Consider the following 72,089-nt stretch of genomic DNA (forward strand, 5'->3'; position numbering starts at 1 on the left):
TAAAGCATCAGAGTGTTCACACTCCCTGTTTTTGCTTGTATCATATCAAAAATGACAATATGTCTGACTTTCCCCACTTGTTTGTTTTTAGCTGTCTTTTCACCTGGTACTGTACACTTAGCTGCAGCAGAGATCTATGATATGTGTGTGCAGCTGAACATGTTACACCAGTGAACACACTGTACTGTAAGTAATATTGCTCAAATGTTCTTCATAATAGTTACACAGTGACATTCTTTGCAGTAAATCATTGCACGCTGCTTTCGTCTGAGAAAGAAGGAGTTGAATGTCTACCTCTTCTATCTGCGCTTAGATGTGTGCTGCTTAGTCTTTGTCCTGAGTTTTTTTTGTCTTTTTCCCCGATACTGTGCCATTACAGTAACATGCATGTCGCCATGTTACCAGAAGATGGCAGGAAGAGCCTCATTTCTTTAAACGTTGCAGCCAAGTGGACCTTACTACTGTGCTGCAGTGCACTGTAAAGAGACTGAACAAAACTGTTTATGTCCTGAGAGGTGGTTGTGATAGTAGTCTAATGTAAAGTGTTTATATTTGTAGGTAAACACTTATAACTGATCATCTTAAACTTGTTGTACCCAGCTCTACTGAATGGGTGTTTTCAATCAACTGGACTGAATATCAGGTGTACAAATCACTTCTCAAATTGAATGTTGAACCCAAACTTGAGGCATAAATCCCCAGTCTCTCTGCTGGAGTTTATTTTACATGTAAATCATCCACCTCCAGTCAGTTCAAAGCCAAACAGCTCCCAGACGGACCCGGGGCTGATTTTCTGGGGCTTGTTTGTCTGTGCTGAGGATGCAGAGGGAGGGAGGAGTGGAAACACTGCAGCCAGTGCGTTGAATCAATTCTGTGTTAAGGGCCGCAGTTGAGGAGGCAATTTTGATTGCTCTGCTGCATTCTGCCAGCTTGGTGGCATATTGCTCCCATTCACTAACCACGGCACACACACACACACACACTCACACACACACACACACACACACACACACACACACACACACACACACACACACACACACACACACACACACGGGCGCGCGTGCACACACACACACACACACACACACACACACTTGCACTCTTTTTCTTTCTCTCTTTTTCTCTCTCTTGCTCACACATACGCAGACAAACACACCCCCACACATACACATAGTCACAATAAAACAGCAAGAGTCAGCAGCAATCACCCTTTGTCAGAGTCCATCCTTTAAAAAGTCAGTATTAAAATCTTGTTGTGAATGTTAATGGCATCCTTTGTGCGCCCCGAGCTAACTGCGCCACAGGATGTCCGCTTGAGAGGAAAAACAGTGAACAGAACACAGAGCCAAAGCACAGGAATGATTTATTTTTTTCTGTCGACATTTTGGTTGGAGAGGCAGTCAGCGGCATGGCACTGCCTGGATATGTAGACTGCCCCGAGGCCAAGTGTGTACTTGGTATGCATCATTCGGCACAGTGAGAATCTAAAATGGCTTATTACATGGCAGGGTAAGCCACCTGTTTCCAGGTGCACAAATGCATTCAAATTGCCTCGACGTGCACATTTCCCCAGTGTGTTCAACACGAGGGCAAGTACCAGATTGAAACTTGGGTCTCACACCTGCCTCATGTCTAGCACTGAGCGTGTGCTTGTATTAATGGTGGGGAAGGGTTTGAACAAATGTCCGCATTTATATTTAGACTTGACCTGAGTTGTGAGTATTTTGGAAAAAAAACCAAAGAAAGTATAGGTTTAGTTAGAGTCATGGCAAGGTGGGTTGAACAGTGCGGAAACCTGGATTAATTTCACTGACTGTCCACCTTCCTTTGAGAAGCTTGCCTCAAATGATAGACTAAGTGTCTGTAGATGATGGCTCAGGGGTAATTTGTCTGAAAATGAGAAGTGCAAACTGCACAACTCCGAAGAGGATATGAGAGCAGAAGAGCAGTCATTTTCTCTCTTTCTCTCTATCTCATCTCTCTCTCTCTATCTCTCTCTCTCTCTTTCTATCTTGCTATCTTTCTATCTCTCCCTCCTCTCTGTATGTCTGTCTGTCTGTCTGTCTCAGCTCTTTCAAAAATGACTGTCTCAAACCTGCTGTGCTATCTGAGCTGCGGAGGCCCCTCCGGGTAGCTGCAGTTGGAACACACACACGCAAGCCAATTTTGGTTTAGGTGTGACTGAAAAGCCTAAAAAGTGAACATTGTGAAACTAGCGATAGCACACATAGTCACATTTTTTTGTAATTATTTATATCCATTTCCTTCTATGCCTTTAACAATACTTTAGCCATACACTTTTCATCCATTCCCTCATTCTGAAATTAGACAGACATATTACACTTATTACAGTAAGACATAGAGGGAATGTTGCCTATCATTCTGACACAGAAAAGAAGAACTCTTGACCTCTTGAAAAGAAGAACTCTTGATAAAAACACACCAACTCTCAACACCTGGCTGAATTCCAGTTCATATGATGGTAATGCCCGGCCTGTGATGACAGGGGCCAACACAAAGTCAGTTCCCAGTTCAGCTCTATTTGAATGCTATTGGTGCTCTTTTACACCTGACTCCTCTCTTCAACTACCTCCTCACCCTCACTAACCTGGCCCCTCGTTCTCTCATGATGTTTATTTCTCCTTCCTCTCTACGCGGGATAGCCTGAAGCCACCACCTGATTCCACCCAGGCTCTGCTCAACATTCCCTCCTTGTCGTATAGCGGTAGCTTAAGACTGTTGCCATTGGCTTAATCCTTAAGGGATTTGTGTAGAGTGTCAATAAAGCTCCTTTTTAGCGATTCCTCATCTTGAAACTGAAAATGAAGTACAAGCAGAAGGCCATGTGGAAAGTGTCCAGTAATGAAGAAGGCTGTGATTGCTTGTGGCTTATTGGTTACAGTGTGAAACCTGCTGTGAAACATTTGGGAATATCCCTGGGAGGGCTTTTAGCAGAATAAACTCTCAACATGAAATGGTTGTCTGGAAATGAGCATTATCAAGAGGCTCTCCATTTAATTTGTGACCTTTTGATGAGAGTTTTATTTTCCCCATGTGACCAGCTCTATGGCTCACTTGACCATCTGTATGTTATGGTGATACAGAATTGACATCTTCTTCAGTGCCGCTAAGCTTTGGCAGGAGAGCTCTTTGCGGCGAGAGTGACGATTAGGCCATAATTGCAGGCTCTGTGAATTACCTGACACGAATGCAGGCCTGACAATGGACAAACTGAAATGGCAGAAAGTTGGCTTTAGAGACCAGGACATGAAATGTTAATATATTCGTACTACCCACAGACACGCATGCTGTGCATTTTAGTCAGGTCCTCATAACTCAAGGTAGACTATTAGAGGATCTAATAAGTGCAGAATAAATGTGTCACAGCCAGGACTTATTTTTGCAAAGCGTAGTTCTTTATTTTATTCTTCCACTATCAAAGAGCCTGATAAGTCCTATTCAATTAACAAGAAGCATAATTATTTGAACATTGGACAAATACATGCTTTTGAAGTAATTATACAACTGAGCTTCAAAGATATCAACCAGGGCATGATTTTGCCATGGAAGCCTTATTTCCATTGGGATGGAAAAAAAACGCATCCAGATAATAACTCACAACTGTTTAGCCCTGTAAAATTAGCATATGGTAGCATGGCACTTAAGGGGCAGTTACAGAACAGGAGGGCAGATTAATTGGGCAGCCATTTAAAATATGCCTCGTGTGTCTCTCTCCCAGAATGCACCTCAGAGGGGTGGTAAGCTGGCGATAACTCTTGAGGGGTTTATGAGCACGGAGTGAAATGGAGGTTGTAAATGCGTGGCCTGTGTAACTCAATGAGGCGTTTGGGGTGTGGGAAGCATAGAGACTAAAGGGCACACAAAGTCGCCTGACAAAGCCAGGTGGGGAAGTGTCACCTTTACTATGGACAGTTTGTCAAGATTCCTGTGGAGCACCACGCCACTGTGGGAGGATGCCTTGTGGGTAATCATGACAGTGGGAGCAGGACATTATTCTGCCTCTACGGTGCCTTCTGAGGGCCAAAAAACTTGCCACAGTACATCTTTGACAGTAATGCAGGCTAATGCTCTCCCCATGGCCAGGATGTCCCCAGGCCACAGTCCTCCCCTGAAAGCTGCTGAATGTTGCTCTGCTGGCGTCAGCGCTGCTGCAAGTCACCACTTTAAAAGTTTGTGCCCAACTTGGGCTGACACTGTCTCTTGGTCACCCATCCGCGCTCTTCCTGGCTGTACAACCTCCACCTACTGTAATGTGCTGAGAAGAGGTCTACGTGGAGAAGAATTCTGGATGAGCTGACTACTGCAAACACTTCATGAGCACAACCACATAGGGGAAAAATTTTTTATTATTAACAAACATGTTTTCACCTAAAACACATTTCGCACACATACCATCAGTGAGAGAAAGAGAGATCAGTTGTATGTATCTTATTTGTTTTCCAGTGTTAAGATGAGAGAATGTTGTTTGTTGAAATGTAGACCTATGTCATCATAAATGTAACATGACATGTTGTGACAGAAGATTCCACTAGACATGTATAAGACCTAGTGAACATTTTTCCTTGAGTTATCGGCTGCAGAGAAATACTTTCACCTTCATTCTTCACTGAAAGTCAACTGCATTTAAAGTATACATTTTCAAATCTACAATGGATATTAATGTCATGCTCTTATTGTAAGCATGTAGTATCAAATGTCAGTCACACATAAACACTATCTGCGATCCTTTCTAAACCTACAGTATCACAACACAGACATACATTGTGCTTTTCAATTAATTCAATTATTTAGATAGTGCCTAAGGCTTGTTAATGTAAAGTAGGGTAATTATAATAACTGCACCAATAATGATAGCAGCTGACTGGTGATACACATTGATGAGGTAACTGGTAATATCAGATTCTAATGAATTCTATACAGTCAGTGACTGAAATAATTTTAAATAGTATTTCACATAAGAACCCTTCAAAGCATTGAGTGGCTCTTACACCGAGATCATGCAGCTAATTTGTAGTGCAGAGCAATTAATAGGGTAAGAGCCTGGGCTTCATCTTTGGTTTGGAATGGGTTGTGTGTGACAGGCTGGGTATCTGCCAGCCCACTGCAGATTTGTCTCCATTTGTCCACCAGGGTCCCCGGAGGATCCTAACGGTTGTATTAGAGAGCACGGCTAAATAGAGATGACTGCAAGATGACTGCACTCAGCTGGGGAGAGGACTATCAGGCAGAGATACCGGGGGGAGTACGGGAGATGTGGGTGGGGATGGGGATGGTCGCTAGCTGAGTGGGGTGGGTGGGGGTGGGGGGGCACCTGAATTGAGAATAATGAGTCCAGAATGGAGCTGAGACATCTCTTTCATCTTCAGCTAGGATACAACTGCTCTTTCATCATCATCATCTCCAAACCCAGGGAAAGCTTACACACCATAGACAGGTTCTGCAGCAGAGAAGAAAGGGCACTTTTCTCCCTCCCCCAGCGCTTGAAGGATGCACCACGAAAATATTTCTTTTTGAATTTCATTTCGGGGCTGTAAGTGTGCTTCTCGTACTATTATTTTCCCCTCCTTCTCCTTGAGATATGAACCACCTCGCTGCCGCGACTTACTGTGCACTACCTCTGCTGCGGAAGATATTTATTGTGAAACACAGGCCATTGCTCATGCCTCGGAATTCATAAATGCATTAACAGTGAAAAGCAAGGCGGTCGGCGTGATGGATGTTGTCATTAGGATAACCAAGGGCATTTCACCGTGGGGCTGTTAAGAGGCCGTTTTATCTGAATGCAAACAGCCTGGCGAGATGCAGAGGAGTTGACAGGTGGGAGCGCTACTCTGAGAAACACTGGCCCCGCAGGTTGGGCCGACTGAACCAAACAACTGCTGCTGCAGCCACTGAATCACGCATGCGGCCGCTCCCCCCACTACGTGTGCGAGTGTGAGAGAGTGTCTGGAGCGCAGTTAGAGGCTGGGAGATTAAATGAAATGGTGCGGAAGCAGAATATCAGACACACTGTGTGGGTCTCGTCCGCCACACTATAACGCATATGGAGTACATCCCAGTGGCGGGAACCGACCAAACCCCAGTGAGGGGGTGGGTTTCGAAGAGGGGTGTGACGAGATGAGGGATTTGACATGTTAGACATGCATGCCATCCAATTAGATCTCCCCTTGCTTGTCTCACCTGCCAATTAACAGCTTGTTCCTGCAGAATTCCCTCCTGGAGGACGCTTCAGTCAGATTCAGAGATGGGCTGTGACAGATACGCTCACAGATGGGTGAACACATGGAAGTCCTCCACAGCAATAATGGTTAATAATAATCGCAGATCCTCTCATCCCTCAAAGTAATGCTTACACTTCACAGGCATCTCTGCTATCTGGAGAGGCCCAAATCTCTCCAGTCCACTCTTTAATCAGTGGCGGCTCTTCTGGGCCTCTGTAAGCATAGCCAGACGTCTACCCCAACACCACTTGAGAAATTCTGTCTGTTTTACAATAATGAGATTATTTAACTCACCCCTGAAGATGTTGCTGCAGAGCAGTTCTCCGCAGTTTTTGCATGTGTGCCCCCCTCCCTCTCATTTCTTTTCGCTAGATCACACATCACCTTTGCGTGGCAGGCTTTTTGCTACACTGATACTCCCGGAAGAGAGAAAAATTGCTGATGTGGACATCCCTTCGTGTGGTTCTTGGCACACTTAATTGCAAAGCTGTCCCTAGCCGTGTGTTTATGTGCAGGTTTTGCCGATATTTGATTTATGTTGGCGTGGCGGAGTGTTATTTTTTTTAATGAGTTTCTCATAAAGTGCCGGCTCCCCAAGGCCCCAGCAGAGGAGCAATCACACTCGCTGCAGGCTTCTCCCTGTGGTGACCTATTTACAACTGCAGCCACTTACTGTTAGATCATTGTTGGTTATAATTTGCAATGTTTGTAAGAACACTGCAAATTCCTCCATTATAGACGAGACAACATCATCTTCTCTGTGTGCTACGGGACAGTAGCCTAGGAGAGGTGCGCTGGCCAAGATTTCAAAATGGATTATGCAGCTACTGCCTGAAGTGTTATGGAATCGGCCAGAATTAATATACACGGTGTACGATGCATTACAGTGAACAATCACAGAACAATCGCACCAACCATGATTGGAAGTGAGCCTCAGTAATATGCTAATGCAGAGCACTGAAGTAACATGAAGATCATGCGTCTGATATGCAATACCTTGAACCAGACAGGCATGTTCCACCATTTGTATTTATTACTGGTGTATTGCGTCTGATACAGAAACAAAAGATGTTACACTGCAAGATCCATTTCCAACTCCTTGAGGGACAGTTGTTAGTGGAATGCCTGGGGCTACAAGCTTTGTATCTGAGAACTTGAAGATTCTCTCTTGCCTAGAGAGGTACAGGAGGTACACATTCTCTTCAGAGAATCACTTTAAAGGAACAGTCAGCTATTTTTAGTTGGGCAAAATAATTCAGTACCTATCAATGATGCCATTTGCCCGAAGGGCTTGAGAACTCAACCTGTGTCTCCAGGTTAGAGTCAAGATTTCTTGAGATGGGGGGGATTAAGAATCTTAAGGATCTTAAGAAATACATACTGTAAAAAGTCAAAGACAAGGTCTGTGAAGCACAACATACACGGGGGGAACATTGTTTATTCATCATCATTACTCATCATTCATCATCATGATCATGCTATAGAGGGTTCTGCAAAAACGACTCATTGTATCTTTAATACATTTTACAGAACCTTATCAACCAGAGCCATTTGCAATGAAAACAGACCTCTGGCCGGAGAGGGTTGTTCATTTATAGCTTCATCAGAGCTGAAAAAAGGTGACAGTGTAAATACCGGTGTAATTCCCGAGAAATTTGAGGATGCACTTTTATTTTGAAAACAGACTTTTTGCAAACTAGTGCATCGCACGTGTGATCTCCAGGCGCCACACGGAGAACAGAAACCTTGCGCGCGGTGTGGGTGGCCCCAGGGGTGCGGAGGAAGGGAGAGATTCTCGACAGTTAACGGCCTTGTCAAGTGATGATTGCACTTCAAGGACTCCCACATCCCCTCAGAAGTCTGTCAGAAGTTCCCCCAATCCCCCCCTCCTCTCCTGATTAGGGCGCTTGTGTTTGCTAAGAGAGTGTATCAAGAGATGGTTGGTGGGAAAGAGTGCGGGAGTAGTCACAGTGCCATAGGCTTCATGTCTGTGTGTGTGAGCGCATTTGTGTGTGTGTGTGTGTGTCTGTGTGTGTCTTTGTGTGTGTGTGTGTGTGTGTGTTTCCTGCATCATTTGTGACAGTTGTTTTTCACACATCGCTGCCTCTTTGTGATGCAGCCATAACTTCACTGGGACTCATGCAGTGTATACTTTTCTCCATGAGGGGCTGCAACAAAGTGGAGGACCAAACAGAACTCGGTGAATGCAGCCGGATGCCTCTGCAGCACACGCCCATTGATCTCTAATGCTTTTAGGGCTTTTACATCTCTACTTTTCATTATGGCAGAGCTATAGCCTCAGTCCCCAGGGACACATTCATCCTGCAGCAACACTGAGGAACTCCAAAGAACACATCTACACTTTACATTACTGCCTATTCCACACCAGACAAGCTAAGATGCACTTCAAGGTAGAAAGATGGAAATGGGATAAAAAAAAAAATGTTGTTCAACCACCTTTTCTGGTAACTGTGGTGGTGTTATTAAAGGACACATGATTTTACTCCGACAGATGCCAGTCATTCTTGTGCATTTCTCACTAGAAGTGAACCACTTACCGCTTAACGTCACATCTGACATTCAAAGACATCCTGTCAAATCATTACTTCTTTCCTGTTCCAGACACAAGGGCAGGGTTATAGGACACTCCCATGAGATTTACTGGACGTGTGTGCAGTGTGAGTTTTAAGTGTTCCTGCTGCTGATATAAATCTGACACATTTGTGTCTTATCAGTGTCTTGATTTTCTGTGTCGACACCTTTCTCAGAGATCTGTGGTATCAAGAAGAGAATACAGTTCATCTTATCTAGGCTTACTGTGTATCAAAGAATATAACCTTGAAGAAACAAACATCGTCATGATCAGCTGGATAGGTCTACTATGCAGTTTGGTTGAATTCCCCATTGATATAAACTGTGGCTTTTAATAAATAACAATATAAAAATGTCTGAAATTGCTCTTAGTACCATCACATGTTTTGGCACTTTGAGCTGTGAGTGGTAATGGGATAAATGGGGTAATTGGGAATTTTCTGCTATCTGAATGTAGTGTGCATGTCTTCCATTGTGCCTTATATACTGTACAAATCTATATGGAATATAAAAAAAATACATTCATATTCAGTTTCTATGGATTCCTGTGAATATTTCACGACCCATTTTCATCTTACAAACACTGTACGGTAATGGTAGCCTGGCTATAATATTGTAGTCTGCTATGTTATATTTGAACCCAAGACCAAACAAAATACACCAGTGAGGTAGAAGTGCTCCACGAGAAACTCCATGCAATGTTTTGTTATTGGTTGAGGGGACATGATAGCCTGGAAATTCACACCCACATCTAAAAAGATTTCAGGTCTGGCTATGAATCATGAAAATATGAAAACGACCCAACTTGAGGGGCGGCACCAAGCATGCATTTGAAAATATCAGTGCTCTTAGAAAATAGAGAACCAGGAGGTATACACTCTTAGAAAAAAGGTGCTATTAACCTGTGTTGTGTTGAACCGGGTCAGGCCTGCACACACCTGACACATGCTGCTGACAATCGAGCTAAAAGCCCAGGCTACTACAGTAGCTTTCATGCCAGCTGCACTCTTGGGGCGTTGGAGAGTGAGGGTTAGCAACATTTTAACCATTTTGAAGGGTCCATCAAAGGAACCTCTAAGGGTTCTTTATAGCCTGCATGGTTCTGTATTGCAGCCCAAGAACCCTTTTTTAAGAGTGAAGGATCATAAGGAGATGTTTGCTATTCCAAAAAGTGTCACATGTTAGAAATCTCTTAGCATCGCTACTCTACCTTTAAGTTTATTTGGCCTTGTGTGCCTTAGGCTACACAACAATAAGAGTTGTGTTACTGCTATAATTACACCCAATTACAGGTGTTTGTATCATGTGGTATTTGAGCAAGGGGAAACATGTTTATAATGAAGCGTGTCACCCCCATTTTCACAGTGGTGTTACACAAGTCAGAGCGCTGAGCGCTGTGGAGGTCTCTGCACCTGCTAATTGGAATGCACGGGGAATCAAAATATGTTATTTATCATTCATTAGAGTGCTTTTGCTCCTGGAACCGCAGGCTGTGTAAAGATAATGATGGAGGTAACTCTGTAAGCTCATTACGCTTCCCGTGCGCAGCTTTCAGTCATGGTTTTTGATGTGGTGCTCACAAGGGACTGTGTGTGATTGCTCTCCTTTGCAGTGCGGTGACCTTGTTAAATATTAGCTTCCATCCTTTGGCGTGTGCTCTCCCGTCACAGATTCAGGCCGTGTCAGCTCAGAGGCTGGGCTAATCACTCAGAAAATAGCAATGTAATGCTGAGTGGAGAATTACAGACATCACCTCTTGGCTTCTCAGCTGCTGTCTCTCAGTTCCAACAGGTGATCTGTGAACATGCCACGTAGACGTGATATGGAAACCAAACACAGACTAATGGATATCAAACAAACAATTAACATGAACTCGGCCACTGCCTGTTGCCGATGGAGACTGCTGTTTGCTTTACTCCAGATATATATACTATGTTTTTACTTCTTTGGACTAAATTGGCCCACTTTCAGTCTTTAATAGTAAACTACAGAAGTACTGTAATTGACCGGTGAAGATACTACCTAGCACACCTTTTAGCTCATTATAGTATATGTTATTAAGTATTATTAAGGTGTAAAAGTAACTTTAGATGCACTGGATGAACTTACAGGTTCTATATCTATTCATGTACAGGTGTAGCCTACTGTTTACTAATAAACTGCATTTGCATTGCTTATATATATATATATATATACTGCATGAAAGTAGGCTATATCCTCGTTAGAGTGTAAGTTTACTGGAAGGGTAATATTAGGTGCTAGTTGATTAAAATGAAATTAAATGAGAATCTGTCATACGGCTTCATAAAGATCTGTCTATGTAGCCTAACTCACAAGTAAATAGACTTTCCCATCACTATATTATATGTATAAGTACCAAGTATAGACTAGATATACTAAACAGTTTTACTTATCAATATAAGCAAAGTATAATTCAAGTAAATGTACTATATCTCTGATTAGTTAAAAATGAGATCAACTACAGGTCCATGTAGCCATTACTGATCATGGATGAATGCAGTGAGTGGCTCATGAAAACCACATGCAGTCTTACCTCAGAAGCCATCAGCAGTACAGTTTGAGATATGTCCCACTCCTACCTGCACACCCCTGTCATCATCATAACATGCGTCATGCCTCAATCTTTCAACATGCTATTAGTGTACACTCTTAAAATGAATGTGTTGTTTGTTAATATATGTTGAAAATAACACAACGTGTGTTGTTTATAACACATCTCTGTGTCCAGATAGGGACAACACAGTGTGTTGTTTCCAACACACTCCTTTTTAAGTGTACCTTTTTCAGATCCAAAGAGAGACATGCACTTTTTTCAGTGGGATAGTGCAGTAGGGCCTACCCGTCCATTGTACGGTATATACACATTCATTTTGAATTCTCTCCAAATTCCCTGCATGCCATGTCATATGTTCTGCAGGCTGACATCAGAGTAGCCTATCAGGAGCCTCATCTTAGCCTGAGCCAAGACAACCATAAATCAGCCAGTTCAGAATACCCTATCTCATCTCCTGCGCTCATAGATAAGTTTTAAGCTGAAAACCCAGAAAGAACAAAGCTCTCCCTTCTCTAGTGTGCATCAAAACGAAGGGGAGTGGAATGGAGTGAATAGACTTTGTAATGCAAATGTCAACCACAGCCTAACTGCCACACTCCCACGTTGTATAGCGTCGTTTCTGTTGCTCCTCACAGGATCCGCAAGGCTCCCAATCCCTATCGCTCGCCGGGCGGGCGTTCGCAGTCTTAAACTAACTCCAGCACTATGGGATACGCATCTGAGATAATGAGCTTTGATAGGCTCGCCTGTCTTTGATGCTGTGCTTGTCTCTCTCCCTCACACACTCATCCATCACCCTAAGTGTGAGCGACGGCTACGAGACGGAGGGAGGTCATTCTGGCTTCTCGTCGTCACTCGGAACGAGCGTTGGCGGTTTTCTCCGCGGGCAGAGAGGGGCTTCTCACCTTTGCAATCTTCAAAGAGGGCAACATAAGCACACCACACGTCTCCGAGACCCAAAAAAAGGAGAACTGACACGTGCGCATTTTGATCAGTGGAGTAGTTTCAATTCATGCAATTAGTTGAGGCTGCCGGTGCTGACAACTTGGGAGAGGAAGATTTAAATCAAATGAATGAATAAAAATAAACAGCTTAACTTAATACCTTATGCAAGATGAGAAATGATTGTGACACCATATAGGCCTAGGCCTAAGTTAAAAACCATTCTCACTGCCTTCTTGAGCCTATTCAACAGACAACAACTCTCCTCTAAGTAAAAACTTATATTGAATGGCATACATTATTATAGCATATAAAAGCAATTCTGTAGTTTTGGTCTTGCTTTTCTTGGGATGGGATCCCCATATGCCTCCATTAATTTTCCATGGCCTCTGAATCATAGCACCACTCACCAGGTAGCTGCTCATAAAGCTGAGTACATTAAGGCCAACCCTGAGGAGACATTCCTCCTGGATATGGTATGGATAGATCTCAATGTTTCTCTGAGCTCTTTTTCAGGTCTGTACCACACTTCCAATCACTGGTTGACTTTCATATTTTATGACAAAGAAAAAAATATGGGTCAATCTGAAATGACAAGAATCGACATGTGACTGCCTGCCATAGGACAGAATGTGGACCTTCACCTGGGGAAATCTGAAATTACATTTTATACATTTTCCAGCTCTTCACTGGAGATGAAGCACTTAAATATGATCTACTTTGAAGTTATCTGCCAGAAACAATCTGATACAATTAATTGTGAATAAAGAAATTATGCCGAGGCTGTGTCAAGATATTGTTATGCATATTGCAAGTTGCAGAGTAATATAACATTGCAGATACCCAAAGGCTCATGTGTGTTGAGTCCAAACAAAATTCAGTGAGAATTCCCACCACCATCACTGCCATATCCAATATAGAGACTGTCTTCAGTGTAAATAGAAAATGTGCCTTGGATGCAATAAAGGCCAAATAAGCATTTATGATGGCCATTTACAATTTTTTTTTTTTGATTGGTTGGTGATATCGACTATCCTTTCACCACAGAGCAATACACATTATGTCATTTCAGGAGAGCTATTCATGCATGACGCTACATGTACAGTTGTTTTAATTAAAATATGCTGAACACTAACCCTGACACATAACTCACGACCCTGAAGTCCAGTGGACCTTCATTATTACAGTCTCAGCAGAACGGCACGTCAATGAGGAGAAATTTTATAGCACATAATGATCTTTTTCAAAACACTCCTTTGTACTCTTTATTTGATTCAGCTGTGGCATCATTATGCCATATCATCACAACAAATAACAAATATAAACTGCATTAACAGTACGCAATTAATATCAAACACCAACAACAATGAATTAATCTGTAAAATATGTCTGAAATACAATTCTGATTGAATAGAAAAAAGACAACACTTCCTCTGAATTTCCTCTTCATGATGCATTAATAAGACCTGTTTAATGTATCATATGCTCTTTCTTCATAATGTATTATAATGTCTAGGTGTGATAGTCTAGCAACTGAGGTATTAAAAGTGTACAAACTCTAATACTACCATTATTAAGTATAATGTCTCATGATATAAATACAAAACATGTATGCATAACAATAACATACACATATGTGTCTGTACACCCTCTATATGAAGCATGTAATGCACATACACATTTAGAACATGTGTAGCACATTTAATGTGCATTTAACAAAGGTGCGCAATCATCATACGGACACAATCATACTATCAATTATTACAAACAATATCATTCTTGATAGTTGTTCTTTCATGATAACATACAGTATACAGTACATTATGAGTGTATTGGAGCATTCATCTGAAGAACACATAATAATGCACATAAATTAGCTTTATAATAAGATACTTAGTAAAATTTACTTAATTCAACGATGTCCCGAAATAAGTATAGCCTATCATAATTTGTCGTCATTTTGTATTTAAGATCTTAAGCAGGGAATAGACATCACTGGCTGAACTGTGATTTATAACAATGATTGATGCTAAGTCTATTAAAAGACAATGATGACTCTTATGATCAAACGTCTACATGAGAGAAATTCAAATCAAACTAATATGCTAGATCCACCATGAGCAAACCAGAGTCAGCGATAAGCCAATCCTCTGCCTGCCACTTCGGATCTCCTGGTATTGTAATTCGATAGTGTAAAGGAATGGTTTCGATTCTGCTTTTAGGAGCTACAGTATATGGACGCTCCAGTACACCCACAACAGAACTCTTCTACTGAGCGTCTTTGATACAGCGCCTCCTAAAAGTGATATATGACCACAGTTTATGACCCATAGCTGGTTAGCATAATAACTTCAGAGCAATACAGACCATGGGCACTTCAGATGTATCTTCACACATTGTTATTTAGGTCCCTTTTCTACATTTTAAACTAAGTGTTCTACACATGGCCCCTCCAAAACATTTAATACATTTATCTTGTAACAGCCAAAACAAATTGATTGATCTCTATATGTATTTATGATTTGATTAACCAGGGTAGTCACTAACCAGTAGTCACACTGAGACTTTTCTTTGATGGTGGAGATGATGGGAATCAGAATGATTTATAACAATGATCTCCTTCATATTTTCACTGTCAAAAGCTTTGGAAAAAAATGGCAAACACTGTTTCCAGTAAACCAAACATTTCAAAGAACCACAACCATCATCGCTTTGAAAGTTGACGTCAATTTGCCCCTCCATTTGACCAGAATAGCTGCAATACACCAGAGCCATTTGGGTCCTCATAAATCATTAACCGCCAAATGTGAAGGAGCACATTAAGAGTGTTTTGCTTTTAGCGTAATTCTTGTAAACATATACGTAGTCATGCCTTTCTACAACATATGCAATGGAGTGGAAAAATAATGAATACTCTATAATATCATCCTAGGAGTGATAAATCATATCACTTGACCTAAAAACTGTGGAGGGTATGGAGGAAGTTTAACTCAATTTAAGTGACCAAAGAAAAGGCTTTTCTAAAAACACTAATGCACATCAAATAAATGATGAACCATCTTGTTTTTGCTCATTATGTAGTTTATCGGCCTACAATCTACAGTACAAAACCTCATGAGAAATGATGAAACGCTGTAATACACCTTAAGCAAACATCTTATGCATTCCATGTGCAACGCATATGATGCAATATAGATACGCATACAATGCATTATGAAGAGGGCATTCACAGGAAGTGTTTCCAAAAGAAAAAACTGGAGCACTGGCAAAAAATATATGCTGTATCGGCCAACTAACTACAGAGCTTGGTGGGTTCATACTCCATGGAATATGGTTGTTTGGCACTGAAAGTCTGCAGCGCGGTGAGTATCCGCACCACCTCCGAGCTGGATAGTTTTAAGCGGTGACGGAGCAGGCAGGAGAACAGGTCCAGGGGCTGCGGCCCGGGCGGGGACAGCTTGTTGACCCGGTGCCGGATCTCCACCAGCTGCAGCAGCGCCGTGTCCCGCGAGCCCTGCGTGTACGGGTAGTCCAGCTGCAGGATCAGGTCTTGGATGGCCTCGGGGTCAAAGTGCATGCTGTAGCCGAACAGCTGCATGCTGTTGATTTTCATGTAGCCCAGGTTCTGGGAGGGGTCGGCCACCTCCAGCGGCTCCAGGTACACCGAGCCGTTCCCCTGGGCCGAGTCGGCGCGGATCTTGCTCCTCAGGTAGAAGTGCACCGTCTCAAAGAAGCTCTTCCACCTGTTGCCCAGAGTCAGAGTCCAGTTGTAGCAGTAGAGGGGATTATCGAGCTTGGTCTTCTCCCAGTTGGGGTAGCCGTGCTGGTTGATGGGCATGGTCCAGCTCTCCGAGTGGCTGCCCCCAAACGGGTTGACGTAGACGGAGAGCACGGGCTCCAGGGTGCTGTTCTTGGTGTGGCAGATCTGCAGCGAGAGGCCCAGCAGCATGTGCACGCGGTTGGACTTGAACTTGTTGCTCTTGAGCGTGAGCAGCATCCGCTTCCGCCACGACGGGTCGAACCAGGCGTTGAGGCGCACGTCGTTGCTGACGAAGATGCCGTGCAGCGAGATGCGCCCGTCCCGCCGCTGCAGCAGGTAGCGCAGCTCGCCGTCGCGCAGGTCCGTCTCGAAGCCCAGGTAGTGGTCCGTGGAGTCGGGCACGGCGTGCCGGCACGTGCCGTGGCCCAGGGTGAAGCCCGCGTTGCAGCCGGCGCAGCGGGTGCGGTTCTCCGCCGAGCACGAGACGCAACGGGCCCCCTCGCCCACCGCGCACGGGATCAGGCCCTGGCAGGAGCGGTGCTCGTACGGACAGGTGCAGCTGTGGCCGTCCTCCGAGTACTGCCCGATGAGATTGTTCTCACTGCAGTAGAGGATGGAGAGGATGTAGCTCAGCCAGTACGCGAAGGGCCTTGGGGGTGAGGAAGGGAGAGAAAAAGACACGGCGCTTTTAGACTTTTCCAGATGGGTCTGAGGAACAACAGGCTGTAAATCAGAGCTAACAATAACAAAATGTCATAGCTGTAGTGCTGCTGCGCAATAAAAGGAACAAATTGGAGTAATAAAAACACAAAGTGGGGCATGGATGAATGGCGTGTGTTGGGAAAAACAGCATTAAGGAAAGTTCTTCATTGCATTATATGAAACTAAGTGTGACAATCAAATGTGGACTTTTGCAGTGAGCAGTCCAATGAGACCACCAGAGGCAGTAGCAATGATGGCCAAAGGTGTATTTCCTCATTATAAGCAGAGTAGGCGACAGTTTTGTTTTTCTTCACTTGAAACCATTAACTAAGAATGATCCACAAGTGAGTACCACAGGGTGCAATTTCACGCTTGAAAAAAAGAAAACATTTAGTGCCTCATCCACTCTGTCAGCATTTCTCAAAGCACTCTAAAAAGGCACACACTTTTTTTGGTTTCAAAGCATGCTCTCTAGCATGGTTGTATCTCACACAAAAACAACAACAACAACAATAACAACCACAACAATAATAAAACAAAAACACACACACTTGCATAATTATAACAGAAAGCAAAGCCTGGGATTCTAATGAGTCTCCATAAAATTCACTCCACCTCTCCCTCTGCAGGACTATTTTGGGCTGAGTGTGGCATCTCTTGCTGAGGCTGAAGAGCTTGTTAGTGGTTCTCCGGGCCTTGGCGAGGAGCTGGCTGGCGCTCGTCTCCAGCTGCCGATAGCGCTGCTGCAGACCGGCGTCGCTCCTCCACAAGCGCAGGATGGCTGACGAGTTCAGGGCGTAGTGTGTCGGAAGCTGACCCACAAAGCTCTGGAACTCGTCTAAGTAAGTAGATCACAATGAATTATTCAAACTCACATTATTATGTCGATTATTCATCTGTGCAATGACTTGAATGAATCTAAAGTTTTTGGACTTCTGAGACAGACCACTGTACATCATTGGCCGCTACGTCAGTATGTTGGGTCTTACAGCATAACTGAATGGCAGTTCTCTATTCAATGCGGGTAAGATATTACTGTCTCAGCTTCTAGAAAATCCCATGCTGTGGGAAACTGTGGCAATAATTCACTGGAGAGAAGATTCTCTGTAATAACTCAGCACTTTGGTACTGAACAAAGACAAAGAAACTGAAGGAAGCACCTGACTCCTCAAACTCTTGGTTCGCCACCCTCCAGGCCTCTTTGACACGCTGTAGGCTGGCCTCCAGGGAGTGCAACTCCTGCCGGGGGCAGTTGCACTGTGGGAAGCCGGGGTGACACTGGCACCAACAGTCGTTCTGTCGGCAAACAAACTGGCCCTCCGAATTGCAGCCAATGTAGCCCAAGGCAGCCTGGATGAAACTGTTTCTTAAGTAGGCAGGCAGAACAACCTGGAGTCCTGTGAGCAAGTGAGAGGATGGCAGAGAGTGAAGTAAACAATCCCTCTGGGCGGTGTCTGCGAGAGCCTACTGCAGGTGCTAAAACACTTTTAATTAACAATCAAGGCAATCATGAGACAAATGACTTATCAAGTCACAGGAGTGATTTAGTCAAACTCATTAATTACTTTATCCATTACACAGAGAGAGAACGCAAAAAAGAGACAGACAGAGAGAGAGAAAGAAAGAGAGAGAGAGAGAGAGAGAAAGAGAGAGAAAGAGAGAAAGAGAGAAAGAGAGAGAGAGATGCCTCTTGAGTAGCGCTGCTGCTTTGCTGAACAGTGTGTGGTCCCATGGTAACAGTGCTAGTTTAGAGACAGGAGCTATCTGTTGAATAATCAGGTGTGCTGCTTGATGATGCATGAGAATTAGTGAGCATTCACCTTGCAAATGGACTTTGTTTTCAGGGCTGTGTACCAGTACAGAGCTGACAGAGTCAAGGTTGTCATAGTTACTGCATCCAAGGGGGCCCGTCCTTGTTTCAGTCACCTGCAGACAAACAACAGAGTGGCCATTCTGCACTTTTAATGAGTTTTATCTGTGGATAGCTGGTTAAGTACCGGATCATTGTCTGCTGCCGGTCATTATCGAGAAATAAATCCCGACAGAGCGAACAGGACCCTGACAAAAAGCAGAGAATTATTTTCCTATAATGACCAGCAGATAATACATTATGCTGCTTATTATACAGCAACTTGCCAAAACAAGAAAAGACATTTCACAATATGCCTTTAAAAACTATTTTGGTAATATTCCGTGGCTTTTGCAGAGAAAAAAAAAATATGCCAAACAAATAGACTTTGAAAGTCTCAGATGTTGCATACATACAGTATTACTTGCTGACTCACTCTCTGAGAAGTCCTATTACGATAAGTGCACAAACTACTCACAGAATAATATGAAAGATTTTAATCTAAAGCACAAAGCCCGGTGCCATTTGCAGTGGTCATTCATTTTTTGCAGTGGTCATTATACAGAATTATCAGACTGTTGGGAGTTTCATGTCGACGGAACTTTCTGCAGCATTCTGAAGAGCCACAAAAGTGAAATAACTAACTCCTTCATGGAGCTTATGTTCTTGTTCTTGTTCTTGTTATGTTCTTCTTATGTTCTTGGCCTGTTTGTTAAACTGTTAACAGGATAATTCAAGAACTTCCATCTTAGTGCAAAGATCTAGCCTGCCCCAAAGAGAAACCCCTTACATCCAAACTGGATCAGATTTATCACTTTCATTAACATTACGACATATACATTAGCATATTACAGAATATGACCTTAGCGGAAATCTCCTCCTTCAGATAGGCTTTTTACCTCTGGTAGTGTGTGTGTGTGTGTGTGTGTGTGTGTGTGTGTGTGTGTGTGTGTCTGTGCGTGTACGTGCATGTGTGCATGTGTCCACTGTGTAAGTGTCTGTGGGGGTTTGCAGTCCTCCTTATCCCCACTGTGAGACAACACATTGTTATGCTTTGATATGCAAAAGCTGTCAGGACTCATCACTCCGTCTTTCCAAAAGCAATCAAACAGAGTTTTAAAAACCCAAACAAATCATTTCAAGGACAGCGAGAGATGGGGAGAAACCGAGCGAAAGAGAGAGGGGGGAAAAGACACGGACAGCAGAGAGCCAGTTGGGCAAGTGAAGCAAAATAAAGAGGTAAAGAGAATTGCAACTCCATTACACCCACAGCGCTGTAATGTTCCTGACGCTCTTGCTAATGCAGCTGCAGCATGATTCATTAAAGTCAGAGTATTCTCTGCAGGCACCAGTGCATTTACTTCTAAACAAACACCGAATGCATTGGAGACTAATACACAGTCCAAATGAAATAGTACATCTATTTGTTGTGGGATGCAGTGGGTGTTTTGTTTGCTGTAAGCAATGGGTGTGGGACTGTTGTGTGGACCAACTCAGTAATGTTCCGTTTATGCAGCCCTTTTGTGTCCAATAGAGTGTATGTGTAGTGTTCATTATTCAAGTGTGTCTTCTGTTGACTGATCTCTGAGCTAGTGATCGTGTTATCTGTCCACCATCAATGTCAACATATTTGTGAAGTATGCCCGCCCCCACCCTGTCCTCCCACAGAGTAATTCATTGTGTTGTGATTCATAACAAAAGCCTTCTGCCAAGAAGAGAGCGATTCTCTGATTGCCGTCTTCAAAGAGCCCTAACCCTACAATATGTTTACAGCACCTGTTTATGTACGAATGTGTTCTTTGTCAACATCAGAGAAAACTGAGCTTAAAAAGTATGCCTGTCTTTGTACTTCACCCAACATCAGCTGTGCTAAACATATGAACATATTCTGACAGACGCAGCCTTTTTTCTCTACTTAGACTAACAAGAAGTATGATTTTTCTTCACAACATTCAGTGAGACCGAGACAGTGTGACAGTGTGACAGTGTGAAAACAAGAAACACAGGACGGATGGTCAGTGGTGTGAACTGATGTGCTGGTTCAGTCTTCTATTCTAGTGTCTAATTAAGGAAGCTGGCAGAGAACAAGAAAGGCCCCACAGACACTGTCTGGCATGATAGTGCTTCCCACACTGTCAAAAATCAATGACTGAGGAATCGTTCACGTTATCCTCCTCGACCAAATCGCTTTTCACATAATACCGATAACTCTGACAAAGAAACGGGAACCATAGCCCTGATCCTGAATGGGACTGAAGCTCAATGTCTGCACTGTGAAATGTCACACTGTGACTGACATATTCATCTCTGGGCCTGCACCGCAGTCTCCTGCTGTCTTGTTTAATTTGAATGCAATTCCATGGCCACGTTTGAGTGATAAAATGACAGGTGGCGAAGGCTTTGGCTCACTGTGCCTATATACCTCCAATTCTTCATCAACGGAAGACTGCTGCTATGAACAAATGCCATGCCAAGCCGGTGTTTCAAGCTTAGTGACCGATTCTGCCTTTCAGCAAAGTCTCCCGTGGGAAAAGCCAGCACATCTTGTTCTCAGTGTATCGTTCCTCAGTTTGGCACTTCTACAGCCCCACAATTACCACAGCCACCGCTCTGAGAAGCGACACTTCTCCTCCATATCGTCTCCATTGTTTAGTGAGAAGTGGCGAATGGTTTATCTAAAATCATTTGATACAGAACAGACAGACTATTAGTGCAGCTTCATTACTCCCTGCATAACTGGCAGCTGAGGACTGAACACTCATTTTCCGTTTGATCCAGCGAAAACAGAAAAAGAACCGACTCCATACATAATATACTGCACTAACCACTGCGCAAGGCAAATGTCAGTGCAGGATGCCTTGACTTATACCATCTGCCAGTATAATGAAGATCAATCTAACAAACTAACATTGCATACACTGCTTCATAGATTCTAATTAAAGGTCTAAATGCATTACTTCAATCTAATCTCTCATCCAGCAGCTCATTCAATCGTCTCATAATAAGATGTATTCAAGAGTCTGCTTTTAACATTACTATAACCTGTCCATAAATCATCCAGGCCTCTTCTCTTTAACATTTTCCTCATAAGCTAACAAATGGAGTTAGCCAAAGCAGAGTGGAGTATATCGATGGAATCAAGCCACAGATTTATCATCCTCTTTCAGGTTGCTGATTCTCCCTCTCACCTTGATGGCATCTTATCCTAGTGTCATTAAATGTCTATGCACCATCTGACAAAGTTTTAGTCCTTGTGAAGAACTATATGTACTGTGTGTGTAATCAGCTAATAATGGCTTGTCATTCCAAATCAACAAGCAACAAGATATTTGGGAAGAAAGTCCTTGGTGATGACCTGCTTCACAGAAATGGTACACCTCACTAAAAAATATGGCAGAAATGGCCCCAGTCGTGGCGCGACTGGCTGGGGCACCTGCACCGCACGCCGGCGACCCGGGTTCGATTCCCGCCCCGTGGTCCTTTCCGGATCCCACCCTGCTCTCTCTCCCACTCGTTTCCTGTCACCCTACACTGTTCTGTCTGATTAAAGGCATAAAAGCCCCAAAAAATATCTTAAAAAAAAAAAAAAAAAAAAAAAAAGATTTCATTTAAACAAAAAAAAAACAAAAATATGGCAGAAATTACCCAGATACTTTGAGTAACCTTGTTAGAAAGCAAGGAGAGATACTTGATTAATCATATCTTACACAAGTGGGTGTTGGATAGATGTACTAGAAAAGCTAGGGACCTTGATAACTTAAAGCAAGGCCTATCCAACTGTCCCTGCAATCTCAATGTGTGTGAAGTAGGTCTGCTGCATTTAGATGAATGTGCATTTCCCATTAGTCTCCTATAGATAAATCAGCTCATACAGTCGGCACAATCCACTAACTGCCCAGAGGCTTTGTTCCTGGCTGGCTGGGACTTGGCCTTGGCATGAGTCAAATCTACTCAAGTTTTTGTGTTTACTTTTAAGTGGTGATAACATTCAAGACGGATCAATAAACCACCGAGCAACCCAATACACGAGAAGTATTGCAGCACTTTACACACAGAGATGGCCAACAAAGAGACAGAGATAGCCAACAGCAGTATGGAGAGCTTCAAGGACATGTTCATGAATATGGCTGATGAAGCCTACAACTCAAGAGCCGGACTTCAGAAATGAGCCCCTTTTCAGGACTGCTCATCAGAAAACTGCTCAGGCCCAACGTTATGAACTAAGCAGGGGAATGGAGAGGAGAGATAGACAGGCATGTGGCATGAAGTGTGGACTTGAAATTGTAAAGAAACGGGAAGTGAAATTTGCCATGTAACATATCATGAGATGCACCTGTTCTTATTCTAGCGTATCGATCCTTAAGCTGTCAAAGCAGCTATGCCTATCCATACAGCTGACCAGCGAGGTATAGATAAGATAGATAGATGCATCAATAGATAGATAAACATCATTTTCAAATACACTATTGATTAACATAAAGGTGAAAGCAGCAAAAGACCCTATTTTACACACAGCCCACAGCTCCCCTTCCCTGTGTCGTCGCCCTGTTCTCAAGACGCAGTGTCTCCACTGTGCTGCTGTGGCTGTCGGCGTTACCTTGATGGCGGAGGAGGCGATCTGGAGGTGGTGCAGCTTGCGCAGTGTGCTCTCCCTGTCGATGAAGTACGAGGCGGCCAGCTGGTGCAGGGCCTCCAGGGTCAGCGCGGCGGTGCTGTTCAGATCGATCCCAACCTCCGGGCCTCGGCTCAACTTCCTCTGGTCCACAAAAATGGTCAAGGACTCCTCTCCTGACAGCCCAAGAGAGAGAGGGGTCACTTAATGCATTAGATTTAGCGCTTCAACGGAAGCCTTTATTCAAACTGACTTGGACTACATTTAAACACTTAATGACCTTTTGTTGGCACTTCTGTGCGCCCCCACCCCTCCGGAAATGACTCCATTGATGTTGGTGTCACACTCTTCTCTACCAGTGCCACTGACTATATACATTACTGTAAACAGCCTTTCCACAGTGGATCTGAACTGAGGCTGAATGGGAGATACTGTAAGGTTGTTTCTTCGACTCGCTACAGTATGAATCTCATATCAACACTGGGCCAGTTTGATCTAAATAGGATTGTGTCCCAAGTCAGTAAGTGCACGGAGGACTGGACATTTCCAGTTGTGCATCTCTAATCATGTGAAAGTAGACCATTTCACTGGACACATAAGAAATTCATGAAAGAGAGATGGGAATAATTCAGGACATCAGGCCCGGGGCCTCATTCGTTCCTAAAACTCACATACTGTATGCAGTTTTCTTATCTGAGATTTGTTCTTAGGAAAAAAATTGAATCTACACAAACTCAAGGGCTCTCTTACAAACTTTTGAGCACTGACGTTGTTTAACTGGTTATTGCAGTTTAATTATTGCTACAGTTACAGTATAATGCAAAATGTTAGGATTAAATGACTATATTTCTTGTATCTCTGAATAATTATTTTCAGCATTTTACAAAATATTTAGCTTTTTTTCAAATGAAAAACAAATTCAAATGTTCATACCAAATGTGCCTATTTTCAGATCTACTACAGACACTACTAAATATGGCCTAACTTTTTTAATCTGAGTTCTCGTACACAACCTTCTTAAGACAAGACCATTCCAAGGAGGGTATTGGTGAATGCTGTAGAAGAATAAGAATAAGAAGTGTTTTTTTCCTTAACTGTAAAACAGACCCGTCTGGTTTTGACATGCTTGTACTGTATATGGATGCTATGCGCACCAGCAATAGCTAAGGTCTGTTGCTTTGCCTGCACAACATCAAAACAGTTACCCAGTAGAACGATATCATTTATATGTGTGTGTCTGTACCTCCCAACGTGGCGGAGAGCAGGAAGTGCGTGCCGTACTTCTTGATGATGTTGTCTGTTATCTTCTGCAGGGTGGGCCTCCGCCCCAGCACCCTGATGCTGTGGATAAACTCGGGGTCAAGAGGTGCAGCCACTCCATTGCTCTCCTGCCTCTCCAAGGCCAGGCTGTTGACCCTCCATCTGCCAAACTCTCTGCAAAGCAAGGTAAGCGTTCAATGCAGCCTCTGCGTCAGGTGGGGGCAGGGAACAACAGGACAATATGCAATCTGGTGAAACACAGAAATGTAATCAGCAATATGCAAATCAGATTCAGCCCCCCCTCCCTCCCTCAGCTTTCCTCGCGGCTCCCAAAGAAACAGTGTGCTTATTCTTTTTCCACACAATTTATCTTCACTGCCGTGGTAAATCCGGCACAGTGGGTGCCGCTTGATTGTGCTGGGGGTTGAGGAATCTCCAGACGGACCAACCGGAGTAAACTCACCCATCCACGGAGACTTCTGTCCTCTGCAACACAGCGGGTTTGCAGGGTATCAACAGCTAACTTTGAAACTTTATTTCATTCTGCCAAGTATAAATCTTTTATAATGAGATATTTGAGAGACTTTGCTACCCACTGTTCCTGCTGTGTTTACTAGCAAACAGATGAGTTGTTTGTTTGGACTGTGACGTGGGATGGTAGTGGGAGATGGGGCCTCAAGAGATCATCATTTCTGTGAGATTAGTGTGACTCCTGCTGCCATTTAGCTGAGAGATCACCTTATTAAATAACTAGTCTCTCAACACACTGGCAATAATAGTCCAAACCCTGCACTGCACTCAATATGTTTCATTGCACTTGCCCACACTTGTCTACGCATGTGCACATTAAACCAAGCAGAAGTTGCAAGCTGTACTTTCCTTTCTTTTCCTAGGGAAAGAACACACACACACACACACACACACACACACACACACACACACACACACACACACACACACACACACACACACAAGCATACACACACAAACACAGACACAGACATACACAGATACACACACATACACAAACACACAGACACACACACACACACACACACACACACTCACTCAGACACAACAGGAAGAAGATGAACTGCAGAGCAAGTCATCTCAAGTTTCCTCTCTATGCAGGCTGACAGAGTGTTCTTGTGCCCCAAGGCCCAGGTCTTTTTGTTTAGTGCTTCGGAGATCCTCCTCTCCCACTCACTGTTTACACAGAATGCCAACGGGAAGTGTGATAGGTTAACGTGAGGCTTAATCTGCATCATTCATACATAATGGAACTGGCTTGTAGCCTCAAGATTATCTCTAGGTGATTAGCAGCCGGTATTCACTGAATATTACAGAAACGTTGTCTCATTGTCTTTAACGTCTCCAAATAATGAAATGTGGGGAAAATAACTTCATTCTTAGCACACTAAAACTATGAGCATGTTTTGTTTTATTGTTCCTAATAAACCACAAAAGAATTCGATGCTGTACTCTGTGAAACTTACATATGCTTACTGTTTTGCAAAGACGGGCAGTTTGCCCTAAACCTCTGGGTCAGCTCAGCAGGTTTTTTTTAAAGCATCCGCTACAATCAGATGTCCTGGTGGACCTTTAAAGCTATTCTGTGTGTACTTGAATGCCAAGAAAGTTTGAAAAAAAAGAAGAAGAAGAAGCAAAGCCCAGAAAATCAAAACTCCCAATGCCATTACTTATCCCTGTAAATCAAAAATATAAAAAATTCTCCCAGTTTTGTTGGGGGCTGAGTGGAGAGGGCGGCAATCATTTCAGTGTCTCTGAAAGACATTAAAAAGAAAGGCAACGAATGATCCACCCGTGGACAGTTGGATGGAGTGTATCATTACAGCCAATCAGCCTAACGAGGCCTGAGATGAGTGGCTGCTTGCCGGTGCTTGATGGGCACTCCACGCACACAGAGGACCATCCAGCAGCCTCTTGCCCACGAGGGAGCACGGGGGGACAGAGGGACGCTCAGCTGGAGAGGCCTTTGGCAGCCACCAGTGGGGACCTGGGGCTACGTCTAATCAAAAGGCAATAGTGGGGACCACAGGCGATGGAGATGGCATCCGGGAGGGGGGGGGGGGGGGGGGGGGGGAGGGTTGGGGGGCGAGGTGCTCGAGGTGCTGAGGCCCACACTCTAATCAGCACTGCTACATGTTATCGCACACAGAATACAGGGTCCCACATCTGAGAGTGTTTGAGGAGGACGCTGTTCAATCCTCATGGCATACAGTTCTTACATACATTATGCATTGTTGCCCTCTTTTCATGCCATAACATAAAAAATAATAAATAAATAAATAAACATGAAATAGCTATATGATAACTGTGTCTCCCATCAACCAACTAGAACTATTCTAAAAGATTGCAATTTTTTTTCACAGACTAATTAAATTTAGTTATAATATTTACATCTCACAATTTGGATTCTTTATAATAATGATAATGTGCTTATTATTACTCTAATAATATGCAGGCCTGAGTGCAGTAATCTCTTACTTGCTGCAACATCATCATCATCATCATCATCATCACAGTCAACACCTGCTGGCAGAAACACTGGGTAAACTGTCTGCCCTGTTGTACCATCAGTATTATTCAACGGCTCTTTATGTGGTCCTTCGTCAAGTATTACGACACAGATAAACTTGGAACATGTGCAATATGATCTAATGGAGCAGCGTATGTCTTCTGTCCACTCTAGAATCGACAGAGCTGTAAAAGATCTGCTGGCTACTATTACTGGTTATTTCCTTGTGTGACAGTAAAAATCTGATTCTATTGAGCAAAGTATTTGATAGGATATACTCATTACAGCCACACAACATTACAGTAGTATATTATGGCTTCCCTTGATGCACTGTGAAACATATTTGTATAATTAGCAAATTAGTATCAATGTGTTAATACTGAAATAAAATACTACTTCAACAACACAGTGCAATTCAGATTGAATTTGGATAACAATTTAAGTTTAAAGTATAGTCCAAAAGTAAGTCATTTTATGTTCCCTCCTCTCAGAGTAGCCCATGATGGCTGCATGTAATGCATTTCCCTACACAGTCATACTCACATCATGCACCTTGAATGTCAAATATGAAAGCTCAGCTTCAAAGGAAGTGCTGAGCAGCAAACATCTTGTTATATTACAGCAGAGCCATGCCACATATGGGCATGGACCGGTTCTGTGGGCTATTTTTATGGATCTTCTTGCTCATGAGAGACATCTGCTATTTTATTGGCTCTGTCACAAGCCATTGATTTCCCTAGAGATTACAGGACCGATAAAAGAAAATGTAAAAATAGTTTTCATCTGTCAAGATAATATCTCATTATGAGGAGATGTCATTAATCCTTTATTAAAATAGGGTATAGGCTTGTGTTGACTTGTTGATCAGTATGAAGTGATTAGGGCTTGCAGTTTAATTATCAGAATTATCATAATATGAGAAGATTGTTTGCTTCCACCACAAGAGGGAGGGAACACAGTAAATGGAAAGACCAGTAGGATTTATATGAGCCCAGAGACAGAAGGCATTTTTTTGTGTTTCACTATTTTCATTCTATTTGACTAAAAATAGACTGTGGTTCCTGCTTCACGCAACCACTTGCAATGACACAACACAGCCAAATGCATAATTAAATAGTAATGATGTAGCCTATGACAATTACAAACTAATTAGACCAACTCTGCACACGTGTGCAATGTGCATACACATTTACATATAAAGTCGGAACAAAGACACAACCGCTTTTTCAAAACAGCAAACACAAAATTGTTTGGTCTTTGGCACCTTTCGTCTCGCAGGTCTCGCATCTCACCTGTAAATCTTGTATCTCGTTGTAAAGCCGTGTTCGTATCGTTCCGTGAACTCCGTGAACTCCGGTGCGCGGTGAAACGGTCCTTTATCCGACAGGAGCCAGCTCAGGGGGTCAGCGGCATCAACGGAGGTGGCCGCGGTGGCTATAGCCCAGCAGCAGCGTAGGGTGAGTATCATTCCCTCCCATCGGCGCATCTGATCAACCGGTCTAAGACCAACACTTCGACCGAGCATTCTTCTCCCAAGGACTCTTCATTCTTTCAAATGTGTCTCTGTTCCCTATTGTAAGTGAATACACTGTGAACCATATCGATTTCATCATCAATTACATAAGCACAGACTGATGGATCATATCAACTTTGCAAACGAGCTGCTGCGCCAACATTTAAGCCATATCATTAGGCAATAGCCTAGCCTAGACTACATTCCGTGAGACAAGTTTGAAGTTCAACTCTAGTCCGAGCTTCTCATACATAGCCTACGCTCGTACACCAAGCTATCTTGTAGCCTGCAGCAGCATAATGGCAGTCTATTGGATATGGTTAAAGTATTAATATCAACCCGCGTTATTATTATAGGCAAATCATTTATTTACCAGAGAGGACAGCAGTGTTACTTCCTCAAAAGAAATAGCGTCCATGTGCACAGGTGAGACCCGTGCAGGGTAGTGTTTTTTCCCGTCCCGGTCTGCGCACCTTTCGAAGTTAGGTCTCCAAGAACTATGAGACGATGCGAACAGAACTGGACGAAAGCTGCGTTATGGGAAAGTTTTAGTCTATGCGTTGCTGTCAAATAGTAATCCCTCCAATGAAACCGAAGGTATTTCATCCATTGGTTACTTGGACAAAGTGTTTTCAGCATGTGGAGTATTCCAACAGCCGGAGAGACAGTGGCCGACTCTCCAGTTCTCTCGGTAAGCATTCAGCGATAGCCTACCGATTTATTCACGTTCATCGCTCTCCCCCCTCCCCACATTGGTTGCGTGCATATGAGGCGGGAGGACGTCGTCGATCAAGTAGCCCAAGCCATGGTTTTTATGCCCGTTTTCTGTCAGTGTATATTTTGCTGATGTACCATACGAGTTTGATTAGGCTGCTTGATTTTAGCATCTTTGAAGTGAGAAAAAGAAGTGCTGAAGAAGAAAATTTGAAGTGCTCTTCCATTACTGTACATTGGTGGAACTTTGTTAATGGTCAGTATTTGGGTTTCTCATAGCAAGGACGCATAATTTTGTTAATCACACCTGAAATGACAATACATTTCATTCGTGGCCAGTGGGCTATACCAAGCAAGTGGAATCGCAACCTTGACCTGAGAGGACAGTTTTTTTTCACAGAGTGTGAGTTACATGAGGGCTATGGGGCTGACATTCATTCACACACACACACACACACACACACACACACACACACACACACACACACACACACACACACACACACGTTTCAATAAGTAAATGAGAAGAAAGAAAAACTGTTGCAGAATGTAAGGGACTCTCCCTCGCTCTCTCTCACCACACACACGCACACACCACACTCACTCACTCTCTCTCTCACACACACACACACACACACACACACACACACACACACACACACACCACGCTCACTCACTCACTCACTCACTCACACACACACACACACACACACACACACACACACACACACACACACACACACACACACACACACACACACACACACATACACACACAAATATGTCATGAAATCTTATGATATCCAAACACACTGATAGTGAGTAAATAGGACAGGATTATGGCTATGATGGTTAAATGCAGCGTTTGCTAATAATCTTCAGATAAAACCAGGCAATCATTCTGAAATATTGGGCACCAAATTGCCACATATCACGCAGCCAACAGACAAATGTTTCCCCATCAATGTGTTTGACGCGCTGTACATGAATTGGAGTGTAAAAAGAGAGGGTTGCTTGCTGTCTGAAGATGATATCTAATGATATGGAAGTGTGGGAACCTTTGCTTGTGCAGCTAAAGAAATGCATTAAATATTCAATTTCTCCGCACCATAATTTGGGCCCAGAAAAGGAGAGGGAAAAGGGAAGGAGGCGAAATGAGTTTCCCTCAGGGCTAAAGACTGTTAGAGTCTCTTGTACTCTTCGCCTTTGTTGTCTGCATAGACAGTAATTGAAATGTTCCTAAACCTGCTTTCTCTCTCCATCTCTCTTTCATGCATGCATGCACGCGCACGCAAAAACAAGACAGACAGACAGACACTCACACTCACACACACACACACACACACACACACACACACACACACACACAGTCTGTTTCTTTCATTTATTTTTTTCTGATTTCTTATTTCTTCTTCTCTTTGTGCTATCTCCCCAGTCCTGTGTCTCTCTGTCCATCTGCTTCACTATTCTCCTCCATCTCTATCAAATCCCCCTGCCTCTCCCTTTCTCCTGCCTCTCTCTGGCCCCCATTGGTCTGAGAGCTCAGGGATGTGGTCAATGTTGATTATGTGTGAGGTAATCATCTCTGAATGCATGAATGAACCAGAAGGAAAAAGGGGACAAAGCCTGCTCACATGGGAGGATGACTGATTGTATTTGACATGACATCCTTGTGTGAGCAAAATGCTGACCAACTAATCAGGGAGAAACTGTTTTCTTTCTCCTGCATGGAGATGTCTCCAGGTCATATATGGCATTGCACTGTAGGCATGTCACTGTCCACTCTGAGATGCAGATGTCCAATTGTTGTAAACATCTGCTTTTCTGTGTGGTGCATTGTGTGCCTTTGTAATATCCCTTCTGCACTATTTGAAGATGGAATACACTAACTGCCATACAGTACATGCCGTTGGTGCAACATTAATTCAAGTCTCTCAAGTGAAATATGGATGCCTGTGCTTTTCAAATAAAGACACAAAGGCACGGAGGCTTAAATTCAGGGCAGGGAGTGTGTGAGACCTTGTGCCTTTTGTCATAGCACAGTCTCCATTGCTTATGTTGCTATTTTTGCAGCACCTCCAAGTGTGCCCCTTCCCTATCCTGAGCAGAGCCAGCGTGACCTAGAACCAAAGTGTGCTCGGGCAGATGTGCTCACACAAGGGCGAGAGGCAGATGTGCTCACACAAGGGCGAGAGGCTCAGAGACGGTCCCTCCATGGCTGCCAGCGCTCTCTGTTGACCACACGTGCAGCTCCGCTGGCCCCTGTTCCATCCTGTTATGATGTTTTTAGTTGCTCACTTGTGTGGATATCATTATTCATACCTGTATGTGTATGTGGATGCTGGCTGAAAAGCCATCTGTATGGGTACTAACACTTGGTTGAAAAATCATACGACAAGCACTGGGTAGCAATGTACAGTATGGGTGAGAAAATCTCTACTTAGAGTTTTGCTCACAGTTCAGTGCCAACGTTTACCTATCCATGATGATTTCAGTTAGCTGTGTTGTAATTTGATGCCGGTTTTGTGTTTACAACCCGCACTCATCCATTTTACAATGACATTCATATGAAAAGTGTATAAGCTCATCCCAGGCATATAAACGACGAGAGCGCCAGAGCTAGTACTCGAGTGGTTCTCCCTTTAGATTTGCTTGTAGGCTCCCTGCCTCTCTCTCTCTGCCAATTTCCTAGCTGGCCTGTTGATGGTAACAACTCCCTACTTCTACAGAATGAGGATTTCTTAAAGTTGCAAGAACAAATAAAAGAGTGCAAAATAAACGCCAGTCGAGCATAAATACAAGAAGTACCCCTTTATCATGGTTTGTTTTGTTCTGCCACATTCTTTGATTATCCTCTGCCTTTCAACAAATTAAACCCTGCGCTACATGCTGGGAAGAGATATTGATTTGCTTACTCAGCCTCTGTTTGGATGTTGAGACACTAACAGTAAAAAAAAACAAGTAGAGAAGACTGCTGGAGGGGACAAATATTGGTAAAATGGAGGGCATTCCTTTAAAGGACAACCTCTGCAGTCCATGACATTAAACATTGATTAGTTTTATCCATTTACAGAACAATAGATAGAGCAATCTACCCTTTAATTGGGAATTTGCACATTATTATGTGCAGTTAAAAAAAATCATGTCTTTATATGGTCCTTTAGTTTACACAGATTAGCATCTGATCATTCTGATTAGTCACAATGTCTAAGGATTTCAGAAGACTTAAGTGTGCTCCAGATATGAATCAAATATGAACACATAGAACAGAAGAGCTGCAGTCATTATAGTCCCCACCACAAATGTTAGATCATTTGGAACACATCAGAGAATGTTTTTCAGTTCAGTTTTCCGATATAACACTAGCTCAACTTGAATGCACCCCAGCGGACTTTCAACACTCTGCAATTATTGTGGGGGCAGTAGGAGTTTCATATAGTTCTGATTGTTTCCATCTGTTCCATGGCTCGCACCTGCCTGTGTTTGGGTGTGAGTCTCTCTCTCTAAATCATGCCAGTAGGGGTGTGTTGTGGGATGTGAATCGAAAACCGCCAGCAGTTAATGGTGATCTAATTGGTGCCAAATAGCTGGGGGGTTTAGCGTTCTCAGCGCGTGGCAATGTCAGGGCCCGGGCCACGGAACTCTCCCTCATTTGGCAGAGGAACCGAGGCCCCTACGGCTTCCTCGCCATTCCGTACGAGGCCCCAGAAGATGGCCCGGAGCTCGGGGGGTGATGGGAACACCGTTACAGGCTCTTCACGCTCAAATGAGCCCCCATGTGACATGATGCAAACGCCATGGGTCTGATTTGAACACATCAAGCGCCATGTGACAGTGACAGCAACAAGCTTGCAGGTGTTCTCGAGCGCACCAGGATTCAAATGGCGTTTGAAATGCACTGTTACAAGCGAAGGTGAAAAGACCCATCAGTGTTTACTTTAAAGAGTCGTGTCGATGAAGCAGGAGAAGATGTGGCGGTTCGGGGTATGAAAGGCCTGAGAGCATAGCAGGTTTTTATCATCCTGCTCTCTTCCCTGGCTTTGATACTTTTCAAAAGGCTTGCTTCTTGTTACATTCTGCTGCATGGAAAGAAGATGTGTAGTTAAATATTTGCTATCCTATATTTTTCTTAGCAGCAAATAGTATCCATAAATGATTGCTTTATTCCAAAGTCTAGCTTTGCTCAGTAGAACTTCAGTTGCGTGTGGTAGTTTTACAGTAAAGCACTGACTGTAGCTAGTTTACTCACACAGCTTTCCATCTCTTTTGTCTGAAATGCTACAGTATGCATCAGGACTCTGTGATACTTTTGTGATACTCAGCCTCTCCTAAGTAAAGAAAGGTTAGATTCATTTAGTCAACCATGACTAGCTGTTATCTATTAGCCATGACTTAGCTATACTTAAGGCCACTAATTGAGAATAGAACCTATGTTCATAGTCTATCCTAGCTCTAAAAAGTCCATAAATCAAATGTTATGTTGTATTAAGTCAGCTTCTTACAATTATACCGTGGGCATCTATTTGGTGTTAGTCAAGCATCTGTTTGGGTGGACATTTCATTGTTTTGGCATAATCTAAAGTTTCTCTATTTTCCATTTTTACTACAAGCACTGAATTAATTCTTTCCAGTAATATTTTTTTGTTATGATGAAAAGAATGATAAAAACACGGTGACAAACATTATACTGACACCACGAGGGGTGTTTTAACCATGGAAGTGCAAGGTAAACATCATCATCTCTGTTGTGGCTGGAGGGGGTTGTAAAATTTATATAACTGCCTGTGTGCTTTGATGCGAAATCAGAAACAATGAGACTCAGACGGAGAATTCTCTCTCCCTCTCTCTCTCCCTCTCTCTTTCTCTCTCTCTCTCTTCCTCTCTCTCTCCCCGGATTCATTGCTCATGGGCCACTGTGACTCACTCATTATATGGTGTTGCTCCTTTCCCTGACACCGTAACCTGTGAAGTTCCTGTGGTCCTCATTAACCCCGGCTGGCATGTGCCTTGTCTTATCTGCCATTGCTTGCCATTTGGAATGAAAGTAGATGATTTTTTTTTCTGTCTCTTTTATTTCAGGAACTTTGAGGACACATTTTTGGTTTTATGTCTTTTACTTTTCATTTTTCCAATTTTTGACAATGATCAAAATGGTTTAAAGATCACAAATATTGTAAAAAGCACACACATATATAAATATATAATGTCGTTAAAATCAACAAATCCTCTCAGAAGAGTAACCTCATGGTCATTCTTTTGAAACTCAGAAGTGCAGTTTTTTTGTCCTGTGGTTGGATTGATTTACCACATTATGCACACTGTCACTGATACACACAAACACGCTCTCTCTCTCTCTTTCCCCTCTCTCTCTCTCTCGTTCTCTCTCTCTCAGACACACATACACACACACACACACACACACACACACACACACACACACACACACACACACACACACACACACAGTTCTTAAACAGGGAAAACGTAGCCTTAGGATTGCCTCCAAATTCATTTTATTGCTCATTACAAACTAACCTGTGACATGAACAACACCTAATGAACCTAAGACACCTCCTCTTTTGCTCTTATTCTAACATATTCATTAGTGTATGTAAATCTCAGTTTTGTCGAGTCTGTGTGCATGTATGGTGTGTAATATAAGTTTGTCCACTGAATGCCAGTTTACTCATTAATTAGGAGTCCTAAAATGTAAAGCCACTATCCACACAGTGGACCAATTTGACGTTGGCTCCGATGCGGATTTCTGAACTGATGTATTTTTCATACGGCTGAGCCACAGAGGGCTTAGCGTAATCGCTCATAGGGCCAGAGATGCCAGGGCCCGTGGCAATAAAGCACCCGATGGGAATTTCTAATCAAGCTCAGTTAGAGTTTGAAAATGAAACGTAGAGAGCATTTAGGAGCAGTGGTTCATGATTCATTTAGCGTGGTTCTCAAAGGCCCGCGGCCCCATTCACAGAACTGTTTAACGTCCAGATCTTCAGATGGAAATTGGTCATGAAGTAAAGACTGATACAATCCCGGTGAGAATATGGTGTTATGTTATGCAATGCTGGTGAGCTGCTGTAATGTCCGTTTTGGCGTACCCACAGGTAGAGCTCTGCTCATATGCTTGCCAGAGCACTTGCAAGGTCTTAAAATCTTCCCCAGATCATTCAAATGATCCTGGTGTTAAACCAAATTGATCTATGATGTTTTCTGGGTTTTCCTGATGCTGGAATGGGACTCTAGTTTTGTGTTACAAGCAGTGTCCATGCAACCATATACAGTACAGCGTGCCTTTTTGAGTAAAGAAAAATGTTCACAGCATTAGTAACGGTCTTCTAGAATGGAGCGAGTCTCATGGCTTTGCTGCGGAGAGAGGAATGCTTCCGGTCGGCTCTGAGGCATATTGATCCCTGCGCTGAGCAGCGGGTATTGGGGAACGCGTGCGGCTCTGGGCTGACGTCTCCGGCTATTCTGAGTGCATCATGCTGCTCTGACCATCCATGCCTCCGCAGGTCACAGGGATTAAAGAAGCCCTTCCTCTCCCCTGGCAGGAGTGCTGAAATGGGTCTCAGGTGAAGCCGAGAGGAGGACTGTGGGAGATCTCTGTGCAGACTGTGGAGGACAGGCATTGATTGCACCAAGGGAACTGCATCTTGGTCGAGTAGACTTCTTTTTTATTCGGTCTAAAATTAAATTACAACATTTGAGTGGGGGTTCAAAGAAGCACTTTATATTAGAACTTTTTGAGTCTTGTGAAGCTTTACAAGGAACCCAGTCTGCCTTTTGAATTGTTCTGTAACAACTATTTTATGGTCATTGTGGGCCCTGACTTTAATAAACGATCTGAAATATAGGGCTGAATATTAAAGGGATTAGTTAAGTTCATTCCACAATAAGATGTATGGAGCTTAATTTCTTTCATTTTTCTCTATCAATAGCTTTTCCGTTAGTTACTCTACCCAGTAATTCTTCACAAAATATTTGACATAATGTTGCTGTTCATCAAATCTTAAGTGGAATTTCAAATTTAGAGAAACAGCAACACTTCACCATCACTAGTTTGATCTCCTCTTAATTAAATACATCATATCAATTAATTGATTTTCTTAACAGTCTGGACTGCAAAATGCCTTTCTGTTCAATTTTGCTGCAGAGAACAACCGATGAGTGTGCTTTTGTTATCAGGGAACATTTGCATTCTGTAAACCCTATGAAAATGAAAGCACATTTACTGCAATCACTTAACAGACTAGCAGACGGGGTTCCAAAACAGTGCTGCAACGCAGACTGATCTCTTTTTAAAGGATTTTCAGTGCAGGTTTATTGTTTAGCCTGGTCCCTAAGGGTTAGTGAGAGAAACCTGCTCTCGTTTTCAATACAATCTCCTCTTCGGTCTGGCTGGTTGCCGAGATTTTAGCCTAATGAGCATGGCTGAGCTCTCCTGCAGCAGAACCGCTCGGATTTTCCCCATTTGTCTATCAGTAATTGAAGGAACATTTCCTGTCCGCTGATTATCCAGCCGTCCTATTGACAAAGCAGAGCTTTGATGTAGTTTCACAGCATGTCAGATATCCAGTGACCCGTTATAAAACAGATAATCACGCTCGTGCATATGATGTGGTTCTGAAATGTTAAAATACTTGATTGTGGTGAAACAATTAGCTGGTTTTTCATGCATTAAAGGAAAGTTCATTTCTCAGCTAAATGGGGTCAATCCATTAAGCATACAAAAAAACTAGTGGTTTGTAGCGTCTGAATCATGAATGAACAAGAATTCAGGATTTATCACGCACCATTTGCAGGGAAAGTTTGATATTAGAATGTGAGTACACTCATGTCCACTAACACAACATATTGGGGCTGTCTGAACTTGACCTAAACTAATACCTTTTAGTGCTCACTGGAATGATAGTGATACCAATTGTACACACATCCAAACGCAGATGCTGTGCCCTGAAATGCAAAATATGAATCAGTTATTACCAGCCACCATGTACCCTTCTCAATGTGAGCACGATAAGCAGGTAAACAAAAGCATCCTCCTGTTCAGATAATTGTGATTCAGTAAAACCCCCCAGATAAAAGGCTCTGTGGATTAAAGAACAAAATAACAGAAAGTCCTATCTCAGTGTGATCAGGCTGTCATGAGCCCTGCGCGCTAAGTTTTATCTCCAGTTCTCTTACTGTGCTGAACAGAAGCCCGGGGGCCAGAGACTGGAATTGAGTTACAATGATGAGGATTACACAATTTAACCCCCCGGGAACGGCTGATCACTTTATCTTGTTGTGTTTTACTGGAAAGTGGTGACTTGGCTAACTCTTATCATGCCGAACAGAGCGAAGGCGGGCGAACGCACGTCGAGGAGACGACGGACTCGCCCTCCTGATAATCCAGCGCCGTCCACGGCTACGGAAGAAGTCGGCCGGAAATGTAAAGGTGCCGCTGTGCTCGGCGCGGCGGATCATTCAGAATGGGTGCAGTGTCACTCGAAACGAGCGCGTCCGTGGGCGCGGCGCTCGCTCGGGCTTTTTGAGGTCTTCTTTGTTCCTTATATGCTGAGGGGTGATTTCCTTTAAACCCCCTACTAGCTCGACTATGCACTGGCTGGAGGCACACTTAAGACCCTGTCCTACTATAAGGCATGTATCCAGCTGGGCTTCCTTTGAACATCACACCCCTTTTTCCAAGTCTGTCATCACTCCTCTGCAGAAGCTCACGGCAGACAGATTATTCTGTCTGCCACAAAAGTTCTTGGGTTAATTCCATGGTGACCTTGTGAATTACAGACAACAATAGAACCGGCGCCATGGTCAGCACTCAGTCAGTGGGAAACGCAGTGGGAAATGCCTCATTATCGACACATTATGAAGACATTGCCATTAACAGACCCACTCATCAGCTATTTCACAGTTTGTAAAGTGAAAATGAGCATTTTTCACACATGAAGTATTCTTGTACCACCTCGTGGACCCAGAGGTGTGGGGGGACTGTTCAAGCCTACTTGGCAACGTTTCAAGTTTCATTTCTCTGATGGTTTGCAACAACCGTCAGAAGAGTGTTGTTTTGGGGTTTTTTGTACGACAAACACTAAAGAAACGGGTCTTTCACTTGAACGTTTCTGATAAGGAGAAACCCAAACATCCAAATTTATTTTGGAGGGAAACTCTCTGCCAGCCCTCTGATGTCTGGCATCTAATCAGCTGAAAGGGCTCCAAACTTTAGGCAGAATTTGTTGCGATAACACAAGTAGAATTGGAAAACTAATTTGATTGGGGACCTAAATTTATTGCTCTGTTAAAACCAAAAGTCTACTAAGTCTTTTTTATGTTCCCAAAGCACAAATGCTGTTTATGGAACATCTTTGTCATTGTTCTTACTAACACGTTGGGCACCATTTCAAAACAATCTACTTATAACGACTGTTGCCTTTTAAAAACCTCTTGGAACATAAGACAGGCCTATCTTCTTACGGGCGGTAGTCTAGAAAGCCGTATTAAGCCTTGTCAGCTGACGCGTAATATTTGATGTGATATTTAATCTGTTAATGTTGTATATTGGCACAGTGTGTTACTGCAGTGTACAATGTTGTTGTTGTTTATGTTAACCACACAAAGTTCTGTCTTTTTTAAACCTTTGATTCAAATGAATGAACACTAAAATACTCAAGTTGTATTCCAACATTGTCCCATATGTCTGTGCACAAGCTATTGCATCATCACAGCTACGAATAGTCATGTAGTAGCGTACTGTAAATCTCATTCTGGTCAGTTGCCGTACTCTCTGAGAATTCCACTGTCTACACTAACTGAACCCAGATAGTGTTGTCATCTTCCTCTGGGCCGGCTTTCTCCTGTTTTTCCTTGCCGGTGTGTTAATCACAAAGGAAATCCCAGCCTCCCCCTCATCTCATCCGCCTTATTTGCAGCCAACCTGCGCTTTGCTTTGCTTTGCTTTACACCCTCCTCGTGCCCACCATCTAAATCAAATCCTCTACTAAATGTGCTTATGCAAACACAGACGGCAATGGAGCTGCCTGCCTGCCTGCCTGCCTGCGTGCTTCCCAACATTCAATCTCTCCTCCATCCCCCACACACTAAGAGTAGAGAGGGAGAGAGAGAGGGAGAGAAAGTAAGAATGGTGCTGTATTGTGATTCCTAACAGCATTATCCGTATTCTCTATCTAAACTCAGACAGGACCTCAGAAGTGTGAGGACTGTGCATTCTGACCTGACCTCCATCCAGGCTCACACCCTTTCTCATCTGCCCTAGAGGAGACAAAAGGAGAGAGGCAGACAGAGGAAAACATGTCGACTAAAAAAACCATCCCCTCGTGGGGTCGGAGTGAACCCTTGACCTTCTCTCTGTCCTGGATCTTTGGCCGCATCTGCACCGGGGTCCTCTTCAGTCTGACAGTGCGGGGCCAGGGGGTTACGCAGGGGGTTACGCAGGGGGCACGCCACCATCCTGATGCCCGCGCCGAGACGCTGGCGTGGCGCGGCACCTCCACTCCACTGAGACCCCGTGGCACGGTGCCTGCCAGCCTCGCTCTGGCGCACTGGGGCCAAGAGAGTCACTTCTCCACGCCAGTGAGCAAGTCTGGGCAGCAGTGCTGCATCTCATGTGCAAATGACCAGCAGAGCTTTAAACAGGCTCTATTCAGTTGACTGCTTTTTCTTTTTTTAGATTATTTGTTGGAATATAAACAGCATTGCCAGCAGAAAAGATATATTGACCATCATGAAAATAAAACTGCCTTTTAATGCACCTTGCTGTTTAGAATTTTAAATGTAATTTATCTTTTGGGTCTCAGACAACATGTGTTTCAGCATTTTCTGACAGAAAGGTAAGGCGTTTACACAATTACTGAATAATATCAAATATATGAATTTTTTTCCTTGGTCGTTTTAAAATGCATCCACTAAAAATTCCAAATGCCTCTGTTATCACAGAAAGGCTCCCTTTCAGCCATGATTATATAGTGTATATCTTCATGTTGATGTCTTAAAAGTTTAACCATCAAGACAACTATTTCATTTTCATAAACATGAAATCCATTTTTACCCTCACCCCTCCACAAATTCAGATGAGGTGAGAGAATTCATTATCACTAAAAAAAAACACCACCAACAACAACAACAAATGCACACATGCACACCTTTCACCACCATCTGCTCGGCAAGAACTAGTTGGGGGAGTGTAGGGGCCCGGTCTCCTTACCCAACATAAACAGCTTCTTGAGTTATTTCCTGGGAGACACATAGAATGAATGAAATTAGATTTGGCTCACGGAACGGCTTCTGATCAACACTGGGCAATAAACACGCCCGGGCCTGAAAGTCCTTCTGGGAGGTAGGGCGTATAGATTGTGGGCAAGATTGTTCCAGAAAGAGAGATTGCACTGCCTACATACAGGTCAGACAGAAGCTGAGCCACTCTCAGGCAGACATCTTATAATGGTGAAGCCTGCGTTTGCATTGTGAGGGAGGCAATTAAGATGAACAGTTCAACATTAAAAGCCATATTTACAGCCTTTATGGGGATAAAGCAGAACCTAATATTTCCATGCCTGACTGTGTGTGTGTGTGCTCTCTCTTTTAGAGGATTACTGGAGAGCAATCCAATCCATCTGCACATCTAGGTTGTACTGTATGGTGCGCTGTGATGTGATGGCCCACAGTGAGCAGCTGAATAGGCGAAGTGTGGGAGGAGAAGGTTTAGTTGAGTGGTGGGGAGGAAGCCACGGATGATGCCAAAAAGGTTTCTCCAGAGAAATGAAGATGTGCACGGAGACACAGAACAGTCTGAAGTTAGGGACACAAATATTAAGAAAAATCTCTCCCCAATCCTCACAAAATTCCCCCAAATCCTTGCCTCACCTCACTCTATTTTAAATTCCTCAGGGCAAAATGAAATGTCTTAATCAAAAGATAGAAAAAAAACAGAAATAGATTAAATGGGCCCTTGACAAAAAAATATTTTACTGTGAATCACAAGCTCAAACAGCCACCCACAAGGAAATCCAATGACCTACTTTTCACCAAATCTCTCGCTGCTGGACTAGGACCCTACTAAATAATGACGCTGGTGATTGATGTACCTCTCCGTCAGACCAACTCTCAAATAGGCCATTACACAGTCGCCCTTCATTTGTCAAGTAGTGGAAGTCACCGAGGGTTAGGTGGAGCAGAGAGTGGATTCAATTCCTGTCATATCAGAAGGAAATGCCTGCCCCCAGAGGCTGTTTTCCCAGAAGATCATTTAGAACCAGACATTTCCCAGAGCCTGTCAGTGCCAGTGTTTGATTTATTTGCAAAAAAGAACCATTATAAAAACTGCTTTCCATTTTGAAAGAGAAAAAAAACACATTCAAATATTGTTGCATAAGGGGGGCACACATGCACAGAGACATACGCAAACACACACACACACACACACACACACACACACACACACACACACACACACACATTGAATAGAGCAAGTGCGACAGCCTCAATCGGAAACACTATCATTAGCATGGGGCCGTAATAAATGTAGGAAGCGGCGAGCTCTCTGACCTCCTTGAGTGGTCATTATTGGCCATATGCTAGAAGATGAAATACAAGTTCAACCCAGAGATCAGCGAGAGCCTCTGAAGGCAGTGACTTCACACATGCAGATGTGCTCTTACCGACCAGTGCAATAAGAAGTATGAAAGAGCACCAGAGGAAAGAGATGATAGTTATTTATCTCAATACTGCTACCACTGTCAGTCTGTAGGCTAAATTAGGTTTGAGTCCCACATCATCTGTGGATCATATGCCTTGCTTCGTATAGATGCTTAGCAGCCCCGAATTGCTGGTATCACAACATACTATCTCAGGAGGCAAGTCACGGGAGAGGCCCAGATTAACACATGCAGCCTATGTCCTTCCCCTGCTCCCTACACGGGCCCACTGTAGCTCGTAAAGTGACAATGAGCAGTGATGATTTCTCCTCCATAAAAGCTGGCTCTCTTGCCAGCGCGCAGCCTGTCTTTATGAGCCCTGTAAAAACTGCCATCTGTCATTGAGGACGCACTTCGGGGTGCGGAATAGGCGGCTTCAGAGATGGCAGCGTGTCGCGGAGCGTCTCGGAGACACCTGCCCATCCCTGGCTGCCCAGGCTGTTTATGAGGACGTCTGTCAGACGCATCTTAAATACATTTATGTGAGCTGTGTTCATTCATATACATGCTCTGCTTGCGGTCATGTTTATGTAGAATAATAGATTAATTGGGGAAGTCGTGCCAAGCATGGTGATTAACACAACATGTTAAAAGATGACATTACCTTTGGGTGAGTTTAAAGCAGCTACATCAGAGAAGAATGATAGAGAATTGTTGCACAGATTCTTAAAGAGGCTTTTGTGGAAAGTAGCTAGAGAAAGATGACAGATTTTTCTATTTTTCCCAGCTATTATTATTTTCTCTTCCCTTCCCCCTGAGGAGAGCCGTGTAAAGGGGGGAAGTGTCTATTTTTCGCTCAGGTGTGGAAGGACCGCGGTGGCACTCTTCCCACTTCCTGCCAATCAGCGCGTGAGCTGCGGCTCACCTTGAGCGTGCGACTGGATTGATCTGCCTCCGGGGCATGTCCGCCGCGTGGGCCGCGCCAGCCTTCCCCACATAGAACACGCCAAGGTCACGTCGGAGCTGTCACTCCTCACTTGGGTAGACGGGCCAGATGGCCGCTTCTTAGGAAGATGGGGGGGGGGGGGGGAGAGAAAGGGACAAGCAGTGGACATGTCATGCTGTACCCTAATGGGTATTAGTTCAATTCCTCTCTGCTGCATTTGACGTCGTGACTTAGCTTTTCATTAGGTTAAAGTGGGGAATGTTTTGGTAATCTGTGTCAACGTACACAAAGCCTGCCATGTGTGTCTGGTGGATCAGATCACAACCACGTCACATCTTCACAGATTTTACTAGAGTCTTTAAAGCGGCTGCTTTTGAGGACATGTACTGTGCAATGTGGTAATAGCTTAGCCCAAAAGAAGACATTTCTTGGTCAAATGTTTATATTTTGTGGGGATTTTACCCCAAATCTGTAGTCCCCAGCTCTCAGCTCATGTATTTTTTCTCCCTGAGGGTCAAGTCTTACACAGGCAGGCAACTAAAGCCCAAAGAGACTCTGGTTATCACTAATGATAACCACTAGCGGTGACCGCCTAATCCGCACCACCAACAGAAAGTTACTCAGAGCTAAGCTACATTATTTATCCATTTTAAAACCTGAATACATAAATCCTTAGCAAACTTCGCCATCAGTGTCCTCAGAGTATTTCTGGTCTGCACACTTCTTTCTGGTGTGCCGGTAACATTGTATGTTTTATTCAAACAGTGTGCAATTTCTAGTTCCCCAAATACTCTGCCCCAAAATGCAATAATATTTGACAGCCTGTGACCACTGAGACATTTCCTATATCTGCTGTATCGCACAGCTCCAGGCCACACAGTCAGACAAAGGGTACAAGAACACTAGAATCTTTTCTGGCGATGTCGCCGTGACATTGGACGACACACCTCCCGCGTTTCAAAGTCATCGGGCAAGAAAAGCGACAGTAGTCCACATAAGGGAATGACAAAACGGTCTGTTTGGTCGCGTGGTCACTTCCTCTGCCACCTGGAGAAATGTCACAGTGGGCCAGGAGTCCGGGCTGTCGGGGGGGAGAGGGAGGGGGGCATGTCACACTGACGCCTCGTGGCTGAACCCCAGCGCGCAGATCACAGCCAGAATGACTCCATCACAGCTGCCGCGTGTGCACCAGGAACAAGAGCCCCTGACTTGGGCCGTCAATCCCAGATTTCCCCACAGCTGAGCTTTAAGTACACCTCATTACACCTGTTCTCTGACCTGCGATGCAGATGCTAGTCCTTACTAAAAGACAGTGGTCTGAGACACATTGGAGATGACTGTACACGGCAGTCTAACAACTAACACAAGAATGCAATATCTGTATATTGTTCTCAACTGCATACAATATGTCAATAACATTTGACAGGTTCGTTCTTGTAGGCCTACCTACAGATTTAAAATCATTTTCCTTCTGCAATAAAAAAAATATCAATCACAGTATAATTTAACTATACTGTACAGTACTGTAATGAAATACAGTGTGTCAGATTTGGATTTGATTACCTCTCTCACCACATTTCTCACATCCATTACCTGAACACAATACAAGAGAGAATTCCCATTACCAAGATATTGGACAGGAGGACTTGTGGTATTACAGAAGTCTAATGCTGTAAGCATGTCTTCTTAAATCATGGCTGGACGTGGGTCTGTATAATGTCCACACACACAGGGGTTTTCTCCAGAGGCACTGGGGAGCCAAACTGCACGGAGGCCAATAATAATGTGTGGCCTGACGTCAGAGAGGTGACGGGGGTCAGAGGGTTTTGTGCGGCCGGGGTGGTGTTGGGGGGGGGGCAGGGGGACATGGCTGCAGTTTAGAGAAGTGGATTCTCACTGAAGTGTGAACACGGAGAAAGGGGTGAGAAGGTAGATTGGGGTTGTAGAGGTCAGCTGTGCAGTTATTTAGGCTTTATAGCTTTCCTAGATCCCTCCAGGGTCAGCCGTTTCATGCATCCTCAAAGAGCTGAGATGCCGGATGGTGGTTTGAGAGGGTCTCCCAATGCTTCCTGTGCAAACACAGATGAAATGTTTACGTAAGCCACCCTTCATATGACTTTACCATTCCAATTTTACTAGATGAGCCAATACCCTCTCAGCTCTGACAACTGAGCCTTGCATCCCACAGGAATTCCTGTACAAAGACAATCATAAAACAGAATGAGAGTATCGAAAACAATATAATTTCACAATGATCCTCAAAAATATCTCCCTTCTGGGAGATGTGGTTCATGTTGTGGGCCTCATTTACTCTGTAACCTCAGCCGTTCAGCACAAAGACAGTGCTGTTCACTGTGAGGGTATGTCTGTGCGGCAATAAAAGTGGGATAATAAAGTCAGGTAATTCCACTGGAAGTCACCATCCTATCACAGGAGAGGTGGTCTGGTTTTCCCACAGCACACATATAATAAGCAGCAGCTGTTCCAGTGGGAACTGATTAATGTCGTTTTAGAAAAAAAATCTGTGATTATGTGGTGGTGGAGATAAAATACAGGAATTCAGTGTCTCACTCACATGATTGAATCAATTTTCATATGCACAACATCAAAAAAACAGCTTTTCAAAACCTTGGAGCCATCACCAGTATATATATATTTTTAAACCCTTGTAACCCTGCTGCCCTTGTCAAGGGCATGTATCTGTACATAACAAATTGCATTGCATGGGTATTTTAGACTCACAATATTATGATGAATTTCCTAAAAACACCACAAGATATAAAAGGGGATCATAAGAGATTTTTGTTTAGCTTCAGAAACATCTAGACAGCAGAAGGGGCATTAAACATTTCTGGGACTTTTCTGGGCAGACAGATCAAATTCAAGAATAATCTTGGATTTTGGGGGGGGATCAAAATTTCAGGGGTTGTCCTAGATTTTCTGCATTATTATAAATATTTTCATGTTTTGAGGATTGGAGATGATTTGTTACGATTACGACCACAAACATTCTAAGAAAAATGAATCTATCCAAAGTAGGACACGCACATTTGTCCTGCTGTTGAGTAGCCCCTGATTAAATTAAGAGGGCTACAAACACTCTCCTCGTATTGCCATTGTTCCCGTGCAGAAAGCTTTTGTTGCATTTTATCAGTGCCTTGAGCAGACACAAACAAAGGTCTCCTGTACTGTATGTGGCTGAGTCCAAAAAAAGAAGAGGAAGATGGAGGCACTTTGCGGCCTAACGAGAGCATATGGCTGCGGCTCTGTAGGGAAGGCCAGGCGGGCGAATGTGCGCTGCACCGTGCGCCCTGGTCACTGAGTCAGCCGCCCTGAGCGAGGGAAACGCACCAAATTCAGCTGTCGCGGAAAAGCTCGCAGCCTGCGCGTCAGCCATCACAGGCTGCCTTTGTGTACCCTTCTGCTCTAATTTGCTTGGCTGCCCTGATGTCAAATGATGAAATCATTCAGTAACCTCCATAAGGGATTTTTTTTTAGACCCATCTTTATATGGCGCTCTTCACTCTGAATTGTTCCTAGCAAGCCACAAATCACATTCACTCAAAATAATTTGATATAAAGTACTCTCAAAGCTACAGTGGCATTGTTTCCTGTGAAACGTCAGATCCATTGTGAAGTTCTGTGAAGTTTATTCATCAGATAATACCCTTATGATGGGCCATCTCATTTTCGAGGATGTCCTTCATGTACACACACACACACACAGAAAAACATTAAAATACACAAGACAAGTCACAGATACACTCATACGTATTCACACAGAAGCTCTCCAACACCTAACCACATCCACGCCCACTGGTTCACTAATCAGGAAAAAATATACCAGTTATACAGGTTACAATAAATCAAGTCAATATATAAGTCAAGGCCTGCATTAACACAAGCATGCAGTTGCACATTTGGAAAGAAGAGGGGAAAGTTAACTTCAAAAGTAATTAAAAGCAAGAGCAAGAAATTACCTAAAATAATGAAAAGAGGTGATATATCTAAGAGCACTGGGCAAGTTATTTCAGTCTGAGGGTGCTTTACATTTAAAGGCACGTCACCCAACTTTTTTAGATATACTGGGTACATAAAAGCAAGGATGCTCAGTATGTCTTAAAATATATGGTGACCTGTAAGGCATTAGATATTGTTTTAGGCATGATGGGTAATTAAGGAAAATACATTTGAAAAATACTAACTAGCTAATGAAACCGTCTTCTAGATTTAGTACGTAGCAAATTCAGTGACTCATACATATAACAATGGTGGGCTCCACAGGGACACATACAAATGTACAGAGACCATTAACTGCATTCAGTGGTTGAGGGCTTGAATTGGATGTGTTCTGATAGCATGATCAGCATGATCTAATTAGGAAAAACTTGAGAGGCAATATTTAGCCTAACCTGGAGAGTAGCTATTAATTGAGAGGTTTCAATTGATTAATTCCCAAGCTGCAATTTATCTTCTTTACAATAAAACTAATGTGAGGCTTAAAAACAAAGTTGAGAGTCAAGCCAAAGGCCCACGTATTTAAATTCTTTGACTTTCGCAAGTGGTCATCCACAAAATTAAATGATGTTTTGTTGGCTTAGTGTCAAAGTGCAAATCTATTAGCAAAAAGCATACTGAACGACTTTTCTTATTCAATAAAAGTTTGATGGAAAATAACCACTTTTTAATAACGTCAAAGTTTGATTGTAGTGCATACTCAGTCTGTGAAAGGTGAGATCACAGTGTCATCTGCATATAACTGAATGTGACAGCCTGAGCATATTTTTGGGAAGTCATTAATAAAACCAAAAAATAGAAGAGGCTTCTATTCAAATACTAAAACAGATACACCCAATCTTTGAAACCGTCATCCATAACATGACACATCCCAGTTTCTAGGGACCAATATTCCATGCCAGAGCCCCTGACAGAGACACAACCACAAGTACTTTTGCAGCAAACTCTCCAAGAACAACTTATGGAGCAATAATACAAATGGTCCACTGCCACAAAATGGCTGCCTTCCAAATGAGGCTGGCGTGCTAATGGATTGATAATTGATGGTGGTGAGTAGGAGATAGCATGGGTGGCAGCGGCAGGCCAACACAGTGGTTGACCACAGTCTTAGAGTCTGTGCAGGGTTTAGTAATGAGGGCCAGTGCAACGCTGGGAAGGTGCTTTCACATGCCAGTGGCTGTCCACTGAGGCCCACGCTCTCACCTGCAATCCCTCTTATTGCAGTGCTGAAGTGTATCTTATCGGCCCGACAGAGTGATATTAAGAGACTGAGGTTGGACATAATTAACTGGTTTAATGACATGTGATACAGTGGGTCATTAATTTTTAATTTAATACGCCCAATTTTGCAGCAGTATGACAGTGACATTTCTCTCCCCATATTCCAGACATAGATTAAACGATAAAATGGTAACTGATGTCTGATAAGAAATGAAACAAGAGTACGTTCCTATTACTAGAATTATCAGTAAATTCAACTTAAAACAAAGCTGTGCGCTGCATGTGCTTGAGAGAGAGAGAGAGAGAGAGAGAGAGAGAGAGAGAAGGGAACGCACAAAAACAAAAACAAAATGGTACTGAATTGTACTGGACTGAATGGCAAGACACATCACACTCAACATCCAGTACATAATTGCTCAACCACCATGACAGTTCATCTGTTTCCTTTAATCACAGTGCTATTTCAAGGATTGGTTGTTTCAAAGACACCGAAGCAGGGTTTGATTGACTTTGCGATTCGACTTTAAAAGCCTCAGTAGTCATCCATCTCAATGCAGCATGCGGTGTCTGTGAGCTGTGAGGAAGGTCTTCTTGAGATGAGATAAAAGGAGGTGGAAATCAAGAGAGAATGCAGCTGTTGATGTCTTGTGTCTTTCTGTCAGCGCCATAAAGTGCACCTCAAACATTTATATCTTTCCTGCTGACTTCTACCAATTCATAAAAAGACTTCCATGATAAGGACTAGTAAATGGTCAAGTTGGGTTTGACTACTGTACTGTATGTAACCCACAGGATTGAGAAGCCCAAGACAGCAGAGCTAGTAAGCAGATACAAATGCAACACTCTCAGTAGTGCGTATGCCCGCACATTAACTTACAGAATGGTGAGTCTTCATGCCCACATTGTTTTTTTGTAACCCTTCTCTTCCACCCTTTATTATGTCACTGAACAACCTAAGCTCTTACTACCTCAAAGTGGTGAGTAACTCATATGAACGTCCCACTGTTAGCTTCATACTGTACTGTCCAGGAGTCTCCCTGAGACCTTCATGGGGGTCACACTCAAGGTCAAGCCACAGAGACTCTCACCCTCAATTCCAACATCAAGTGACTTGACTGCTTGACATGCCTGGACACAGGCACAGTTTAACCTGCATTCAGGATGTCCTTCCTCTAATTCACCTCTTATCATTTTTATCCAAGTTGAAGAGCACTGACTCTATTGTTTGGTGAAGTGCATTATGGTTTTATCAATAGCCTTCCTTTTTACACAGACAATAACAGCAGAAAAGCAAATGTTACTATCCCTTCCTCTGATTTCAAAACATTTCAAAACACAGCATTCAGCATTTAGTTGTTGCTCCCATCTGCGCCAGAGACAGCAGCTCTCTATTGTATTACAGCATAAGATAACCACATCCTCCTCGTACTTGGAGAACTGCACAGCAAACCTACAAATGAACTTCCCTGAGGTGAAAAGAACTTTTAGAACATTCCGTCTGATCTCAGAGATCTTCTGATACAATGCACAGCTTCATGATTAGGCTCAGAGGCAAGTGGTATGAGGGCTCATACATTTATGAAAAGGATCATTAGACACATTTCTGCCTTATTCTACAATGACAAAGATGGAGCATCATATTATCAGCTATCTACTAAAAAAATTGGCGTGTTCCAGCCATCTGACCACATTAGGCAGTCTGTCAGTGTGGCATCAGCAGGACGGGCGCATCTGTGTTTGTACGTGTCAGGTTGCCAAAGAGCTCAGCACGGGGTCATCAATGGTTTGTGTAGGAGCAGACATAAAGCTGCTTCTATACCCCTACCACTGCAAGCAAACCAGTCAGGTAGCTTGACCTGAAAAGAAGCTGGTTTGCCTGACATGAAAGGTAAGCCTATAGTTAATCTTAGGTTGGTAATTTGTATAATGAATGCACTGTTAAGCTACATGCTATACCACCCACTGTCATGTGATGCATACATGCAAAGAAAACAGCAGTGTTATTGCCATGTAGTGTATACTCCAAACAAATTCATTTGCAAGCTGGTGGGACCTTCATATTTCTCTTATGATTCTATGTTTTTGAATGAATATTTCATGAATTGCACATAAATATTTCAAAATGAGTAACGTGTTTACGAGTAAAATCCATTGAAATTAATGAGCGACATTTTGTCTCATTTGTAGTTCAATGATCCATGGTTTGTCTTTCAAGTTTTTAATGACGTGAGCATGCAGCTTAAAAAATAGCCATCGATGTTATTATGTTTCCATTTATCGTATATATGGCATCAAATATCTATGGCAGACGAGAAACAAATACGTCCAGAATGTGCATGACTCAAAAAAAATGTACAGTACAGAACTGTGAGGGAGCATATCTGAACATCATGGCATGTCAGAGTAATTTTTGTGCCCTTTAAAGATTAGACACATCGAATGGCAAGTTTCATCAAACTTACATAACAGCTCATTATCCTCAACTGCACTACGGTCTCTAGGTGAGTTGATCTGTGCAAAAGGAGGAGCAATTACTTAAAGATGGCGTTTGACTGTGACATGAATCTATTGCTCACAGTCTATGGTTCTGTGTGTCTCTCGTAGCAGCATTAAATACCCTGAATGGGACCAGCAATCATTGAAGTCCTTTTAGTGGACGTACACCTGGCTGATTCAACACACTGTGTCCTCGTACAGAGGATGAAATTGAGGGACTGGAGGAACAATAGGTAAATGCAATCACAAATAGCAAGCCTAGTGAAGTGTATAAATGTGTAGCCATTATCAAAAGAACACTGACAAAGCCTGTCATTTTCAGAGAAGGCAGCTCCGAGGGAACGCTCTCTTAGTTTCCCTCAAGAACACTGGAGTGAATGTCAAGTGCATCCTGGGTCATGTAAAATCAGTTTAAACTCAGGGAGAATGGATGACCCTGAGGGGAGTTCCAGTGGCACGCCGACCACTCAAACCTGAAGCTGGAGACCCTGCTGCGTCGCCGCAGAATGAGGGCTTTATTATCACGAAAAATGATTCTCCTGCCGATGGACGAGGCACAGCATAATCTTCTGAACGGTGGAAAAGAGTGGCAGAGACATCACTTCCACCATGTGTTTACTGAAAAATGCAAATGGTGTATTCGTTTCATGGTTTCAAAATAAGAACTCTCTTCAATTCTTAAACTCATTTTTTTTCTGTCCAAGTTTGAGATGTGAGTTATGCTCACATCCCACATACATGTAGTGCTGGCAGATTATGAGAGGCATTGTTGGGTGTTGACACTGACTCGATGCAATCTAAGTGGGTTAATTAGGGCAGGAGGCCCAACCCCTGGGGCCTCTTTGGAAGCACAGTCTGATCTCTGTCTGAGGTTAGAGTTTGAAGTTGCATGGTTTGAGGGATCGCTCGGAGAAAAACTTCAAAAGTTTGATTAACGAAAAGTGCTGTGCATGCCGCTAAGAAGAAACGGAGATTGGTTGATCTGTCTGCCCGACTCCAAGGCCCAGGGATAGCGGCGCCATCGCAGCATTCCCACACGCTCGCAGCTGTATGATCACAGTATGCGAACACACATCTGAACATAAATGTCCGTCATCATTGATCTCATTGCGATTAACATATTAGTTTGTTTGGCCTAAAATGATTTATCGATAAAGAATCCCTTATCACTTCAACTCTCTAAGATGAAGTGTGATAAGAATCCAACATAGTGTTTTCAGGGAAAATGCCAGTCGAGTGAAGGAAGGTTGCCAAACCAGTTTCCCATAATCTCTTTATCAGACATGTTAGACCAAAAGTAAAGTAAGGTAAAGTCTGGTACTAGCAGACACTTTTATTCAAAACAACTCAGCAAGCCTAGCCACACATCCAAACATCAAAAATTGCAGTTGGAAGAATGTGTATATATTTACAGTAAAGGTAGGCCAACATACACTGTTTCCACACTACCAATGCTGTTTATGGTCAGCTTGTAAATTGTAGGCAAAGTAGGAGGTAAACAGAATCCCTAATCAATGTAATTGAAATCTTTGGTTCAGCCTAACCAGAGTTAACGCTCTGTCTATGCCTGTCACCATCTTAGTCACAAACGTTTCCTAATTGTGAGTCCCACGACCCTATTCACAAAGTGAATAAGTCTGCTTTAAATTGCATATCAGCAGGCTTGAGAATCGAACCAAGACCAACCAATTGTCAAGCAGCAACACTTCTGCTCCACAACACCCATCCATTGGCAGGAAGTTGATTCATGATAGCACTGTGGGCGGTCCTTCCCAGCAGACCTCTTCTTTCAAGCAGGTAGCACTCATTGGCTCAGTATGGGGTAAGTCATTTGACATCTGGATCGCCCTAGTGACCAACTGCATCCTGTGCAACCATGGCTGTGGTTTTGGAAACATGGATTTTTTTTTAGGTCACACAAGGATAAAGGGACAGGTGGGCACCAAGGGCTCCTGTAACCATGGTCTGTTGATCCATTTTTTTTAGGCTGCTTTAATTCAGTCCTTCCTGGAACTGTCTGTCATCTCCACACACGGACAGTGTGCCGAGAGTGGAACAAGAGCGAGAGGGCCCGTTATTGAAGGCCAAAGTGGCGCTCAGGGAGCAGGACTCAATAAGACGGTGCACTCTCTGGTGGGCCGTTTTCCTCCACTCTGAAGGGCTCATTTTCTTCTGCCAGTAAATGACTCTTCTGCACATACTTGACGACGCTTTCAGAGCCGTTGGGTTATTCTTGAAGAATGTCACACAGAGTTTCATACAGTTTCACTTTTAGCCACCTTTAATAAACTGTTGAAAAGAGAAACGGTGAGAGCCAAAACACATCAGACATATTAAATGAAAAAAGGCAGTCAGATTGCATATTGCATTCATTAATTGTACAATTAGGCACACTATGCAGAAACTGAACATAAATCTCACATGGATTTACACTGTTTAAAGATAACAAGTTAGAAAATCAGGTACAGTATGTTCATTTGCATAAAACTGAGACAAAGGATGTTAAGTTGTCAGGTTGCAAATTTTACAACATATCAGAGATACATCATATCCGAGCATTCATCTTTAGTGCATTTTGACATGCACTTCCCCCATGACTAATTCAGTAGAATTAAAGCAGAACTTCATTACCAAGCTCCTGGCTGGGCTTTGTAATAAGCTTTAGCAAGTCTGCAATATGCATGTGCTAATTGCCCTATTATCAAAGATTAGGTGTTAAATAATTAATGTGTTCATTATGGTGTGCAATGTGTTGCCACTGTAGGCAGGAGGCATGGATCACAGTGTTGCATGAGCAGCTGAATAATGACTTGAATGGATGCATACTTGATAATGACAGCCCATCCAAATACCTTTATCACTGCACTGGTTGATGAAATCATATGTGTACAGACAGAGTGCTTCAAAATGACTGAATTCACAGGCCATCAAGAGTGAGGTAACAACGTCTACCTTAGCATGGAGGAGAGGTCAGCATAACCTTTAGGAGAGTTCTTTCCAATGAAAACAGGACAAAGCATTGAAATATATAGGCGGAGGAATTATTCTGCATAAGTGCAATTGCTTTGTTTATTTTCCTCTTTGATTCATTGGCAACACATAGTATTGTTTATAATACTTAATTTATGTTAATGAATAGGCCTATATGACATCATTGTTATGGTTTATGCTTTATGCCATCATGCGAAACAAAGTAAGTTCACAGCGCTTGCCAGCAGAGTAGTCCTTAATAATAATTGGTAAGTGGCTATGTGGCCCTATTTCTCTTTTTGCAGTTTGAAAAAGTAGGCTATTGGTGAGATTTTAGTGCCTTGAGATAATTTGAGTCTTTGCCGAGTGCTTTTTAATGTCTTTGATGTGAATTGTTTGATGTGTATTACATGCAGAAAAGATATATTTCTAATTTCCTATACTACTGACCCAGTGAATTCTTGACAATTGCTGTATTCTACGTGTGGACTTTTCTGTAGTCAACATCTTTTTATGCAAAGAGAGTTCTCACAAAATGCATTCCATAACACACAGAGTTGTTGATACAACAAACCATGTTCTACACCCCAAATGTATCCATTGTCTGGGTCATTTGCTTGGAAAACATTTTCAAAAGCTATGTAGTGTAGTTATGTAATTATACCCTAACTCGCCATTAGATAATACTGTCCAGATAAATCTATCATTTACCATTCCGATCAAACATTGTCCTCAAAAAATGATCTTTGTTCAGAATCTAAATGATCTAAACGCGATTGAGAGTGAGTGGTCGTGGGTAGGACAGCGCTGGAAAAAAATGAGTTAATTTCCTGACACAGCCCTGCTGCCATCCCTCCCTCTCTCCCCGTCTGAAGAGTGGGCTTTGATTATGGGTGCACCTCTCTGGTGCTGGTAATGAGGGTGGAGGTCAGTGTTTTATATATGCTCCAAAACATCTCAGGCTCATTTACACACTTTGCTATGATGAGAATATTTTTTAATTACAGAGAAAATGGGTAGACTGAGGTCTTATCCGTCAGAACAGCTTAAAAAGCACAAGGTTATCGCAAGGGCTCCAACATTACAGGAATGATTACATGTTGAAATGGAAGCACAGTGTTCACAGGAAAACATGAAGGTATGCAGAACAGTGTAACCATTTATTTGCGTAATTGTATGCCCCTTGGTGCACTTATAATGAAACAGGGGGCATGATTTAATCTCAATACTGTGTCCTTGATTTCTCACGTAATGGGGGCATTGAAGGTCTTTTAACGGCTGGAATTTCAATCACATTATTCAGGACATGCTTAACAAACAAGAAAATGATACTTTAATGCACCATGTCAATCTTTAGGTCACTGCTGCTCCATTCTATATCCTCAAAAAACGGAAAACTGTTATCTATCGTATTATTCATTAACAACTGAAATGACTGTGATTTACCAGTTAGAGCAAAGCCGTAGCCTACAGCACAGACAGCGCTGTACAGTAACACACAGCGATACACACTGTGTCAACACACCTTAATTAGCTCGTTGGCTCCTTGTAGTAACAGCACTCATCGGTTGACTGAAACCAAGAAAATCTGTTGTACCAATATAATGTGTCTTGACTGGCAGAATCTGCCTTGTTGTGACCTGGTTTCTTTGCATATTAATTTGTTGCTCAGCTTAGACTCCTGACAAGGGGGATTTCAAAGATAACGGTCTCATTATTATACCAAAATGATTACCGAAATAGGTTTCAAAGACCATGTTTTCCAAACAGTTGGGTCTAATGAGTCTCTCTCTCTCTCTCTCTCTCTCTCTCTCTCTCTTTCTCTGAAAAACACACACACACACACACACACACTCAAGAGGCAGTCCAAGTTGACAAAAAAATGCACTAGAGATGATTGCCCCATTTTACACTCTCCTTCCCCATTTATGGGAATACAGATATAACCACGAAGCATCAACCCTCCCATGGACACTGACAAAAAAAATCCTCACAGACAGTATGAATCATTTTCTCCTACACAGTACATCCGCTATGCAAATCTATCCCCCATTGTGCTCTGGGAATCCTTTAACCCATATGTTTGTGGGTTTAGAGGGAGAAGGCACTGATAGCACCTGGTTTGAACAGTGCTGCGATTCCATGTGATTTCGTGTTTTTAACAGCCCTCATATATCAATCCACATAGGCTACATACCGCATCACTGGGGAGCAATTATATCTGTTTGTAAAAATCATTGCACTCTTGGTGCTCCCACTTGCATCCCTTCCTGTGGCGTGTTGTGAAGTGTACAGTATCTGTATGCTTTACCATGTTTTCACAGCCCTGTTACGGGGAATTCAAACGGAACAAAAGATGAACAGGGAGAGAGTGCATTCCAAGGAAATGTTTCTTGAAAAACAGTCACGCCTTTCTGAGTACAAAAGGAGGCAGCGCAAGAGGAAAGTGCATCAAAATGGAGGCCTTTCCTCCGAGTCCCCGGAGAGGCTCCTGCACCGACAGAAATCAGTCAGCTGAAACTGATCTCCACATCATCTCTGGCATCCATTTTGAGGAGGTGTCGTCCTCACCCCCTTCTCCCCCCCCCCCCCCATCTCCCAGGCTGCTGAAGCGCGGCGGAACTGCTGTCACAGTTTGAACCAGACGTTTCATTCCTCTCCGGGAAAAAAAAAGGTGTGAAACATTGAGTAATTCTGCTTCTCAAAAATGACCCTGTCATTTCTGTGTGACGAGACTTGACAGATGAGCGTTCGGGGGGGCGTCGGCTGGCCTGCAGGGTCCGGCTTCCTGTGGGCAGTGAACCTGTCCAGAGTGATGGGACTTAAATGTGCAACCAAGACAGTCATCCCGAGAGTCCACCTCCCTGCCCAATCGTCCGCCTCCGTGAACGAAAACAAACTCGTTTGTCACGTCGCTTAGTCAAGGAGGAAGCCTTGTTGACATGGTGTTAATCAGCGGCGAGGACCTGCTGAGTGGCACGCGTGGGGACGGAGGGGGGAGAACGTCACGCAGAGACAGATGAGACAGAAAGATCACAGTGATAGCATTTCAATGCATCTTCATACATCTTCTGTCCAAAACAACAAGCGAGCCATTGTAGCAATGACATGGCAATGTATGGCATCAAAATTTCCATCATAAAGTTAATTAACAAGGTCACAATACTATTGCACATAGCAGCGAGATAAAAAAAGATGTATTTTTTACTTTTAATTATATCCTTCTTATGTTTTTACTTTTTACACTTAATAATAGCACACTAATAACGGTATTTTGAATTGTTGAACTGAACACATCTGCTAAAGCTATAGGTTATCTGATGTAGTCCTCTCTTAGTCCCTGCAGCCTAAGTAATGAATGATCCATTCCAAGAGCACTTGCTACAGACCCTGCAACGACGTCTACTGTGTGGTAATCAGTTCAGAGCCCATCATCGATGGTGACAAACAATCAATTGGGTAGAGGACAGTTCCAGCTACGTTCTGCTATGAAACCAGGCTCTGTGGAAGGTTCATTACACAACCAGTAAATCTGAAATCTATGCTGATCAGTTTGAAAGTTCAGTGAAGTTCGAGCTTCACCGTTTCCTCTCTCGGTTCCCTAAGAGGCATGAGGCCGATGCTCATTTACCTCACAACGTGACATCATCTGCCACTGTGCAACTTCCAGAACGGAAATTAATCCAACCACCAGATATCTCTAAACATATTATCCTTTTATATCTGCTAGATTAAAAGTGAGGTTATCTTGTTTTGTCTCCATGCAGATGAGTACTTACTCATACATACATATTCATAATCACAGATTAGATTATTTGACTTCCTCTGAATATCAAAATACACAGAAACTGCCCTTTCTATTGAAAATAACCTTACCTGACCATAACAAACTTCATTTAAGCATCTTCTCTTTTGGGTCTTTCATTGGTAAATAAGGTAGTGTTTTCAGTAACACCACATTAACTGGATAACGAGCACTGCAAAGGGCTCTAATAGTTCCACACGCTGCACTAAACAAACCCCTGGCTAAACCACACGTTTAAGAGACCATCAAGCCTGGAATTCAATTGATCGCTGCATTTTGTTCCTGGGGGAGGCAGACAGACAGAAACCTCTCTTACAGAGAGAGTGTCTATTGATCACCGCGCGCGTGCCATGTAAACTCTGATTTGTGTCCGCCTGTCATCCAGCGCGGGCCGTTTGGGAGGCGGGGATCCATCCGTATTGGCACGCGGCTCTGAGGGCTTCAGAGCCCTGTAGAGTGTTCATAGGGCTGCGACGGAACACACCGCCCGGGCCTCATTAGATGAGAACAGTCAGGAGGGGACTAAGGGACAGGACTGTCTAATCATCCTACGGGTCATCAACTCTCCCTATACTGCGCAAAGTCACCTTAGCTTAAGAGGACTGCGCATCACACTCAGGTAGCATTGGCTGGTGTGCCAGCCGAGAGATTAAAGTTGTGAAGGCCTGTTTAGGTTGGCTCTTTATCATATACCGTGGTAGCAGAATTTTGTAAGACCTCTGAATTTCTGCAAGAGGGTATTGTCCATCACAGGGCCAGCTAATCATTGCAGTGAAGAAAGAGTAGCAACAGTAGAAAAAGTGATAGTAGTAACTAGTTGTGAGTCATATCTTTGAATGCTCATTAGGCCAACTGTTCACATATAGGCCAGTTTGAATATTGCTCTGCAGGTGTGCGCTAGTGCTTTAGTCATTACACCAGAGGGTGCTCATGACCATGTTTGTGCTCTAGTGCACAACCACACACCCACACTGATCTCTATTCACACACATCTGTCAGGATTGACATCTGTCCACTTTACAGAATGCAAAGCAGTGTCTTAAATATATTAGCATAAAACAGACTTTATTTGAGGCCCCCTTCAATTGATCAGTTTGTCTTCACCGAGGGACTCTTAACAACTCCAATGAAACATTAATGAAGCTCAGTCAGCTATCAGCTTCAGAGCAATCTATTGGTCTGAGGACACTTCTTCTGGCCCGAAGAACTCTAGATTGACAAAACTTGTGTGGAAAATCTTTTTTGTTTAATATTACGATCACTGTCAATTGTTAGAGCAGAACATTCATATTTGTTTTGTGCACTAGATGGCAAAAGGATCACCAAATAGTTGATCACATAGTAGCTGACATGGAGATTGTCATCAGCTCAATACAACAGTTAATTCTATTCTATGGATTATAGTATACACATTATATATATTATATATAGGCCTACAAGTGGCCCTTTGATGAATAACTGAATGTTGCTCTTCCACCTGAGAAATGTGACTTCATCTGTTTTCTTTATCTCTGCAAAAACGCTTTACACTAAACGCTAAAATTCTTGTAAGCCAGTTAACATAGAGCATGCAAATCCCCCTAGTTAGTGGTAGGCTTTCAGGTCTGTTTCACTTGCGGTTCTTCACAGGAAGTGGACTCCTGAGCACAGCAGCCATTTTGGTGCTTTCTGTCGTGTCGCATCCAGACAGCTGTTTGCTGCCTCAGAGCCGAGAAACTCGCTCTTTACAGGAAGCCGAGCGCTTTCTGGTAAAAAAAGAGTGGCACCACTGGGGAGGGAGGGGGGGGGGGGGGGGGGATCCCAGCATGCATGTTTGATGGTGCTGACACTGTGCTGTTTATACTACCACTTACTACCACTGTGATGACTGCTATTATTATGATAAACATGAATGATAAATACAGCCTGTTGAGAGCTCAAATTAATGCAAAAAAAAAAAAAAAAACCCAACTCAAGTTCCTGCCGCGTTGTCATACTTTTTGGCTGACTCCATGCCATTCTCAGAAGCCTGTCTCGCCAGCCGGCATGCACAATTGCTGTGCTCAGAAAGAGAATGGCTAATACAGGGATGCTGATGAAAAGGCCGGAAGAGCAGAGGAGTTGGTGGTGGGGGGAATGGGAGGGGGGGAATGGGGGGGTCAGCAGGGGGTCTGGTCTCATGCCGGGGTGCCAGGCAGCATCCTGACGCCCCTGTGAAGATGGAGGCTGTCAGTCGGACGCGTTCTGACACACCCAGGGCCACCCCCCACCTCTAACAGAACACCCCACCCCCCCCCCGCGCCTCCACGCCGCAGCGCCTGCCCCCCGTCTCATTTCCAGTGCGCGTCGGAACACCCGGAGATGAAAGTGTGCCTCTGAGGAGCTCCGGGTTTCTCATCAACCAGGAGGAGGAGAAGGATCCAGGTGGCAGGAGCGAAGGCGCTGATGCGCGCAGGGTTGGGTTTTGGACAAAAGAGCTTACACAAACATAAAGCACCGACATTATTCAATTCTGTTTCATTTGATGTTTTTTAGCCCCCCCATGCTGATCCTCGTTCATTCGTACTTTTCCCCCATCCCCGCACTGCAAGCCAAATAATATGAATATTTTAAAAAGGATCCTTGAGATCTGAGCCGTATAAGACAGTAGTTGACAGGCTCCAATCTATGTGTGCTGTTTATGTGCAAAAAAGAACAAGTCGACCACATCTAATGAGAAAGCCAGTTTTATCTTTACTGTGTGTTGGGACTTGTGTTGATCTCTCTGTGTCCAGATAGGGACAACACAGTTTGCGTTGTTTTCTTTTTTATTATTTGTTACACAATATGTGACCTTCCACGGCGAAATCAGTCACAATGTCCAAATTTTCAAAATCAAAGTTATTACGTTTTCAGGAAGGGGCATAATCAACCTTAAAAACGATACCTATATCTAATGAATTGAACGTCATATTACTGAAATATAAACATTCAAAGGAGTTGAGTTCATCCTGTCATGCCAATAGAAAAACGGAGAAATCTGCCTTTGAAGTTAACCGTCGGCTCAACACTCACGAACGCTTTGTAAGGTCGCCGCTATTACAAGATTTACGGTACTTGTATCAACGACACAGCACGCGGATGGCTTGGTGGTTGTCGATGAGTGCATTTGCCGTAAAGCGGCAAAAAACGAGACGCCTCTAACTTCCTGCTTCCTCTAACTTTCTCACCTCAACAAACTCACGTTTTTAGACTACAAAAGGTCAGTTTTTCGGCGAAATGTATTCACGGCCGTACAGTGTAGACCCCCCACTGTTTCAAAACACTTACAAAAAAAAATCCACGATTTTAGCACAAGTGACATAAATGGCCATTTTTCTCAGAAACGCCTGTTGCGACAAGCGACTGGTTTTGCCGTGGAACGTCACATATGTGTTGAAAACAACACTACTTTTTTAAACACATCTCTGTGTCCAGATAGGTACAACACATTATTTTTAAGAGTGCATTATCCACTTCTAACTGCACTTTCACAGAAAAGGCTTCAGCCTCACCCCTGTCTGGTTTTCTGAATAGAATTTCTCGTCAAACTGCAGTTTACAGCAATGTGGATCTAAAACTAATCCCTGACATCACCATAGCTTTTTAATAGATACCTGGAACGTGTATTCAGACAGTAAGCTTATCTTATCATAAGCACAGTTTCACTCTCTCTTGCATGTGTCCACTGTTATAAGACGCTTGCGTGCACTAGTGTGAGGAGGTGGTGTGGTGAGGACACTGAAGACAAAGGGTCACCTATTTCCAGCCTCACGTCTCTATCTCAGCCTCACGTCACATGGCTCTGGTGCAGTGATCTGCAGCTTATCAACATCGCTAACAGCCACGAGGCACAATAACACAGCCAACCACTGGACTCGACTGGGTTTTAAAACAGCCAAGGAGTCCACAAAAATGTCCACTACAATCCAACCTGATCTCCTCAGTGGTTCCCAGAGGTATTTCAGGAGGCCTGCTATACTTTTTATTTGGTACAGTCATGTTACCTTCAGAGTTAATGTTTGTCTGCTAGGTCAAACTTAGTGATGGATATTTTAACTAAGGAAAGTGATTTTAAGCAAGTCGTTGTTAGTGTGAAAATCACACTGTGACGGGGATGGCTTTGCGGCGATGGAAAAGCAGGAGACCGTGTTGATGTTTAAGAAGACTGCCAGCAATTTATTTCTAATTTTGTAGCAGGTAGCATGCCATCAGGAGAAAATAACAATACCAAATCAATCATTAACTCTCAAAAATATAGCAAAAGTAACTTAAACAAATCCTCTTCAATCATAGGATATAGTTTCAAGCAGGCGGAATATTAGGCCTCTAAGCAGGTGCGCAGTAACCTGACTTTCGCCAGATCCTGTAGTTCGCTGTCTGCTTCACACAAGGATCTGGGACTTCTCGATAGGAGATGTATTTCTGAAGGCGGGTCCTTGTAAAACATCCTCGCATGTGATTCGATAAACCACTTGCCTGTTATCTTGAATGACGTGCTAGGCTTCTTCAAGCTCTTGCCAAACCCGGTCGGAAGAAGAGTAAAAACATCCTTGCCACCAATAAATGTCTTCAAAACTATTCTCTGTTAATCTTTTAAAGAATGAATACTCGATAGATTCGACAAAACGGTTGAAATAGCAGAATCAATGTCAGCACAAGACTCCTCGCTGCGTGCCGCCATTGTTATTTGAATCAAACACTCGCTTCGGCGCTCCTGATTGGTTGCTTATTTTTTGAGCACCGGCCCAGGGGTTTGGATTGCCCTCGCGTCCAGACCCTTGTGTGGAGCTCAGCGAAACGCCTCTGGTGGAGCATGGCGGAACTACAAGGGTCTGGCGAGAGTCAGGCTAGGTGCGCAGTGGCTCACCTCAGACCATAGACCTCTGAAGTTCGCCTACAAAAAGGATCCAAAGCTGCCATCTTTGCCCATATAAGGAGATCCGGGAGTTAATTGAAGCTAACTGCCTATGGCAAGTTGCATGGTAAGTTAGCTCTGGGGTAACAAAGATCAAAGTGTGCCGTCTTCACCTACCGAAGATCACAGTATCCACTAGACGGCAGTGGACAAAACTATGTAGTGAAAAACGTCTGCATTTCCAATGTCATCATTCCCGCTAGAGTTTAACAGGTGCGATAATTGAAAATCCCCATGTTATTTTCCCATAGAAAAAATCTTAAGATACCGGATCTCCTTATTTGGGCAAAGATGGTGGCTTTTTTGTAGGCGAACTTCAGAGGTCTATTCTACCTCTCACTGCCCTACTCCCTCCAGAGACCCGTCCCTAAAACGTCCCTAATCCCTACACACTTCCACTTCGTTTGCGCGTTCACGCGAGGGTCCACCACATTGAGTATCATCCGAAACCAAATCTGAGTCGAGTAAAGTGCCTAGGGAGAGGGGCTACCACGCCTCCAGGAGCAAGTCAGCATGGATGCTGACTTGGAGCATCCATGGAGATGCCGCAGGTGCAACCGTTTTCACGTGTTCGTGCAGCTCGTGTAATCTCCCTGCTAGTTGTTTTTTGGTCCGTATGACAGCATTTACAGACAAAAGCGTGATTTAAGCTACATTGTAACAACTCATGTTTAGTTGTGTTCAGTACAATGTGCAAGATCGTACAGAAGTAGGCTGTAATATTTAAACACATGTGCAGGTCGCATTTACAGAACTTTTATAATTTGATGTTAAATAAAGCATAAAATTCAACTCCTCACTCATAGTAATGAAAGGAGAGAAGAGGGATGTATATCCTAATACCCATGGGTGTCCAGAACATCTTTATTGGCAATTAAATATATGTTGCCTTCATAATTTCTATGAAAACAAATATGACGTCAATGTTCTTCTCCATTCAAGCGCATCCGAAATGTAGCGCTGTTTTAACCCCTACCCCTTCAATGCGAATGTTCTCCACACCCACGAGCGTGACTTGAAAAGGAAGTTCACTCGCTAACCGAGTCGAAGTGAGTAGGGACTCGGAAAGGGCCATTAACTCCCTGGCCTCAACCATTAAAACCAATTAATCAATTAGCTAACCAAATGGACATGCTCAATAGAAATGCTCACAACCAGATTCCAAAATAAAAGGCTGACAATGCAATACAATTACAACATTCGCTAATTCACAGTACATACTAGTATATATTTAGAAAAAAACCAAACACCCCCATTGTCTTATACACTTGACCTATGCCCGTCGATGAGGTCACACTTTGAACACACAAAGGTCTAGCATCACACAGCGCCTGCACAAATGCATGTGTTTATTCGCCTCAATGTGGCTAGAGGCGTCTCTGCTCAGTGAACAGCTCACGTCCGTACGGCTGGCTTGTCAGGTTCCCCGCTGTGAACTTGAGAAACATGGCAGCATAAACTGTTGCAGGACAAAATGCATTAAATAAAAAAAAAAACAGCTAGATGACGCAGATGCTGCTACCCCTATCTCACTACCACAAAACAAGATTTCTGTCTAATGCAACTTGCCCTATAGGCTCAATGGAATACATGTTTGAGTCCACCTTCTCAAACACTACTGCCTCCAATATCGGCTGACGTTACAGGCATTTCAAGGTTATTTCGTCTTTTTGAATATTGCAAGGTGACATTCTCACATGTGTATAAGAATCTGTAAAAATGGCCACAATGTAGAGTAGAATGCACAACTGCTGCCACTTCTAGTATTCTGGAGGTACAGTACATGTCTCAACTCCTGTCTTCTAAATGAACAACTAGATGACATAGCGCTGGGGTAATTATCTTAATTACAGAGGGGAAAGCACTACGTAGGAATCATTCATCTCTTCACATTATCTCCAGCAAACAATCTCTGAATAGCTGGCAAGTAATTAATACCATACAGGCTGACATGTGGCTGGGCTGGAGGCCTCCTCTCAGTTTAGTGCAGTTACAGTATGTCTTGTCTCATGTCAACCTAAATTAAAAGAAATCTGTCAAAGTCAGACCCTGACCCCTGAGTTTGGTATAATCTCAAAAGCCATTAGGTTATTTTTCAGAGGTCTTTCCAGTGGTGTTGAGGAGAAAGTCTCTTTGGCTCCATCAGCCTTCTCTGCTCCACCTTGTTTCTGGGAGGCCAAGCAGTGCTCCTACTGTGCCCAGCTCTGCTAGTGTCCTCTATAGGTCTGGAGCATAAGGTGCTGTGTCCACCAAATGCGTTTTTTACAGCCAGAGCGCCCAAAACCTCCTCCTCTCGGCGCTTCGATAAGTGTTTATTGTTGCTAAGTTACCAAAACCAGTGACGGTTTATAACGAGAAGTGCCATTGACGAGCCCGGCGCTGTTCTAAAAGTTGAACAGATTTCAACTTTGAGCGCTCTGAGCGCTGCGACAAAAAACGGTCGGCGCCGACTTTTTTTTCCGCCGAGGGCGCTCAGCGCTGTGAGCGCCGAGCTACATAGACTTAACATTGAAAATTGTCGCCGTCGGCGCAAAAAACGCGTTTGGTGGACACAGCACCTAACTGAGTCTGTACTGTTACATGCACTACAGTTCCATCAGTTGATTTGCTTTCAAGATACTGTTTTACGGGTGATATGTACAGTAAGCTTCACCTATTGAACTGTTTGAATTTGCCAACAACACTGATACCGTATGTAAGTCGACAGTAAGTCTGTCTGTCTGCTTGAAGGGCCAAGAGCACTTGAAGAACAGCAGTTGTAGCAACTACAGAGTCTGGATGAAGTCTTACACAGACAAAGTACTGTCATGAGAGCAACCAATGACAAAGGAACAGAAACGCAAAAACAGGCGAATACAAAGTTTCAGGAAAGGTCTGCAAGGAGAGGAGAACTAAAGTACATTATGGAAGGTCAACATGTTTTTGTCTCCTCAAACACCGTACCACAAACTCTATTTTTGTGAGTGCAAAAAGTGAATGACAACATCAATATCTTAGATTAGCCAAATCTTTAGGGGCTTCAATATGTTGGGATGATTAATAGTAATGGTCTCAACATCATATGAAAATGTTTTACTTTTAGCAGTAAATGGAGTTTAACTGAAGGTGTATTAATCTAGTGCTGGTGATTGTGTCTATTTCCGGTCATGTTAAAATACTAATGGGTCTAGGTCTCTACTGACATTTTGGGAATGCGCAGTGTGGAAATCCAGCTTTAAAGGAGGATGTTTGCAATAAAAATCAAAATGAGTAAAAGAGGCCTTAAACCTCTGAGGAGGTAATGTGGCACTACATTTTGAATTTCAATATAATGGGCCCTGTAATAGGCATATAACTGAATCCTGCATGTGTTATGTGAGAATACGATCTGTTTCAAGACAATACTGTGCGTTCTCTGGACTGTAGACATACATAAACAACACTGTTTGCACTTTTTATCGTTCTGCTGGCATGCAGCTGAGGTTTTAATCCCTTTGGCAAAACCATGCCAGAAGATGTCTATTTGACATTCTTCTCAGGTTATGTTGCAAAGTCAGTAGTGAACATGTCAGGGGATATTGTGTGAAAAGTATGGCCATATACTCTGCACACCAATACGGTATATATATAACAGACATTATTTTGAGTTTTCAAAAAAGCACAATCGTTTTTGGATGATTGTCATGATAAACTGCAATTTAAAACGGATCAATCCTGATAACAGTAAGAACAACTGCTTGTTGGCTCAGAACAATGTAACCCAAACATGACAAAATAACCAGGTCAAAGACTCGCAGGATTCAAAGAAATAGCTTCTACTGTAGACAAATAATGCTCCCAGAGACAGATATGGCTCTCTTCACCAGGGTGGATGTTTCCGTTTCCCAACATCCACATGTTGATGATTATCTTGAGACATAGTGGTCTAAAAATGTTTCCATGAAACATGTCCTTCTATGAAACATGTCATTCAACCAAATGCAGAACCGTCCTGAATGTATACTGAAGTAAATCACATGCAAAGTTATTGGGGATATTTAATTTTAGCTGAAGCAGATTTCCAGTCGGTTGTTTTATTATCGCAAAATTACACAAATGAGCAAGTCTTGAGGAATCATTCATTCATTACAATTTTAGAAAAACAGAAGATGATCCAATGTATTGTTTTTTTTTTCTTAAACACAACTTCCACCAGATATCTGTGGGCACACAGTGAGACCACAGAGAATCCTCCATTGTTACGGCAGACACATCTCCTCTCATGGATTCTGCCACTGTCGCAGTTGTTGTTTAGACAAAGATATCACATTTGTCTCTGTCGGCCCCAGATTGCTCCAATTCCCTGTTGTCATTTGCTGTGTCACAGTGTGTCTGTCCATCACCATTAGAGCCCTGATACCGTGGAAACAGTCACGTCAGGTCTCCCTGGACATAGCCCTCTATTCATTTCATTTGACTTCACTGTCTCCGCTGTGCCTAGCTGGTGGCTAGATGGTCCGAGAAATTCGGCGCTTGTTTGAAATACTGTGCCCAAGCATTCTTGCAACTGCATTACACAAACTGCACAGTGACTTTGAAAATATAGATGAACATATAGATGAACATCAACATTTAGATGGCATAATGTATAACATGTGCGGATATCTTTCAGCATTTTTAGTGTCTGTGGCAGTGCACTAAAAGAGAGCATTATATCTGGTCCTCATCACCATTCAGCTCAGGGTGGTTTAGGGCAGTCTATCCTGCAGGTAAATAAGAAAGCACCCTGTATCAGCTTTTAGGGCGGCAAGCTCAGCTGGTACGCTGGAAATTCTGTCGAGCGCAGAGTGTTCGGTAAGCACAAGGTAATTTCCCACCGCCGGAAGCTTAGAGAGAGGTAGAGGAAATGTACTGTTTACAAACTTTAAAACCAAGACTACTCCCTTTACTGAAGTGTTTAAGTAGCTGTGCACCTTTCTGAGGGTTTAACTTCTTGACTGACAGACTAAGGGGAAGAGCATGGAGACCTTGCTTTTTCTATTTCCTCACTTCAACTTTTCAGCCCCCGAGGAGGAAGCATATTTCAACATGTTCGACCCAGGAGATGACAATGCTCTGTTGAGGGACAGCAATTTAAGGTACGTTTTTGACGCCAACCCTGACTAAAATGCTATATGTACTGTATGCTCTGCCAGACATGATTTGTTTTCACATGTTGTTGACTATATTTCAATTCATAAAGATTTACAGAATTCACTCAACGTGTCAAATGAAGACACTGCAACTTCCTTAATTTTGGATTGCTCAATGATGTAAGCTAGTTAGAGCGGTGAAAGTAGAAATGTAAATGTTTGCATTATTGTATATTGCACAAAATATTGTACAAAACTTTGTATTTTCTAAAAAACAAAACACAAAAATGCATAAAGTGTTTTGGTGAAGATCAAGTAAGATTTATAAATCATTTTGCATGAGCGATACGAACAATTCCCTTTCTAGAGCTAAGCTTATCTTACTGGAGATGTTTGTGTTCATGAGTCTGTACCTGATAGTTGATAAGCAGTATAAGGGTACGCAGTTTTAAGAGAAAAGTGGTCTTCTCATTGTTTGATGTAGTACAGGCGTGAATGTTGAAAATGCTGAGGCGAACGTACGAAAGACTGTACAGTATGATGAAAGACACAGTGCCTGTGTGAAACTGTTGATGTCGTCAAAAATTAAGCCCACAGATAAGCCCATGGATACAAATTAAAAGTATTAAACCCGGAAAAATATTCTCAAGCTATAATCCTCCCAATTTTGACTTATTGGCAGTACTTATGTAAATGGCAAGTCAGTTTTAAAAAAAACACAAGTAGGCAAAAATAGCAGACTTCTGCTTTTCTCAAAGTTCCCTTTGTCTAGCCTTGATCATATGCCTTGACTCTAACAAGCACACTGAGGAGGAAACAGAGGCCTTTACAGACAACTTCACATCCCTGTCCTTTCTTTCCAAATGGTAGAGGTTGTTCTGGGAAAAGTGCAATACTATCCTTATTTTACTCACCACATTTTCATTCAAAAGCAAACTTGTAACTAAAGTATCACTTTCCCCCCTTCACAGACAAAAAGAGAAAGATCGGAAAAGCAGATTCAGTCTACTACTCTCCAAATCCGGTTCTCATGAAAATGTCAGCCCAGAGAAGAAGGCAACCTCAAAGGTTAACAGGTGAGGCCTCAATCTCACGTGTCTGACTGAAGTTTGCAGCCACTTGTTACACTGAGATTAAGCGGAGGAGAGACCTCAGAAGAACAGGACAAACAAGGGAACTCATAGCTTAGCTGATTGTGAGGGAGTCCATGGCTTTGCCCATGGCACATCATATCAACATCTCAACCCAAGAAAAAGATCTCCAGAACGCCTGATGAGTGGCATGAAGCCATCCTGCGCATCTTAGTCCCTGCATCTACTGCTCGTCATCCACTAGAGTCACAGACTTGATAAACATGCCTGGCAAATAACACATTATAAGACTATACACTACACACAATACTGCAGATTCAGTCAGTATTGTTGTCTGTCTGTGCTTTGCATGATCTTACTTCTGCCTGCCCATACCTCCATCTTTCTCTTTGCCCCCCTTAAGAGCTGAAGTTCTGCTCGGTCTTTAAGGGGGGCAAACTTGGTCCTTAGGGCCGTTTCAGCTCTAACCCCTGCAAAGTGCCTTGAGCCCATTTCAATTGTCTCGGTGCAATAACTATCAAACTGGGTTGACTATGAATCAAATGGACTCATTTGGGCAGTGCATGGTCCTCGTGACAGCATGCCCAGTGGCTGACACAAGAGGAGGCCTGACAATAATTCAAAGTCGATCAGGATTGGGACAGAGCCAGGGGAGGTGCTCTCAAGGCACATCCCCATTCAGTCGGACCACTTCATTTACAGCTGCTTACACACCTGGCCACCACGCAAATCCATCCATGCATATAGTCATCAATATGTCTGCTCTGATGGGACTAAAGCTCCAGCCCGAGCATTGCTAGCACCATGCTTATGATGCTGCTGCTCATCATGTGGGTGATCTGTGGGACATGTATCAAAAACAACAGTGGCTCACTGTCATTCCATTAACATGGCGTCAAGAGGTGTTTGTGATGGATAAGCCTTGTGCACACAATATTATGAGTGGTCTTCAACTGATTCAGTGAATCTCAATTTTGCAGAAATTGGCCTAATATTGGTAGATAGATTTGAAGACAAAGGCATTAACATTCACAAATATTTAATGTGCATTTTGTGCTCTGCATGAGTGAGAATATGCTTTCTCATGCATTTTAATGAAAATAATCAAATGCGTGTGTCTTCTCAGCATATCAACAGACACTGCATTGAAATGGAGTGATTCTTTTGAAGATCTGCTAAATGATTCAGGTAAGGCTTTTCAGTGCACTTTCAAAATCTCTGGGTCCGGGTTTAAAACTGTCCCTCAGCAAGCTTATGTTTAATTATAGTTGGCACTGTATGGTCAGTATGGTATTGGCCACACTGTTTATGTTGCAAAATCGTAGCAGTGGTTTCTAGGGTCTGCATCATTTTCACACTTTCACACAGTCTCTCTCTCTCTCTCTCTCTCTCTCTCTCTCTCTCTCTCTCTCTCACACACACACACACACACACACACACACACACACAACCTTCAAATTATGAATCATATTCATGATTATTATGCAAATCTATATAATATTTAAAGCATCAAGTAAGTATACTGTATACCAATCACTAACTTGAACAAATTCATTTGAATGTATTGGATTGTCCTGTTGTCTCTCTCCAGATGGTGTTAATACTTTCACCCAGTTCCTTCGCACAGAGTTCAGTGAGGAGAACATTGAGTTCTGGCTCGCCTGTGAGGACTACAAGACAACTGAATCAAAGACCAAACTGCTCACCAAAGCCAAGCAGATCTACGTTGTGTTCATAGACAATGACTCTCCAAAGGAGGTAAAAGGCACTCCTTATAGCCACCTTTTAACGCTAGCTCTCTACATTACCATAATAGGCTAACAACAGCCAGGCAGCAAGATCCAGGACACACCACACACAGTGTCTGCTTTCCCTGCCATTACTTTGAGGTCACTGGGCACTGCCACATGTAAGTGTTAGAACTTCAGAGGTAGTTGTGAAGGCATTTTACCTTTGAAATAGGTATCTGCTGACTCACAGATAAAAGTAGGCAAATTGCATGAGAAGTATGACAAAAAAATTAAAGCTGAATTTGACACTCATTGAAAGCAACGCTTTGATGCACGCTACTTTTCTCATGGCAGCAGGGCCCACGAGCGGTGGGGCAGATGACCGTTAGTGAGGCGTGTGGTTTTCCTGTCAGAATGTGACAGCTGTGTTTGCTCGCCTCACTCTCACTCACCCACGCCACACGGCTCAGCTTGAGAGGACTCCTGTCTCTCTGGCTGTGCACCCGGCACACGTGTTGAATGGAAGAGATTATAACGCCAGCACTGTGATGAAACGTACAGCCGAGAGAGGAGAGGAGTGAAGTGTGATGGGGGGAGATGGAGAGAGACGTCTGAGTTTTAGTTGATCAGAGAGGACAGAGAAGAAGTCAGGCAGTCAGGGGAAGTAGAGAGAGACCTGAGGTTATAAAAGCAATGTGTGGGTGGTCTCCTCCTCACTGACAATCACCTGTTTGCCATTCAGATTAACATTGACCACTCAACCCGAGTTGCCATCCAGAAAAGCATCGCCCAGCCCACCCCCACCTGTTTCGACTCGGCACAGGGCAAAATCTATGCCCTCATGAAGAAAGACTGCTACCCACGATTCCTCAAATCAGAGATCTACCTGAGCCTGACCAGGAGAAAAGCCCCAGGTGCTATGACAAGGAGGCGGTCCCGGTCCTTTGTTTTCAATGATCGAGGTGACCCAACATCTGGGTCAGAGTCATGGCTATAGTGATTCAACATGTCTCTTAGATAGTGTGTTGAGTATGTCCATATAAATAAAGACTTTTCCAGTCCTATGTACCTAAATACTAACATGATACATTAATCAACTATTAATAATGTGTCTAGTTTGATAAAGTAGGTTATTTAATGTATTTTTTTGCTATCTTAATCTATTATTGTACTTGTAAAGTGTGTATATAGATGATTTTGCTACAGTTAAATAAGAAATAAACATTGCTATGAACAAGCACTGAGACATATATTCTGTTACTGCTTGTCCTCCTGTGTAGGGAGAAAAGGTAAAGGAATATTCTTCTTATTTCTCTTGGCACACCAAGAGGTGTGACTTGCTGGGTGCTGGAGTCTATCATGTTCTTACCTGATGACATTTTATCATACCTTGCTGGATGAGATTTGTAGTGCATATCAATTATGCATGCTCATAGAGGGTATTGCAATGCCCCTTTTCCCCCTCATTTAAAATGGTGTGGCATCACAGGCTGAATAACAAAGATGGAATTAGCTCACAGCGGAATGATAAATCTATCATCGCCAGTGATTATTTTTCCTACTCCGACAGGAGTTAAAGCGCAGCACAAATCCATATTTTATGGCTGAGCTGTGTTACTCCTGCAAACTTCCCAGCGCACACATATAAATGACTTCTGCCAACATCATAGAGATTGATTTTGTCATCATTTGTGCACATTTGCATGCATTCAGGATCAGACAGCTATACTCATCTGTACACATCGTAAGATTTGGGCCTTCTCTAACTTACTTTAACAACTTTGTGCCAGAAATCAGTGGTTCCTTCTGAAACATGGAGCCGATTTCGACACTATATTGAGCTGCGCAT

At 43.1% G+C, this 72,089-nt stretch overlaps 2 protein-coding genes across 2 annotated transcripts; one reads left to right on the forward strand and one right to left on the reverse strand.

Annotated features, from left to right (window-relative positions):
* Positions 1 to 13,818: 13,818 nt before the first annotated feature.
* brinp3b (bone morphogenetic protein/retinoic acid inducible neural-specific 3b) lies at positions 13,819 to 29,164 on the reverse strand. The gene is made up of 8 exons (XM_062553846.1): positions 28,963 to 29,164; positions 28,369 to 28,646; positions 24,521 to 24,711; positions 23,263 to 23,453; positions 18,637 to 18,742; positions 17,977 to 18,213; positions 17,432 to 17,654; positions 13,819 to 16,763 (listed from the first exon to the last, which is right to left on the reverse strand). The coding sequence occupies exons 2-8, from the start codon at positions 28,599 to 28,601 to the stop codon at positions 15,647 to 15,649; spliced, it is 2,298 nt and encodes a 765-aa protein (XP_062409830.1). The 5' UTR covers positions 28,602 to 28,646; positions 28,963 to 29,164; the 3' UTR covers positions 13,819 to 15,646.
* A 38,007-nt stretch (positions 29,165 to 67,171) lies between these two features.
* Positions 67,172 to 71,478, forward strand: rgs18 (regulator of G protein signaling 18). Its single transcript, XM_062518258.1, has 5 exons — positions 67,172 to 67,425; positions 68,391 to 68,495; positions 69,637 to 69,698; positions 70,102 to 70,268; positions 70,983 to 71,478. The coding sequence occupies exons 1-5, from the start codon at positions 67,307 to 67,309 to the stop codon at positions 71,235 to 71,237; spliced, it is 708 nt and encodes a 235-aa protein (XP_062374242.1). The 5' UTR covers positions 67,172 to 67,306; the 3' UTR covers positions 71,238 to 71,478.
* Positions 71,479 to 72,089: the final 611 nt, after the last annotated feature.

Source organism: Sardina pilchardus, chromosome 2, assembly GCF_963854185.1.
Source record: "Sardina pilchardus chromosome 2, fSarPil1.1, whole genome shotgun sequence".
In the NCBI taxonomy this organism is placed as follows: Eukaryota; Metazoa; Chordata; class Actinopteri; order Clupeiformes; family Clupeidae; genus Sardina; species Sardina pilchardus.

Coding starts and splice junctions, on each gene's coding strand:
- brinp3b (XM_062553846.1), bottom strand. CDS start 28,601: ATGCTCGGTCGAAGTGTTGGTCTTAGACCGGTTGATCAGATGCGCCGA. Junction 23,454..24,520: donor GCTCTCCGCCACGTTGGGAG/GTACAGACACAC, acceptor TTGGGCTGTCAG/GAGAGGAGTCCTTGACCATT. Junction 18,743..23,262: donor TCGCCTCCTCCGCCATCAAG/GTAACGCCGACA, acceptor GTTTGTCTGCAG/GTGACTGAAACAAGGACGGG.
- rgs18 (XM_062518258.1), top strand. CDS start 67,307: ATGGAGACCTTGCTTTTTCTATTTCCTCACTTCAACTTTTCAGCCCCC. Junction 67,426..68,390: donor TTGAGGGACAGCAATTTAAG/GTACGTTTTTGA, acceptor CCCCCTTCACAG/ACAAAAAGAGAAAGATCGGA. Junction 68,496..69,636: donor GCAACCTCAAAGGTTAACAG/GTGAGGCCTCAA, acceptor GTGTCTTCTCAG/CATATCAACAGACACTGCAT.